The sequence below is a fragment of the Juglans microcarpa x Juglans regia genome, chromosome 3D, assembly GCF_004785595.1.
Source record: "Juglans microcarpa x Juglans regia isolate MS1-56 chromosome 3D, Jm3101_v1.0, whole genome shotgun sequence".
Classification (NCBI taxonomy): domain Eukaryota; kingdom Viridiplantae; phylum Streptophyta; class Magnoliopsida; order Fagales; family Juglandaceae; genus Juglans; species Juglans microcarpa x Juglans regia.
In genome coordinates this window covers 21,118,595-21,190,537 of record NC_054598.1, presented here as the reverse complement: position 1 = coordinate 21,190,537, position 71,943 = coordinate 21,118,595, and the positions used below count along the sequence as shown (strand labels likewise).

At 35.9% G+C, this 71,943-nt stretch overlaps 4 protein-coding genes across 6 annotated transcripts; 2 read left to right on the top strand and 2 right to left on the bottom strand.

Annotated features, from left to right (window-relative positions):
- Positions 1-729: 729 nt before the first annotated feature.
- On the bottom strand, positions 730-5,739 carry LOC121256456 (chaperone protein dnaJ C76, chloroplastic). The gene is made up of 4 exons (XM_041157262.1): positions 5,293-5,739; positions 3,708-3,964; positions 1,732-1,915; positions 730-1,433 (listed from the first exon to the last, which is right to left on the bottom strand). The coding sequence occupies exons 1-4, from the start codon at positions 5,644-5,646 to the stop codon at positions 804-806; spliced, it is 1,425 nt and encodes a 474-aa protein (XP_041013196.1). The 5' UTR covers positions 5,647-5,739; the 3' UTR covers positions 730-803.
- Positions 5,740-32,397: 26,658 nt separating this feature from the next.
- On the top strand, positions 32,398-33,882 carry LOC121256153 (ATP-dependent Clp protease proteolytic subunit 2, mitochondrial). The gene is made up of 2 exons (XM_041156818.1): positions 32,398-32,864; positions 33,339-33,882. The coding sequence occupies exons 1-2, from the start codon at positions 32,552-32,554 to the stop codon at positions 33,761-33,763; spliced, it is 738 nt and encodes a 245-aa protein (XP_041012752.1). The 5' UTR covers positions 32,398-32,551; the 3' UTR covers positions 33,764-33,882.
- An 8,691-nt stretch (positions 33,883-42,573) lies between these two features.
- Positions 42,574-53,186, top strand: LOC121256577 (ENHANCER OF AG-4 protein 2-like). Its single transcript, XM_041157424.1, has 12 exons — positions 42,574-43,044; positions 43,560-43,636; positions 44,127-46,214; positions 46,302-46,821; positions 48,571-48,679; positions 48,794-48,906; positions 48,973-49,160; positions 50,248-50,935; positions 51,020-51,506; positions 51,743-51,823; positions 52,613-52,704; positions 53,099-53,186. The coding sequence occupies exons 1-11, from the start codon at positions 42,931-42,933 to the stop codon at positions 52,681-52,683; spliced, it is 4,536 nt and encodes a 1,511-aa protein (XP_041013358.1). The 5' UTR covers positions 42,574-42,930; the 3' UTR covers positions 52,684-52,704; positions 53,099-53,186.
- Positions 53,187-63,102: 9,916 nt separating this feature from the next.
- On the bottom strand, positions 63,103-70,288 carry LOC121255673. 3 transcript variants are annotated; one of them, XM_041156125.1, is made up of 4 exons: positions 69,804-69,938; positions 69,281-69,572; positions 68,793-68,923; positions 63,103-64,311 (listed from the first exon to the last, which is right to left on the bottom strand). In XM_041156125.1, the coding sequence occupies exons 2-4, from the start codon at positions 69,350-69,352 to the stop codon at positions 63,516-63,518; spliced, it is 999 nt and encodes a 332-aa protein (XP_041012059.1). In that variant the 5' UTR covers positions 69,353-69,572; positions 69,804-69,938; the 3' UTR covers positions 63,103-63,515. The 3 variants fall into 3 exon arrangements, with proteins under 3 accessions (XP_041012059.1, XP_041012061.1, XP_041012058.1); XM_041156127.1 differs by having other exon boundaries at positions 69,398-69,572; XM_041156124.1 differs by lacking the exon at positions 69,281-69,572 and having other exon boundaries at positions 69,804-70,288.
- Between the last annotated feature and the right edge of the window lie 1,655 nt (positions 70,289-71,943).

The window sequence follows — 71,943 nt, the reverse complement described above, 5'->3', positions numbered from 1 at the left end:
TCAGTTACAATTTTTTAAGAAAAAAGCATACTTTTTTTTATATAAAAATCTATATTTTATTAAAGTTTTTTCAAGAAGTCATGTTGAAAACCATAATACTAATGCATTGAACATTGTCTATAATAATAAAAATATATTAAGATAAAAAAAAAAAAATTTATGTCAAATAAATAAAACTAGAAACAACTAATTGTCTTTTTACCTAAATGCATGTAAAAGAAATTTTTTTTTTTTTTTTTACTTAGGGTTGAAGATTTTTTTATATATATAAACCCGAAACATGGGTTTCATATCCGGCCTGAACCGGATAAGTCTGGATTTTGAAATGAGTTTCGGCCTGAATTTGACCCTGACCGAGTCGAGAAAAAATCCATTATGAATAAACAATCCTATTTAAAATGGACTGCATATACAAATTTTATGGCCTGGAGAAAGATAGACAAAAAAAAAAATTAATCTCATAATATTTATTAAGAATTTAATATTTTCCAGAAAATTGTCAAAAGAAGAAATATAGCAATTTCATTTGCTCTTTTTTGGCGCATGCATACATATGAAAAACTAAAAATTTGGCCTATTTACCCTGCAACATATGCATGTGAACAATTTTTACTTGCCTAGGCCAATTCGTTCCCATGAAAATTGAAAATGAAAAGGTTTCCATAGATTGAACAATAGGGGAGAACTTATTCCAAATCCTTTCTTTTTTTTGTCAGTTTTTTTTCAGATAATCATACATCAATTTCTTACTTGTATTATATTTGTCTTTCACATTTACCATATAACTGCTAAAGTTTCTTCCCCTATAGCCTTTGTCTACTTTGAATGGCTTCCACAAGTTCAAATATTGCCATCCCAATGCCATACCATGTAATCCCTGCTAAGATACCCGGCAACCAAGAGCTGTTAACAACGTCCAGTGCCAAAGAGCCGCCGATATGTTCCTTTAATCCACCACCAGCTACTTCTCCAATTTGTAGACGAACTATAACCGAAGCAACCACTGCTGCTACAACTGGAACTCTCCATATTATGGGCTTCTTTCCCTTGCTGTCATGTACTCTGTAGCCTCTATTCTCTGTGTGCATGTCTTTTGTAGGTGAAGTTGTTGAGTTAGCTGCAGAGTTAGAGTCTTCTTGGGTTGAGGCTGGAAGAGCATAGATTGAAGGAATCCAATACTCCTCGCTGTATATGTAGTTTGATGCGATTCGGCGTGTGGGTTCTGCCCTCTCTCTTGCCTGCTTTCTAGCAGCTGCAGCTTCTCTTAGCTTATTGATGTGTGACTCGGTAGGTTTACGTGAAACGTATGTCAGATAATTCTGGGACTCTGATGTGGATCCACCTGCAATAGGTGATTGCCAGTATAACCAATTTGAGATAGATCTGATTGTTTGAATTGCTGACATTCTTGCATCTCTTTGGAGGTCTGTTTCCTGAAACAAGTCTATTATGGTTAGTAGTTTTCAACTGTCAATGTGCATCCTGCATTCACCCAATTTGTAGTGTTTATGCTAGGAAATATTGCTTCCCTTGTGTAGCTCAACTTTCTGGACTAGGAAAGAGGAAAGCAAGAAATAAATAAGATATCAGAGGGGAAAATGCAACATAGATAAAATAAGAGAATTGTAAAGGCACTATTAACCTAGCAGACTAACCACTGCTAATTCTCTGTTTAATTGTACTAAAACTCCATGCATGTTAGATGGTAGCCAGCATTTTGTGGGAACCAACCTTGGGACGTTGTGTTGAATTCTTTTCCATTGCTTCCTGGAATCTGGTCTGGAATTTTTCGACATCTACAAAGATATTTGAGACACGTGCCCCAGCTGCATGACCCATGCCCACCCTTACATTCCCACGAGGCTGCTTGGACATTAAGAATTCTAGAGCTGCTAGGTTCGACCTCTTCACAATCCTGTAATTAACTTAGCCACTAAGAAAAGATACTAACTTAAACACGAAGAAGATGGACTACGTATATAAATGAAATAAATTCCCTTCTTTTCTGACTATATGTAATATTTATGAATAATATAAAATTATAACTATTACAACGTATCCTTCTTCATATTCATATTGTGTGTTTGATCATTGATGTCTACATTAAAGTTCTTGATTTTATCTACTTTTGAACCTTTTGTTAAATTCAGAATTAGATTACATGAGATGAGGAGATGGGATCATTATCTTTTGCCTATATTTATCAGCTGATGACACATTTTCTTTTGTTCTTCCTTGATGTATTTAGGCACACTGGAACATAACAACTTGGGATTATATCATGTTCATGTATCCTGAATTCCAGATGCTTAATTGTTGAAACTGTTGTTCGTACCTATTAATTTCCTGTCTTTGAAGAGCTAAAGCAGATAAAAATGAATCTGTATTTGTAACGCTCCAATGGAAGGCCCAAACCACATGGTCTATACTCCAAAAGGACTAGTCAATGATACAATTGGAGCCACATTAGAACCTTATAAAGAGCAAAAACTTCTCCTTCCCAAGCAATGTGAGATCTCATACACTACCTACCCTTATCCATATCATATGGGGTATCACAATCTATCCTCCTTAAATTCCCGACGTCCTCGTCGGGCCTGTCCATTGTAGGTGACACAGCTCAAATCCCACATTTCTGGTTGGGATAGGCTCTGATACCATTTGTAACGCCCCAATGGAAGGCCCAAACCACATGGCCTATACTCCAAAATGACTAGTCAATAATACAATTTGAGCCACATTAGAACCTTATAAAGAGCAAGAACTTCTCCTTCCCAAGTAATGTGAGATCTCATACACCACCTATCTTTATCCATATCATATGAGGTATCACAGTATTTCCTATGAATATTAGGATATTAGTTTGCTGATGAAATTATTTGAACTGTCCTAAATTATTATCCTATGCTTCCAAGGAATATGAACATTTTCATGCCTCACTCAATGATCCTGGACTGCAAGAGCTAACTGTGCTGTTAAAGGCTTGCTCCAAATACACCCTCAAGTTCAGTAAATATGAGAAATTCCAATTGAGTGAAAAGATCACAAATATCGGCTTACTTGGCACCGCTTCATTATCTGTTCGTACACAAGTTCAGCTAAAATTCATAGCATGGCTTGCTCTAGAATGCAACAACAGAGAGGTAAGACAAAGACAAGCTCTTCGGGTGGTGATCAAACATCTTAAATGGAAATTCCATGCTTTAGATTCCACTTAACTACTCCAAAAATAATGCTTACTGAAAATATGAAAAACTACAATTGGCAGTTTGCTCTTAAAGTTTATGCTAAAAATGAGCGGACAAATGGTTATGGTTGTTTATAAATCTAGCCCAGCTCCACCTCTCCTTCGGTAGAACCAAGCATATGACGTCAAGAAAATGAATTTAGGAGCTTGATTATTCCTCCATTTGAATTAATGAATAAGCTATATTTTGTTTCTTCATTACTCGCTTTCAAACTTAACCAACCCATTTCAATTCCTAGAACATGATCCATTACTAGTCATTAGTTCAACTGAAATTCCTGAAATAAGTTTGTGGAAATGTGGATCTCTAGAGCAGTAAATGAAGTGCCTTACACGTTATCCTAATTTGTTAACTGATGGCCATGGCTTCTTACATTACAACTGAATGAAAACTTCAAGTTTATGTGTCAAAACTGTATTAAAGAAGAGCTACTTAAGAAAATTGGCGAAAGATACTCACGAGATGCAATCAACTGGACATGTTTCCATGGCCTCTTGGATCTTGTGCTCAGAGTCAGCCCATTGTGCAATAACCCTTGCTCTTCCATAAACCGATTCAATTGCAAAAGTCTTTTCAGCAAACAAGGCGCATTTTAAGCAGCCAACACACTTTACTTCATCAACAAATACTGCTCTTTGTTCGGTTTCCGATCCAAACCATGCTGAATATATAGGTTTGCCTGTGTAACCCCTAAGTTCTGCGATTTTGGCTTGCTCCTGCACCATATATTTCAAGTTCAAAAGGATTCTCCAAGAATTCATAAAGAATTGCTCCAGTATTCATAAAATTGTAGATTATCATACAGGACGCTCTTAAGGGTTTACTAAGTTTAGAAATCTACAAGAAGTGAGAAATGTACACTGTTTATGCTTTATTGTTACATGCTTGTAATACCTCTTATACATACATCATACTTCAAAATTAAAACTCTTGGCACCTTGACTGAGTTTTCTGCATGAATATGAAAATGTCTAGGACTCTAGGCACCATGTTCTTCCAACCCAGTATTGAAGGTAGGTGGCATGGCTATTGAAGGAAGTCACGTAGGTGGCATGGCTACTGAAGGTATAGAGGAGCTTAGAAGACAAGAAGTGCTTGGAAATGGAAGAAAGTTGTACAAGAATAGCCAACCGGCCTAGAGTTCCCTCCACTATCACTCGAGTTTAGATCAAGCTAGATTTGCAATTCCAGTTCTTTAGACGAGCCGTAGACACCCTGGTTGAGTGAAACAGCCTGATGTCGCTTCTTTTGTTCAAAATGCCATGTTTGGGAGAGTTCTAATGCTGTTTGGTTTGTAATAATTATTTAAAACAATTGGGAATACTTTTAGCCGATGAATTGTAATTTTAAGTTGCTTTAAACTAAAGGTTTGTTCTTGAACCCCAATGGGTTGGCCCAAGTGGTGAACGCCTTTGTCTTGGAATATCACTACCTTCAAGGTCTAAAATTCAACATCTTATGGGTGCAAACAATCCTTTGGGGCCACACTCCCGGTATTTACTCTGCAATGGTGGGTCCAAAGGACCCTGCCTTAGAGAGGTCCCGACATTTGAAAAAACAAAAAATTGCTCTTGAGTCAACCCAAGGTCCCTGAAATCAGACTGATCACTTTTTGCCAAAAGCTAATTCTTCAAATATTTTCAAGCAATGACGGATTATGAGCCTTTACCAACCAAAACTTGGGTCAAAAGTATAACCATTTCAATAACTCCAAATTGATATATATGTCTTACTAAAATAATGATAAATTACCGTGATCAAAAGAGGGTTTCTGTTTTGCTAGAAGTCCTATATTCTAACGATGCTAAGTTATTGCTAACTTTTTTTTTTTTTTTTTTTTTTGTACAACGGAGAAAACTACTGATTCTCAATTAGGTAGAGATAAAAAGAGATCGACCTATGCATGATGATAACAAATCACAAGTTCCGCATAAAATATCAACATCACCATTGTTGTTGTTGTTAATTAATTATTTCTTCTTGTTATTTTGGATAAAATGGAAAGAAAACAATAGGGTAAGCTAATTTCATTCACCACATGAACCTTATCGTAAGCCGAACGTGAATTTGGATCGGAGAGGACAGAGTAAGCTTCATTGAGTATGATAGCCATGTCGTGGCCTGCCGGACCGGCGATGTCTGGGTGGCACCGCTTCTGCAGCAAACGATAGGCCGTTTTGATGTGGGAGTGAGGTGAAGAGCTATCGATGCCTAGCAGATCGTAGAGATCGAAGTCCGTGATCGAAGAGGAAGCTCTGCACGTCATAGAAACACCGTACGGCCTTCTAGCAGTACTTATAGTAGTGTTGAAAGGACTGAAAGTTTTTGGGCTTAAATTCTTTGGTATGATTGAAGCAGTGGGAGTGGTGTATAGAGGAAGCCATGCAGCAGTCGCCATTTTCTTTCTTCTGGGTTGTTGGATGGGAGACCTTAGAAATTTGGAGACAGATTTTTATCTGAGTTTATAGCAGTTTGAGAGAAAGATATTTTGTTCCGATCCTATAAGATATTTGTGTTTCCGTCGAAAAGATCAGTACACGGGAACCTCCCTTTCTTTTCTTGGTAGTTTTTTTTTTTTTTTCTTTCTTTCTTTCTTTTTAATATATATTTTCAGTTACTTTTTGGTGCAACTGATTGCATTTACGTCTAAAAATAGAAGTTTCCTTTTCGCTTTTTTTTTTTTTTTTTTTATTCACTTTTTGTTTCACTATTCTTAAGGATTTTTTTTTTTTTCGCGGGAATTCAAACGGACTAGTACAGTTATTTTTTTTAAATGCAGTTTAGAAAGTAAATTAAGATGAGATAAATTGAAATGAAAGTTAAAAATTAAATAAAATATTATTAAATATTATTTTTTTAAAGAATTTAAATTATTTATTATATTTTGTATAAAAATTTAAAAAAATTATAATGATGAGATGAAATAAAATGAAGAACTTCTTATATCCAAACGAAGCCTTAGAAAATTCTCGAATGGATTATCTATTTGTTATCTAAACTAATTAATTAAAACATACTTTAGTATGTGTTTTTTCTCTCTTTTTATATTACACTCACTATTTATATGTGTCGTGTTAGAGTTTTAGAATGTGACCCATTTAAATGGGTCATGTTTGAATTGACACATATAATCTAATACTTATTATTTGACATGACATGAAGACAACCTGCAAGCACAAATTGTCACCCCAGCAATACTATATATTAGCTTATTTGTCATTTTTCTATACTATTTAAATATTATTTTCTTTTTTCTTTATTCATTTTAAATATTTTCTCAAACTATCTCTAAATTTTTAATGTTATCAAATCTTTCAATATTTCTTGTGTATTAATGTAATTGCAATATAGATCTCTATATTTCTCGTGTACTTTTTAACTTATTTGAAATTAAAAAATATTTTAATATGTAACATCCAAACAATCTAATTTTTCCATTAAAGAGCTTTTAAGTGTATTTAAGTAATTTTCAAGACTTCTAATGCAACTCCCAACAGACTCATATTCTAATGGAAACCTTAGGCCTGGTTTGAATAACAAAATACTCTCATATTATCTCATCTAATCTCAATATTCAAACATCACAAATACAAACACCTTTTAATTTTAAATTTTCAGTCATTTTATCTAATCATTCTAACTTTTTCAAACTATTCAAACAAAATACAAAAAATAATTCAACTTTTTCAAATCTAAAAAAATATTAAAAAATATTTTAACTTTATAATATTTTTATTCAACTTTTTCTCTCTACTTTCTCAAAACCCCATAAATATTTTAACTCAAATCATTTCACTGTTATTTACAAATTATTTTACTACTATTCACATATCATTTCATTTCATCTTATCTCAATATCCAAACGAGACCAATTTAACATATTTTTAGTCATTTGACAAAAAGAACAAAAAAATTAGATAAGTCATTTTAAGTGCTCTTAGCTTTTGAATGGATAATTGAATAATGGATGTTTTTAAGAGATTTGCTATTCATCATCCTTACACATCACACACCACACATTACACTTCTTTTTTATTTTTTATTTTTTTTCTTAAACTTATTGAATTATTCTACTCATCCTCCATATACTAATAAGATAAAAAATAAAAATAAAATAAAGTGTGGCATGTGGTGTGTAGAGAAACGCATAATGAAAACTTTGATGTCGTTTTCATCCATCTCTCATAAAAAAGATTTAGGCCTGGTTTGGATAGTAAAAATCTCTAATTTCATATCATCTTATCGTATCTTATCTCAATATCCAAATACCATAAATACAAACACTTTTTAGTTTCAAATTTTCAATCTTTTCATCTACTCATTACCTAATCATTGCAACTTTCTTAAACTTTCAAATAAAACACAAAAAATAATTCAACATTTTCAAGTTATAACTTTATAATATTTTTATTCAACTTTTTATCTCTCATTTTTTAAAATCCCATAAAATATCTCTACTCAAATAATTTCACTACTATTCATAAACTATTTTACTGTTATTCACAAATCATCTCATCTTATCTTACTATTCAAACTAAACTTTAAAGACTCACTCGTATAAATGCAACTCTTTTAAAAAAAAATGGAATAAAAAAACAAAAGATAAAGAAATAACTCTTGGTTTCGATCGATTAAAGCAACAAAAAATCTATACAACCTCTTACTATTCACACAACCTCTACACACCATATTTTTTTTAATTTTTATTATTTTTTTCTCTTATCAAATATTTAATATATAAATAATGAATGGAATAATTGAATTAGTTTAAAAAGAATAAACTCAAAAAAAAAATTAAAACAAATATTAAAAAATTTAAAATTTAAAAAAAAAAATATAGCGTGTGGAGGTTTAGAAAGTTGTATAGCATTACTCAAAATAGTCATTCCAAATAATAACACAATCTAGGAAAGTAAAGTCCAAACTCCCCATCTTAATAAATAGAAAAGTCCAAACTTCTTATCTTTGAGATGTTGAGATCAGTGCCATTTTCCAAAATCAAAATCTAAAATATCGAGACTCTAAAATGTCACATAACCTTCGTCACAATGTTCTGTCATCGACCATCACGAGAGGATACTCAAAGTTCACTGTAATGAAAATCACCTGCATTAATAATCTTAGGAGTTGAAATAAGCATCCTTTACCTTAAATAGTACTTAAAATATGTATTATCCTACTAAACCTAAAAGTAACTCGTGACGTCGAAGTCATCCGAACATCAACCCAACCTCGTTTATTTGTACAATACATCTTATTTTATTTTATCTAATTATCACAATTTTTTTAAATTTCTATACAAAATAAAATAAACAATTCAAATTTTTTTAATTTAAAAACAATAATTATATTAAAAAAATATTTTATTCAATTTTCAATTTTTATCTACATGTAAAACCCGTATCTTCATAGTCTACATACACAACATAAGCTCTTGGTACTATATACCCACACAACAAACACACCATATGATAGCATCCAAAACACACACATTGCTCTCTCTCACCCAACTCTATCCTCGCTCTGCTCTTTTCACGAACACAAATCTCGGTTCGATACCTGTGTAACTCCACTCCTACACACAACACTTGCAGTGTCTTTCTCTTCTTCACTTCTCTCTCTCAAGCTCCTAACCAAGGTCTTAAAGTTTGCCTAAGGGTCAATACGTAGCTGGAAAGGAATAACATGAATATGAGAGGATGGGTGAAAACTTACTGCTGGTGCATGGTGCGTGCGGACGTTGGAATGAAAGTATGTCGGTCTTTATTCCTTTGTTCCTTCTTGTTTTAGTGATTGAGCGATGGTCGGTGACACCTAGGGGTGAAAAAAAAAACTGATAAACCTTGAATGCCTCAATGGAAAGTCCAAATCACATGACCTATACTCTAAAATGACTAGTCAATTATACAATTGGAACTCGATTGGAACATTATAAATAACAGGAAATTTTCCTTCTCAAATAATATGAGATCTCATATATCACCTACTCTTATCTTTATCATATGAGGTATCACAAAACAAGACTGATGGATTGGTCTGGTACCGGTTCCATTTTTCTCAAAATGGATCTAGTTCCGATTTTCCTTTAACTAGCACTGAACCGAACTTGACTGAACCAGTTCATATATATATATATATTAATTTTTATATTATATATAATATTTTTTATTTATATATATAATATATGATATTTAATTATATATAAAATATTTTTATGTTATAAGCTAAATTGCTAATTAATATAACATTAAATTTTAAAATCCTATTGTTAATGTATAATAATAATCTAATAACATAAAATTAATATGACATAAAATTAATCTTATAAATCTTAATATAACATTTGATATAACATTATCATTACAAAATTTAATTTTATAACATAAAATATTAATCTTAAAGATGAACATTTGATCATATGTTATTAATATAAACTATATATATATATATTAAGGATAAATACATTTTATAGCATAATAAACTATAATATATATTCTTTTTGATAAATACATTTCTATACACTTGATCATATACACTCATATAAAAAGTATATATAACCATCATATTATCACTAACATATATAATCAAATATATAAATAAGTTAGCCGCTAACATATTATAACTAGCATATTATCACTAACATAAATAATCAAATACTATATCACTATATGATATTATTATTATTATTATTATTATTATTATTATTATTATTATTCTTATTATATATACTAATACTAATGTTATTAGTTATTATACTATATTATCACTAACATATAGGCTCATTTGGATTCAGAGATAAGATGAGTTAAGATGATTTATGAATAGTAATGAGATTGTTGAGTTGAGAAGATATGAGATGGTTTTTGAAAATTTTGTGTGTTTGCACAGTGGAATCAAAAGTGCACGTAACACTGAGAGCTCGTTGACTGTCTGTGCCTTCTGCTGCAGCGGGAATGGTAACTGACCCACGAAGGTCGTGCTCGTCCTGGCCCCGAGCCACAGTGGCCATGAACATAGAGTGCATTCGTGAGGGGAAGGGCGGGCAACGGGTGCACATTTTCGTGCACCCAAATAGGCCCTCCCCTTGGCATCCGTGGACGGGCAAGGCCACCACTGGCCAACACCTGGATGACCGGCGTTTTCTGTCATCGGCGAGGTGTCCATCGATCGCCCAGGCTTTGCAGTCATCGCCAACTTTCCCACCGGTCGTTTTCTGTTGAGGCTGCTAGTGGCTACAACTGGACATGCCGGCATTTTCTATTGCCGACATGATGGTCCCCGGCAACAGAAAGTGTCGGTGGGACCTTCCCCACCGATCACATAGCAGCGAAATCCGGATCTCGCCACGAGCTTTTCACCCAAGGATGGAGGATCTTGCCACCCTCCCTTGGCCATGAGCTTTTCCCCCACGAAGTGGCCGAGGCGCTCATCAGCCATGGAAGGCCCTTGCCACACCATCTCGCCACCCTCCCTCATTCATAACATGCTTACTTGGCACCACGACCATTTTCTCACCTCACCACAGTTGGCAAGCTTCTTGCTCAGTGGACTCCATCATTGCGAGAACTTCACTTTGTTGTTAGTGAAGTGAGATGATTTTCAATCTGTTGAAGTAAAACAAAGTGTTTGGATTGGAGAGTATCTCTACGTACAAAGTGAGATCATATCTAAATCCAAACCAGGGCAGAGTATTAGTAGATCACTATATACATATTATTATATCATTATAACACTATATAGTGTATATATATATATATATATATAGTATTAGTATAGTATACTAATACTATATATAATGGGCCATAATGGGCATGGATTACTAATAGTATACTTAGTATTAAACAGTATATAATAATGGAATATTGATAGATTATCTGAACAAGAGATCCACAATACTATGAATAAAATGTCTATAGTTGCAAATGCTTATATTAACAACAATCTCAGGCAACTTGAGATTATCACTATTTTAACTACCGATTTTTTTGGAATGCTTCGACACTAGTGGAATAAACATCTCACAGCAGAAGCAAGGGAAACCATTCAAAATGCTATTAAACAAGATGATGAAGGGTTGCCCATTTTTTATGAAACCATAGGAATAGAAATTCTTGATGGTGTTAATACTTTGATCTATACTATTGTTAAACATTTTGTTGGAACTTCCTCTAACATTACTAACCATATTAGTGATTATTTGAATAATTTGAGATGTTGTCAAATGTCTGATTATAAATGGTATCAAGATATTTTCATGTTCAGAGTAAAACTTAGAGACTATAGTCATAAACCTTACTGGAAAAAAAAATTTATTAATGAATTGCCTCATTTATTTGCTCACAAAGTTAAGGATGAACTTACTGATATTTCGGGACTCCTTAATTATGACTATTACACCTATGGTGATATGTTCAGCACAATTAAGAAGCTTGGTATTATTATGTATAATGATCAAAGAATGTTTCGTCAACATATGAAGAATAATAAGAAAGCCAAATATGAAATAAAGAATTTCTGTGAACAATTTGACCTTCCTCATATTGCTTCATCTAGGCAAAAATAAAAATATTCTAGTAAATTTACCAAACCTCATGATGAGAAAATAAGATGGAACCATGATGATTTTTACAAAAATTTTTTTAATAAAAAACATTTTAGTAAGAAAAAGAGATTTCAAACCCCTTCAAAAGAAAGATATTTTAATTGTGGCAAATTTAGACATTTTGCTAATAAATGTCCTAAGAAACCCAAAAAATAAAAAAACAAGCTTAATAGTTGAATATTAATGCCAATGATCAAGAAGATATGTTTGGTCTCCTAGAAACAAGATCTTCCTCATCATCTGACATTAATGAATTCAGTTCTAGTGAGTCTGAGTATCACTCGGAAACTGGATCATCTAATTCTCCCAATATTAAACTTGGTTATAATGATTCTTGTTGCAAATCTGTGGATAAAATAATCAATGTTTTAACCAAGGCAGAAGAATAGGAAAATCTTCAATGTTTCAACCCAGGCAGAAGAACAGGAAAATCTTTTATTAACCTTGATTTCCTAAATTACTAATCTTGTGCTTAAAAAAAATATCTTCAGAAACTCAAGAAGATGATGGTTCGTCAAGAACCTAAGACTTCTAAACAAAAAATTAATTTTCAAGAAATTTTGGGAAGATTTGAAAAGAAAAAACCAAAAGATAATTCTACAACTGATTTGCAATGTGAAGTTGGTTTTATTAAAAAAGAAATTATTGAACTCAAACCTAAATTCAATAATCTCAAATCTGAAAATGATTATTTTAAACAAGAATTATTGTGTTGAAAAATTGATAAACAATTTGATCAAAAAATCATTTCTGATAATGAGCAAACAAATGATTCTGATTCCATTCAAAAAGAAGAGAAATTTTTTGAAAATCGAATTTGTTTAATTCATCATAGTATTTCTCCTAAATGGTTTTCTAGAGTTTCTATTATTGTCTGCCATGAATTTCAATTTTCCGTGGTTGCTATGATTGACCCCGGATAGGATATGAATTATATCCAGGAAGGAATAATTCCAAGTAAATATTATGAGAAATCTACTAAGAGATTATTCTTGGCAAATGGATCTTAGATAAAGATCAATTATGAGCTTAATACTGTTCATGTTTGCTAGGATAATGTTTGTTTTAAAATTCCTTCTGTGCTTTTTAAAAATATGACTGATAAAGTCATATTAGGAATTCATTTTATTTTTTCTTTGTATCCATTTCTTTCTAAAAATGATGGTATTACTACTAATCCTTTTGGACAAAAAGTTAAGTTTAAATTTACTTTAAAATTTGAAATTGATACGGACAAAAGTTTGAAATCTTTGTTTTCTGTAAAAACAAAGCATTTAAATTTCCTACAACATGAAATCAAATTCAAAAAGATTTCAAAACAACTCTCTAATACTTTGCTTTAGTAAAAAATCTATGATTTTCATAAAAAACTGGTTGATAATATTTATTTTGATCTTCTAAATGCCTTTTGGTACAGGAAGAAACATGTTAGTTCTTTACCTTATATTAAAGATTTTTGTGAGAAAAACATTACAACTAAAATTTGACATATTCAAATGAATAGGGAGACTTTGGAATATTACAAAAATGAAATCAATGATTTGCTTGCTAAACAAATTATTAGGCCGAGTAAGTCTCCCTGGTCTTGTGCTACTTTCTATATCCAAAAAAATGCAGAAATTGAGAGAGGGACATCCCGCATAGTTATTAACTACAAACCTTTGAACAAAGTCTTAGAGTGGATAAGATATCTTATCCCCAACAAGAATAACTTAATTTATAGGTTATGTAACACAGTTGTCTTCTCCAAATTTGACCTAAAGTCAGGATTTTGGCAAATCCAGATTACTGACTCAGATATGTATAAGACTGCTTTTACTACCCCATTTGGATACTACGAGTGGAATGTGATGTCTTTTAGTCTTAAAAATGTCCCTAGTGAATTCTAAAATATTATGAATGACATATTCACCTCATTCATCCATTTCACCATTGTTTACATTGATGATGTTCTCATATTTTTCAAGTCTATTGATAAATATTGAAAACATTTGCAATCATTTCTGGATATCATTAGACTAAATAGTCTTGTTGTTTCAGCTAAAAATATTAAATTGTTTCAAACCAAGATCAGATTCCTTAGTTATGATATTTCTGAAAGCAAAATTCGACCCATCAACAGGGCTATCGAATTTGCTGAAAAATCTCCTGATGTTATTCTTGATAAAACCCAGTTATAGAGATTCTTTAGTTCTCTCAACTATGTTGCCAAATTCTACCAAAATATGAGGAAACAATGTCGCTCAATATTTGAAAGGCTACACAACAATCCTCCTTCTTGGTCCAAAATTCATACTGCTCTTGTTAAACAAATCAAGGCACATGTCAAGACTTTTCCGTGTCTTGGTATTACTACTTCTGATTCTTTCAAAATCGTTGAAATCGATGCCTCTAATATTGGTTATGGTGACATTCTGAAACAAATAGTTTCACCAGACTCATTTGGACAAATTGTTTGATTCCATTCCGAAGTCTGGAATAGTGCACAACTTAATTATGGTACTATTAAGAAAGAAATATTATCTATAGTACTATGCATTTCAAAATTTCAAAGTGATTTGTTAAACAAAAAATTCTTACTACGCATTGATTGCAAAAGTGTTAAATATGTTTTAGAAAAAAAATGTTGAAAACATTGTATCAAAACATATTTTTACCCAATGACAAGTTATATTGAGTGTTTTTTACTATTCTTCAGTGGTTTCAACAATAACAACTTCTCTGTCATTACTATTTAAAGCACTGGTAAAGGGTTGTTCTTTCTTAATATCAACAAGCATTTGATTAATTTTATCAAGTGTATTGGCCTGTTTTTTGAAAGCAAGTTTTGGCCTATCTTTTGGTAAAATAATCAAAGGTTTTCAACAGTTTTTAATTTTTTTTCGAATGAGTAAAAACAGGTTTTTCTACCTTTTATTCAATATGATCTAACTGTTGTCCTATAACATGGAGAGTTTGGTTAACAAAATTGTTTTGTTCAATAATCTATTTTGTCTCCATTATAATAGTAGCATTTGGATCAATATTGGGTATCTTAAGCGGAGTTTAACAATATTTAAATTATGTTTAGGAACATAATGATTTTCAAGAAAATCAAAGAAAAGTATATGCTTTTGAAAAGCATACATTTTTTCTTTCCATTTTCTTTTAACACATAATTTTTCAGAATAAAAAAAATTAGCATGATAAATTTTTCTCTTATCACAGTTTTCAATAGAACTGTATTCTTTAAACAAAGAAATTAAATCAATTTCCAAAACTCTATTTATCACAGTAAGCTAGTTGTGATGAATAGGCGCAACGAGATCTGAAGTTATAGGAGATAGAGATGAAGCATCTTCTTCTTCTTCTTTATCCGCTTCTTCCTTTACGGCTTCACATTTGGATGTTTCGACATCCTTGGTAGTATAATAAGCAGAAGTAACTTGAGAGGCAGTAGAAACTCCTTTAAGTTTTAAATCAGGATTAATAGGATGAGCTGTTTTTACATAATCTACTAGAAATTTTTTGAAATTTTGGTCTCTTCTTTCTAGACTTTCTGAAACAAAACCAAGAAAAGACGAGCTAGTTCTAGTGAAAGAATTTCTTCTTTCATTGTTTACTAGAGGTTGGTCAAAACTAATTTTAATAGTGCCATTCGAATATTGCTGAATATAATTAAGATTGAGTTCTTCAGTAGGAACTCTAATAGGAAAAACTTCATTTTCTAAAGTCTATTCATTGGGAAAAGAAATATCTTTTCAATAAATCATTTTTGGAACTTGAATAGTAGCATTAGGAGTAGAACTTTGGATTAACAAAGTTTTATTCATTGACTATCTAGTTATCTGGTCCTATTTCTATATTTGTGCATTCATTTTGCACCCTTCCATTGGTATCAGAGCCAAGTGGCTACTGATAGATTGATTATTTCTCTTCGTTCTGTTTATTATGTTATCAATCAAAGTTCTGCTTCGTGCTTGCTTATTCCTTCTTAATTCTTGATTCTGTTGGCGCCACTCCATTTGTAATTGACTACCTCGGACCGTGTCTGTAAGGCCCGTTTTGTCGTGAGAGCGCGTAGGGCAGGATAGGGTACAAGGTTGGACTAAAGGTATGTGTTACGAAATGCAACAGACCTATGAGTGAGAATAGGTTTAGTTTGTGTTGAGTTTTGTTTTGATTGATTTCATTATGAATAGAATGTTTAGATCTAATTCGTCTATTAGTTCCAAGTCTAGTATACCACCTGATAAAAATTTGAAACGCTTCGGTAATTCTTTGTTTACGTGATGCTAGATTCAAGAAATTTGAAACTAGTATCCTTGGCATGATTCAATCTTCTCTGTTCAGTGGTTCTGTCTACTTTAATTGCTTTCCTGATTTAACTCTTGTTTTGGATGATCCTAATATTTTGAAAGCTTTAGCTTTAAATATTTTAACCTCTGGTTATGAAATGGAAGAAGGTGGTAAACCTCTTACCATTGTTTACCAAATTTATTATAGGATTTTGAAGACTAATTTGAATCCTAAAACTATTTTAAAAACTTCAAGAAATAAATACTATTTAATACTAAGTATATTATTAGTAATTCACTATATATAAATAATTATATATTATCACTATAGTCTATAGTATTAATAGCTATACTAATATTATATCACTATATATAGTATGTTATATATATTATATATATTATATATAGGGATGCAACCGGACTGAAATCGGTAAAACTGAAAGTACCGGTTTAGGAGTGTAACCGGTACAATATCGGTTCTTCAAATATCAAAACCGGTATATACCGTTTTGGTTCTAAAATATGTCCAAAATGGAACCGAACTAGACCGGTTAGACCCTTAGTGATACCTAATTGCATGGTTACGAGGCGGCTTAGTACAGTAGGAGTGCGTTACATTAGGCTTGGTCTTTCTCTATTTTCGGTTAACAAAAACAATGCCTATATCTGATGTAAGGAAAATGACTCACAGTGGTTTTTGGGAAAACCCTAAAAAGCACGACGAGATCCGTGTGTGTTACATATGTGTAATGTGTAGTACCTCGCTACGAGGAGCTTACCAATTGTTCTTAGGCGACGCACGGATGAGATCTAGCAATGCTTGAAAACAGTGCGTCTTGGAGTGAAAGAATACCCGGTTAATAGCAAGTGGTTGTTTGGCTATTAAAATTTTTTATTTAAAAATTATTTTTTAATTATAAAAATAAATCTATTATTTTTTAAAAAATAAATTAACACGTGATCTTTTATAAGAGGTCCTTTTACGTCCATACACAATAATTATATCAAATTCTGAACAAGTATACTCGACATTTCCAAACACTTTATGAACTTCCGAGCCTGAGCTTCCAACATGACACTGACAAATAACAGTATCATGTTAACGTATAACTCGTTTTTATAGAAAATTTGTGTAAACATAGCATTTTTCTTTAATTAATTAGTCACTGTAACGTTTATTAACGATAATATTATGAAATAGACATAGTGCACATTTGGGATTACGGTGGAAAATATACCTTATAGTTTTAGGACTTATAACTTAAGTAATAAGTTCTACAATCAAAAAGTTATTTACTATTTGATAACCATATGTTAGAACACTTTCAAACATGTTACATTTGTTTGGAAGCAAATTTAAAAAGTGATTTCTGAGTTAGAAAAGACAATTATTTGAATTTTTTAAAGATTATTACAATATCTTTAAAAATTTGAAAGTTGTAATTATCTGAAAGTTGTATAGATATTTTCGTCGATTGGCAATTTTTTTTAGAATTCAAATTACATTCCGCATTATCCTGAAAAACGCGTTTTAGAAAAAATATCCAAATATTTTTTCAAAAGTAGTTTTTAGCTTATTTGTGATTAAAAAGTACTTTCATATGTAACATGATCCAAATAATCTAGTGAATGTTTGGATTACAGTGAGAAATATAGCTTATACATTTAGGGCTTATAGATTATAACTTAAGTAATAAGTTATACTATTAAAAAGTTATTTACTGTTTGACAACCATATGTTTAAAACACTTTCAAGCACATTACATTTGTTTGGAAACAAATTAAAAAAGTATTTTCTGAGGTAGAAATGACGATTATTTTAAATTTTAAAGATTATAATCATATTTTTTAAAATTTGAAAGTTATAATTATCTAAAAATTGTATAAGTATTTTCGTCCATTGATACTTTTTTTAAAATTCGAGTTACATTCCACATTATCCATACTTTTTAGCTTATTTGATATTAAAAGTGTTTTAATATGTAATTCTCAATTTTTTATTAAAGAATTGGTAAAGCTATTTAAGCACTTTTTACTCATACCGCAAACCCGAATAGATCTCAAATTTTTTTTTATTAAAAAAATTTTAAACTATTTAAACAATTTTTAAAATTTCTAACACAACATCCCCCGTAATATCCTATTTCTAACAAACGCGTTACATACGCATTAGTGCTAAAAAAATTTGTAATGGGTGTTAAATCTCTCAAAGAAGAGAAATTCTATTTATCATCTCCTATACCAAATACTAATATGTGATTTATGATTTATTTATATATTTATACAAATATATGTATTTAAATAAAATGATAAAAATCATAAATTACATGTCGGTGGCATGGTGTTAGGCGTAGAGATGATAAGTACAAAGGGCTTGTTTGGATAGAGAAATGACTTCATCTCATCATTATAATTTTTTAAAATTTTCACACAAAATATAATAAACAATTCAACTTTTTCAAATCCCAAAATAATAATAATATGAAAAAATAATATTCTAACAATACTTTATTTAACTTATCTAAAATCATCTCATCTTAATATCCAAACAAACCTGGTTAGTTTGGGGAGTAAGATAAGATGAAAATTTTGTGAATAGTAGTAAGATAGTTTGTGAATAGTAGTATATAGTTTGAGTTGAATATTTTTTGAGTTTTGAGAAATGAGAGAGAAAATTTTGAATAAAAAATATTATAAAGTTAAAATATTGTAAGAATATAGTTTTATAATATTATTTTTGTTTGGAGATTTGAAAAAAGTTTGTGTTAACATTGTGTTTCGCACACCTTTAGGCTAGGATCCGACAACGTAGGTCTTTTGAAATGGGCCTGCAAAAGATAGGAGATAATGTAACTAGGAGAGGACGGCCTTAGGGCTGGGGAGTCTCCGATGCCAAAGTTAGTAAGTATTCTTAAAAGTTTGTAAATAAGTAGAAGAGTTTAGGGATCAGAGAGCTTATTCTCATACCTAAGAGCTGCTATTTGTACTATAATCTTGGGGGACAAATTGTGTCTGCCCCCATGGAGTTCACATCTTTCGTATTGTTCCCTATGTTAGAGTCATTTAATGCGGCATGGCTCTAATCCCACTTCTCGTTGTGGCGGAGGACGGGGTAATTCATTCAGGAAGCCGTGAGGCTGATCTTGCTCTCCGTTGCGGGAGGGACAAGGTAACCTTTTGGCCTACCTTTCCCTATAGTATCTCGCAGGGAGGTATGTTGTTCGAACATTTGTGACTGGACTCGCACCAGCCTGTTGACGCTCGCAAGGAAGGTAAGCTTTTGTCTTCGGGCCGCACTCCACCACGGGAGGGATAAGGCAACTCTTTGGCTTACCATTCCCATTGGTATCCCGCTGGGGAGGTAAGTTATTCAGACAGCATTGTGGTTGGTCTGCTTTTCGCTACGATGGGGGTTGGGATAAGCTATTCCAGCTGCCGGGCTATAAATCTCACTCTCCACCGCAGGAGGGTTAGGGCGGCCTTCAGCGTAGCCCTTCCCTTTGACCCCGCATGAGGTATGTTATTCGGGTAGTTTATTACTGGACCCGCTTCTGCCAGTTGACATCACAAGGAAGCTAAACATTAATCTATTGATGGCTTTGTCGTTGCAGATTTTGTTAGTCTCAAAGTTTGAAGTAGACGTTTTGCACTGTTCTGAAAAATCACGTTTTTCATTAAATACAAGAAAATACTTTTGAGAAAAAGATATTACAAGATAAAGGGAAACAAATTTTTCGGCCTAGGAGGTTGTCGTTCGTTCTTGCTTCTGGGGCCATGCACCCCTACTCCCCTTAAGCCCGGTAGGGCGAGTCGTAGACAAAAGCCTGTCAAGACTCCTCCAATTGTGCTTGGCCTATACTTTCCCGACAGTGCCGTCCTAGGTAAGCCCACCATCCTTCTGCTTCAGCTATTAGATGTAGCATTCTCTTGCCAAGACCTGTTCGCCTCAGACGTCTCCCACTCTTTAGGGAGTTGTGAACTTCATCTTGATGTGATAGGTCGACGTGACGGCCCACAAGCTATTGAGGGTGGGCCTTTCAATAATGGTGTTGTATGATGACAGAGTCCTTACTACCAGGAAGTCGACCATGATGGGGGCTGTGCAGGGGCCGCTGCCAACTAGGACCGACAGAGTGATGGTTCCCACAGGCTGAATCATACTTCTGGTAGGGGTGCTATCTGCCCCCAACGGGGCGGGACCACCCCTTTGTCGCCCCCCGTCCATGCAGGGCCATGGTACCCCGTCCGATGCCCAGGGTACGGGGTGGACCTCCATCCATTCACCCTTCCCTCTATCGGGCCTTAAGCCCAGTTCAGTTATATAGGCCCAAAATATGTTTTTTGGCCACTTTGGGCCCAGAATTTAACTAAAATAAATAAATACATTTAAAAAATAAAAACAAAAAAAATACTAGAAAATATATTTAAAAATATATTTATTTTTAATATATTTAAAATAAATAATATATTTAAAAAAGAAAATATATAGATAGAACTATTAACTACATACTGGTTTCAAAAATACTATTAAATATTAACTAATTAAATAATAATCATCACTAAGGTACTATGCTATTATAATTTACAATTATACAAATTAAGAGAACTAATAAACTATTACAATATTACAATATTATAAACTCATCTAAAAATAGTAATATTACAAATTATACTATTAACTGTTGTAACAACATTACAATTAATTGTAAATTGACAAAATCATAACATTTCAATTTGATCAATTTTGGGTGGTACCGTGGTGGTGAGTTCACTGAGTGCCTAAGTGGTGAGTTGTGTTAACTGTTGCGAGACTAAAAATCAAGATCATAAAAGTTAATAAGTTATAAAACATGAAATATTAATAAGTTAAAAATAAAACAAATTAGCATTATAAAGTTATAAAAATGAAACAAAAATTTAAAATACAAAATATTAAAAGTACTAACCAAATGAGATTGAGCCATTGGAATTTGGGATGAAGATGAGACAGATGAGTATAAATCGGTCATTAGGATTTGACATATGTATATTGAGAATATAAAAGCTAAAAAACATACAAGCAAAATAATTAGATACTAAAATATTATATAAAATTATAAATGTAAAAAACAATTAAGGGACAAATTGTGCAAACCATGGCAATGGTGGGTCGAATACACACAAAGTCATACTGCATCAGAGGTAGCCGTAGATGTCGTCTCATGTATCATAATCGCTATAATAATTAAATTTGAAGTGAATACTGATTAAATGAAAATAAATAAATTAAAATAAGAAATTAAAAATGAAATTCAAGTCTCACGATTACCAGATCCAGGCGGATCACCACCCTCCTCCTCGACGTCGGCCTCCTCATACTTAAGAACACCCAGAACATGAATTGAAGTTCCCTTGACCCAATTCTGCGTACAAATCAAAGCCTCCACAGTGGTAGGATCTAATGAACTCTGAAATAAATCCAATACATGCCCTCCGGTGCTAAAGGCCGACTCTGAGGTTATGGTACTAATAAGGATGACCAAAATAGTATGGGCTATCTCTCCAAAGACGGGATACTTCACGGCATTCAACTTCCATCAACTTAATATATCAAAGTCTCGTAAAAATAGTAGAAACTCTACTGCTAAGTGTCTGTTTATCTCTGACTAAGCCTCTACAGAACTCTGGATGAAGGGAGTCTGCTTCAACCTCTCACCCCAGTCCAATCTACGTCTTTTCCCAACCTTGGCTTCTAGAACTTGTGGGGGCTAGGTGTAGATGTAGGTGTCGCAATATTACCACCCCGCAGGACGGTAAACTCATCAAATAATCTACTAAGTGTTTCCCGAACCCTTGCTGCAATAAGCTCCGTCCATGCTTGCTCGTACACAAAACCCAATCCAAATATCATTCCATTCATCTTAAATTGAGAGTCAAATATGATAGTTACATATAACAAAATATTATCCCTACTAAAATCTCCTCAATACGTGTCGTACTTTATCCTCATAATCAATGTCATCTCCCGCAGCCTAATGTGACCACCCGCAACCATGTCATCTAATTCTTTTTTTTTACCTTACATATTTGCCTACAGAATTGATGGGATGTAGAGTATAAAGTTCCAGATAGCATCGTGGTGAACTCTTAAAAAAGCCTAAAAAAATCTATTAAAATAGATACAATTTTCCAATCATCATCTACGGGTTTTTAAAATTCCCTGTGATCATCAAAATATTTAACATATTGGATTTCTTCGTCGTCCAATAATGCAAATGGCAGCTTATATTCTTGGGCCACCTCCAACATAAAAAATCTTGAGTTCCATCATGTAAGCATATCAGTACAAAAATCCTTCTTAGATGTTAGGCCCGTGGACCTTGCAGTAACCTTGAATTTCTCCAACCTCGAAGGAGAAGATCTCACCTATCTCGCAGCAATCCTAACTCGAGCAATCACGTCATGAAGATCCGAAAAAACCATCAGTGACAATAAGATTCAGAATATGTGCCGCACATGTCACATGCGGACACTCACCACTCATGATTTTCTTATTTGCCTTTTTAAGATAGGTTTTCAGATGTCTCAATGTGACATTATTAGAAGAGACATTATCAATTGTGACTGTAACAACTCGGGTCAACCCTCACTCTTTTATTGCGGCCTCCAAGGCCTTCCCAATTGTCTCGCCCACGTGATCAGTGATTTGACAAAATTTTATAATTTTATTACGCAATGTCTAATCACAATCAACAAAGTGTACAGTCAAAAACATATAATTAAGATTTTGGACTGATGTCCAAGTATCAGTAGTAAGGCAAACAAATTGACCCATCAATTGACCTATCAACTTCTCTTTTTCAGACCAAAAATATTATTTTACAACCTTTGCCACCGTGTAGCGAGAATGAATATTAAACCTTGGTTTCAAGTAGCAAGAATACGCTTGGAACCCTTTTCCCATCAACAACTTGAAAATGTAGCTCGTCCATGATGACCATACGAGCTAGGTGTCTTCTACACTCATCGGGATCATACTTAGTATACCCCCTCAAAGTTGCACCCTTACTACTCTCATCCGTCATTTTTTTAAGTTCAATTTCTAGTCTAAATTGGCTCTTCTCTTGTAATGATCTTAATATTAGATTTTTTTTGCATTGCTCTTCTAAGTTCACCTTTAATTGTGAGATGCCATGTTTTCTATAGTGACATCCATAAATTTTCTCATAGTGGTTACACTTGGCTTGGAGGTTATTGAAGTCACCACCCTCTAGTTTGGTGAAATGAGCCCAAACTATGAAATTAGGTTTTTTGCTGGGTTTGGGGGCAGGGCAAGGTGCTGTAGGGGTAGGTGTTGGGCCAGGAGTAGGAGTAGCAGTACCAGTAGCAGTAGAAGTAGGGCTAGGGGTAAGGGTACCCTGGACCTAGAAATGAGAGTTCGCACTAGAATCTGTCGGCATATCCATATACTCAAGCAAATAAGAAATCTGAAATTTTAGCAAGCATAACAACATGCCAAACAATTAACATCCAAACATTAATTATGAAAATAATTAACATCTAAACAATTAACATCCGAGCATTAACTTATCTATGGAAGTTGGAAGATTGAGAAAATGATTATGAAAATTAAGGAAATGGTATTGGGAATTTGTCCTAAACCAAAAAGTCACTTATTTCATGATATTGATCCTCTGATCTGAATTGAAATTTTGAGCCATATATATATAAGAGCCAGCTTGTATGGTTAATCTTTTTTTCTTTTTAAGCAAAGTTTTTAAACCTAATCCAAATTAAATTTAGGGGTTTCAATCTCTACATTAATTTAGGGTATTTCGAAACCCTAAATTAATTTAGAGATTTCAATCTCAAAATTAATTTAGGATTCCAATCTGAATTAATTAGCCACAAAGTTACTATCAATGATTCACTATCATTATTCAATCATCAAAATTCAAAACACATTATATAATACAAACCCAAAAAAAAAAAAAACATACGGACAGATTCACACACAGTCACACATCGTTCATCAATCATCAATGATTCAAACCACACGCACAATCAAGTCTTCACAGCACACAATTCACAAAATCTCATTCTCCACCTCCGATTAAACTCTATCATTCTTCCAATCTCCATTCCATAAATTACAAAAAATAAAACTTTAACATCGTTTCTTACCTTGGGCGACGGAGATGAAGACGGAAGGCTACGGCGACAGCGTAATGCTCACGACGGCAACAATGTAGTTTGCTTGTTCTTCGACGGCGATGGAGATTCAAAAATCGAAGATGTAGAGATATATATATATATATATATATATATATATATTTGTGAGAGAAATGAGAGGAAAATGGCTCGCGCCGGTGGGGGTGGATCTTAACAAATAACGAAACGACGTCATTTTATATATGGCAAAACAACGTTTTGTCATTCATTATTAAGTAAAAAACCCCAAGCATGAAACGATGTCATTTCATGTCTAGATTTATATATATATATATACATAAATACTTATATAGTTATATATATATAATTATATATATATTATATAGGGCGGGGTGGGGCGGGGGTAGCCCCTATCTTGCCTCAACCTTGGGTGCCAGATGCAGGTGGGGCCACCCGCCCCCAGCATTTGGCAAACGGGGTAATCCGCCCCGCCATAAGGAGGTGGGGCGGGGCAGCGGAGGTGGGCCCCTAACTTTTAGAGAAGCCTTTCAATGGCATGAGGGCTGGTTGCAGCCGAGCAACATCTATTCGCATTCTAGTGAAGGCCGCCCAAAACAGGATGTCTACATAACTCCCATTGTCAAGATTCTGCGAGCATAGTGACCACCAATGCGTCATCACAGAGGTACAGGACCCCCCACCTCTTTAGCCTTCGTGAAGGAAATGATAGGGGTAGGGTCACCCCTTCGATGCTTGGCAGGATAATACTCAGCCAAGTACACATCGTGGTACCATCCCCACCTGGCATGTGCTTTTCTGCTCGAGGAGGAAACACCCCCCACCCGCAAATCCTCTTGCTATGGTTCGAATTTTCCCATGTGGAGACCCCTCCTGTGGTGGAGAAAGAGGACGAAATTTTTGTGGTTCCCATGCTAGTGGTCACCGCCAGGGGTTATCTTCCCTCCTGTGCTGGTTGCCTCGGTCCCTACTCCTTTCTCTCGACTTTTCCCTTCTTTCTTGCTCCAATCTCTAGGCCGGGGGATGGCGTTATCTTTCCTGCTTCGCATATTCCTTTCTCCCTTGCAGGGAGAAACAATCCTCGATATTATGTGAGGTAGACCTGTGGTATGTGCAGTAGCGGCGCGTTATACCCCGATCATCCTCTCTTCAGGCAACAGAGGTGTCAGCCTCATGGATAGTGAATGTGGGCCGGTCGAGCCAAGGTCCCGGTCCCTTTGTCGGGACTTCCTCCCACCTCTTATCTTGGGAGCTCTTCTCTGGCTTCTCATAGGGTTTGGCTTTAGCCAAGGCTTTTGCCCTCTTTTCTACTCGTTCTAACTCCTTCCTTGTTAGCTCCTTCAACTTCGGAAGAGTGTCTTCCACGTTGATGAAGTTGTCGACCTGGTCCATGAACTCTCGCAACGTCATGGGAGTCCTCATTGCCAACTCAACCATAAGTTGGGATCACGACCAAACTCCTCCCAGAAGCGCCGCCAAAGTTATCTTCTCTCATCTTGATCGTCAGTGGTCATGCACTCCTTGCTGAATCAGGCTAGGTAGGACTTTAGGCTTTTGTCCTCTACTTTTTTGGTGGTGAGCTGGTATGCCGCCGAACGCCGCTGTAACATGAATTGAGTTAGAAACAATTTGCCAGCTCACCAAAGTTGTCCACTAATCTAGGTACTAGAGAGCCAAACTATACGCGAGCCGGCCCTTTCAGGGTCAGTGGAAATGCTCTGCACGCTACTTCACCTGGGAAGCCATGCAGCGTCATGTGAGCCCTGCAAGTTTCCAGATACTCAAGAGGGTCCCTTCCTCCATCATATATTTCCATAGCTGGAACCATAAACTTTGGTGGTAAGGGCACCGCCATCACCTCCTCTGTGTAGGGTAGGCTAGTGCTTGTAAGCAATTGGTCCACCGTTGAGGATGTACCCACCTTCCTTACTATCTCCTCATACTTTCCTTTAAGACCACGGTGCTCATCTGCATGTCCTTCTGCTCTTCCTCCTTATTCAGTCTAGCCTGTGTGTTCCAGGACCCCGCATGTTCACTATCATTGGATTCTACTCCGTCGTCCCGTTCCTGCTGAGGCTTTCTGAGTTCCTTGTTTTCCTTACAAAGTGTTTGTAGTTTTAGTTAACTTCATCACCCATTCCTCCATGTTTTTCAATCTTACTTCCATGGCATCTCTCATGTCTCTCCTGAGTTGTCTGGAACGGGTTGCTGTAGACATGAGAATGACACGTAAGATTTACAAGAATCCCACAGACAGTACTACTGTTAATGTCGTGTTTCACACACCTTTGAGCCAGGCTCCAACGATTCAGGTCTTTCGAAATGGGACTGCAAAAGATAGGAGAGAATGTAACTAGGAGATGGCGACCTTGGGGCCGGGGAGTCTCCGATGCCCAAGTTAGTAAGCATTTTTAGAAGTTTGTAAATAAGTGAAAGAGTCTAGGGATCAGAGAGTGATGGGCACCAAGATGGACCTAGTCTTAAAGATCCTTTGCAAGTTTCAGATGGACCAATTAGAAGGTCAAGAGTCAAGAAGATCAATGAGACAATGCAAAGATTGGTGCAATCAACTTGGGACGAGTATAGCAAGAGCTCAACATTCAAGATGGGCTTAAAGGATGAAGATCCAGTTCTAATTCATTTGATACAAGCTATGGAAGAGAGCAACAATATGGTTTAAAAGCTTTGAGCACTTGAAAGCTTTCAACTTGTTCAATTCATTTAAATGACTTATTTTATTAATTCAAAATAATTGGGTTTATTATGAGAACTTAAATGGGGGCACCTATCTAAGGGCATGTTGGGAAAGTTATTATTTTGTTGAACTAGGATTTCAAGAAGTTACTGTAGTAGAGTCATTGTAGCTGCGACATTATTCACTCAGGGGCATTTTTGGAAGATGAGGATTTATTTTGGTTAGGGTTTTAATTAGATTTTCGTTTAAATGCTCTTTGTAGCCTCATTATAAGAAATTCTATGAAATTTGATGAATTTATTCATTGTAAGTTGAGTTTATTTCCTTTTGTTTTTTATTAAACTTTTGAACTTATCAAAGGTAAATCACAACTTTTGTGGCGTTCCTCCTTGTAATATGGGTTCTTGAGACAGGTTTTTCAACGGGTCTAGATTTTAATATAATCTAGGTTCTTGAAACGAGTTCTCAATGGGTCTAGGTTCTCCCCATCCATTGACTTGATTTTGGTTTTTTTGGGTGAGTTTTCAAATTGATTGTGGGTTTAATGGATTCCATTCCAACGAGTTCATATCATTTGGTATCAGAGCAAGGTTTCCAATCAGGTCTGATACTATTTTTTAATTATTGCATCTTTAATTTAATTCTAGGGTTTCATTATTCTAGGGTTGAAAAATAAAACAAAAAGTAGGCTGCTGAAATTCTTAGGATATTTGGTTTGGCTGAAATTTGCATCACCTAGGGTTTCAAAATTCTAGAGTTTCTTGCTTCTCTAAGTTTGTCAATTGCTTGGAGTGTCGTTTCATTATTTCTCTTCTACTTCATTGTCAATTCTTGTGTGCCTAAATTCAATTGCTTGATTTTCACAATTGAATATTGATGTTTATGATTGAATTAGAGAAAAGAAAAGAAAAAAAATTTTGAAAAAAAAAAGAAGAAGAAAAAGAAAAGATAGCATATTCAAATGTTGCTACATAGTTACAACAAAGAGAAAGAAAGACATTTGATGATTGAGTTTTATCATCAAAGAGGTTGAATACATTTTTCTAGTTGATATCTTGTTTTATAATTACTCTTTCTTTTGTATAAATTCCTCGAGTCTCGTGTCATTTTATTCATTCCTTGTTTCTTGTTCTTATTTCTTGGATCTATATTACTGGTTGGAATAATACAAGGTTATATTGTCTTAATTTAGTTCAACTAGTTCTTAAAAAACTTGAGCAGAAAAACTATTGAGGTAAAATGCAAGAGAGTATGAGACTATTATGAAGAAAAAGCCAATTAAGAGTGAAATGCGAGTGAAATGTCATTATTAGAGTGTAAACACGTAAGGGAGTGTGTGGGGTTTTTCACTAACATTCTTTTAATGCAGCACACTACGATGTCTCATAGGAATGACTCATCACCAAAGGGTATGGTAGATAACTCATACTTTATTTTGCAAGCCATGCAACAACAGTTTGAGCGGTTGAATTTTGTGTTGGGTGAAGTGAGAGATAGGATGGATCATCAAGAAGCGGTAATTAAAAATTTACAGGGCATGAGAGATAGGAGACGATGTGAGTTTAGTGTTGAAAATGGATATGAGAATGAAGAGTATGGTGATTCTCTTGTTGCCAAGCGTGTACTAAATATATAAATTAAGATGGATAATACAGAGCAGCAGAGCGAGAACATTTTTTATACTAGATGCCACATCAACAACAAGGTATGTAGAATGATTATTGATGGAAGGAGTTGTATTAATTTTGCTAGAACTACTTTAGTTGAGAAATTGAATCTACAAACCTTGAAACAGCCTAGACCATGCAAGTTGCAGTGGTTGAGTGATTGTGAGGAGGTTGAGATAAATAAGCAAGTGCTAGCTTCTTTTTCAATTGGGAAATACCATGATGTAGTGCTTTGTGATGTAGTGCCTATGCATGCTTGCCATATTTTGTTGGAGAAGTCGTGGCAGTATGATAAGAAGGTGATCTATGATTGATTAAGGAACATGTACAGTTTTGAAAATGATGAAAAATAATCAAACTTACTTCTTTAACTCCAACACATGTCCATGAGGACCAACTTAAACTGAAATGTGAGGTTGCTCAAAAAGGAAAGAGTGAAAATGAGAGTGATCAAAAAAGAAAAAGTGAAAGTGAGAGTGATCAGAAAAGAAAAAATTAAAAAGAGATTGAGTTAAAAACAAGAGTGAAAGTGAGATTGACCTAAAAAATAAGAGTGAATGTGAGATTGAGAAAAAAAGAAATAGTAAGAACAAAAGGGAAAGAGAGAGAGAGAGAGAGAGAGATGAGAGAGAAAAAAGATAAGGGTGAGGCTGAAATCTCAAGAAAAACAGAGAATGAGTTGAAAAACAATTGTGAGGTTTAGAGTTCAAAAAATGAGAAGAGTTAAAGAAAAAAAGAGAGTGAAAATGAATAGAGAATGAGGCCAAAACATCAAGAGAAAGATAGAGTGAAAAAGAAAATAGAGAGGTGACTAAGAGTCAAGAAAAAAAGTGGAGCCATGGGAAGAAAAAGAAAGAGAGATTGTAAAGAGAAACAAAATGACAAAAGTGAGTTTTTTTGCTAACGCAAGTTTTTATACTATCGAATTTAACGACTCTTTGCCTAGTGTTGTTATTTCTTTGTTGCATGGATATGAGATCATGATTCCTAGTTGTGTGTTTAGTGGATTATCACCTATTAGAGTGATAGAGCATTACATTGATTTTGTGCCAGGTGCGACAATCTCTACCCGACCTTTCTTTGAAGAACATGAGTCCTTGACGCACTCAAAGGGACAAGGTAAGTTGAATAGAATGCATGCCAAGTGGGTACAATTCATTGAGACCTTTCCTAATGTAATCAAGTACACACAAGGTAAGCAAAATTCTGTGGTTGATGCTTTAGTAAGAAGGTATGTCCTTGTCATCATTTTAGATGCAAAGTTATTGAGAATTGAATATGATAAGAAATTCTATGTTAATGATGATGGCTTGGCTAGTCTGTATGGAGTATGTGAGAAAGCATCGTTTAGTAAGTTCTATAAACTAGATTGGTACTTATCTAGAGAGAATAGACTTTGTGTACCCACTAGTTTTACGCGTAAGTTGCTTATGTGTGATAGACATGGTGGCTTGTTGGGTAACTTTGGTGTAAGGAAGACTTTAGACGTGTTACATAAACGTTTGTAAGAGTATCATTTGTCATTTATTAACGTGTTGCATGAACGTTTGTGGGAGTATCATGTGCTATTCATTAACGTGTTGCATGAACGTTTGTGGGAGTGTTGCGTGCCATTCATTGAGTATGCATATAATTGGAGTGGTCATTTTGGTGTAAGGAAAGTTTTAGATGTGTTTTATGAACGTTTGTGGGAGTATTATTTGTCATTCATTGCATTGTTACATGGACGTTTGCGGGAGTATTATTTGGCCTTATTAGAGTGTGCATATAATAAAATCTTGCATACTACTATTTCTTATTCTCTTTTTGAAATTGTTTATAATTTTAATCTACTTACTCATTTAGCTTTGATGTTTTTGCTTGTTGATGACAGGAGTAGTTTGGATGGACTTTTCCAAATTCTTAAACAAATTAATAATAATGCATATCAAGTGGATCTTCTAGGTAAATATCATGTTTATGTTATTTTCAATGTTACTAACAATTTCTCCTTTGATGCAGGTGAAGATTCGAGGTTGAATCCTTTTCAGAAGATGGGGAATGATAGACACCAAGATAGACCTAGTCTTAAAGATCCTTTACAAGTTCCAAATGGGTCAATTAGAAGGTCAAGAGTAAAGAAGATCAATGAGGCAATGTAAGGATTCGTGCAATCCACTTGGGGTGAGTCTAGCAAGAGCTCAATATTCAAGATGGGCTTGAAGGATGAAGATCCAGTTCTGATTCATTTGATACAAGCTATGGAAGAGGGCAATAATATGACTTAAAAACTTTGGGCACTTAAAGGCTTTCAAATTGTTTAATTAATTTAAAAGTCTTATTTTATTAGTTCAAAATAATTGGGTTTATTATGAGAATGACTTAAGTGAGGGCACATATTCAAGGGCATATTGGAAAAGTTATTATTTTGTTGAATTAGGGCTTCAAGAAGTTACTGTAGCAGCGTCACTATAAATGCGTTACTGTTGCCGTGATACTATTCACTCAGGGGCATTTTTGGAAGATGGAGATTTATTTTGGCTAGGGTTTTAATTATGTTTTAGTTTACATATTCTTTGTAGTCTCATTTTAAGAAGTTTTATGAAATTTGATGAATTTATTCATTGTAAGTTGAGTTTATCTCTTCTTATTCTTGATTGAACTTTTGAACTTATCAAAGGTAAATCACAACCTTTGTGGCATTCCACCTTGTAATTTGGGTTCTTGAAACAGGTTTTTCAACGGGTCTAGATTTTAATATAATTTAGGTTCTTGAAACGAGTTCTCAACGAGTCTAGGTTCTCCATCCATTGACTTGATTTTAGTTTTCTTGGGTGAGTTTTCAAATTGATTATGGGTTCAAGGGATTTCATTCTAACGGGTTCATATCAGAGAGCCTATTCTCGTGCATGGGAGTTGCTATTTATACTATAAGCCTGGGGGGACAGATCGTGTCTGCCCCCATAGAGTCCACGTCCGTCGTACTGTTCCCTATGTCAGAGTTCTTTAATGCGGCGTGGCTCTGCGAATGTGTCATTAACTTGGCGTGTAGCTTAGATAATGGTACCATTAATGCGTCGTGGTTTTCTAATTTCCTTTTCCCAGAAAATATCCTTGGTGGTCAGTTGATGTCTTTTCTGTCAGGAGATCAAGGGTTTTCCACACATTATGCCTTCTATGCAGACGACACTTGAGAGCTAGACACTACTCGATTAGCCTTTAGATCAATGAGTCTCATCCCCTACAACACCCTCCCTTTTGCAGGTTGCATCCAGAGGACCCTACACATGGGCCGGGTTGGAAACTTTGTTTGTTCTAAGTTGAGTTTTTTGTTTTAATTCCCTTAACTTTCATTCATAGACCCGTTGGTCTTAGAAGGGGGAAATCCTCTTATAATTGGAATTGTTTTTTATTTTTTATTTGAAAGTTTGAAAAAGTTGTACGGCTTCGTTTGGAAGTCAAATTCATTTCAACTCATCTCAATTCATTATTACAACTTTTTTAAATTTCAACACAAAATATAATAAACAATTTAACTTTTTTAAATCTCAAAATAATAATAATATTAAAAAATAATATTCTAATAATATTTTATCATCTCAACTCAACTCAACTCAGTTCAACATCCAAACACAGCCGTAATGATTAGTTTGAAAAAAATTATAATGATTAGTTTAAAAATTTTATATTTAAATTATATTTAAAAATATGATAAGATACATCAAATGAAAATTTTGTCTCTTCTAATGCCCAACAAGCCCTAAGTTACATTTCCATCGGCCAAAACATACAAGCGTTTCTCGTCTGTCGAAGGTACTCATCGGTAATCAAACAAACAGACCTACTCCTTCTCCCTTCTTTGAGTTTCTTTGAAAGTCGAAGATCTATTCCCCTTCTCTTAACTTACAACCACGATGAGGAGCCTAATTTCAAGAGCTAGACTCCTCGCCGCCACCTTATCGGCCGGGGGATCAGCATCGACGTGGGCTCACCAGCCGGTGCGCAGGTACAGCCTTATCCCTATGGTGATAGAGCACTCGTCGCGAGGCGAGCGCGCCTACGATATCTTCTCCCGCCTCCTCAAGGAGCGAATCGTGTGCATCAATGGCCCCATCTCCGACGACACCTCCCACGTCGTCGTCGCCCAGCTCCTCTTCCTCGAGTCCGAGAACCCCTCCAAACCTATCCACATGTACCTCAACTCCCCCGGCGGCGCCGTCACCGCAGGTCACTCATTTCTCTATTTCCACTCTCTTCTATTTCGTACTTGATGAAAAATCCCACTCTATTATTTAAATGAGTAGCCTTGTTCAAGAGCTTAAATTCGCAGACGTTCAATTACCGATGATCGTGCTAATGCGCAATTTACCTGATTTCGGTTACATTTGATAATTCAGAAAATTGGTCGTATTGTACAATGAAATGAGAGTTTGTTTGAAATGTTAAACTTTAACAATGTGAGCTGTTTCAATGGGTCGCTTGTTGTTTTGGGAACTAATGGCATCTCCTTCTGATGAACAAGTGGTCGTAGAAAGTGAGGTGTTTGAGTTGTATTTACCGACAAAGATGACGGGGCTTAATTTCCAAATGTATCAGTTTTATAGTGATTTTTTTTGGTTTAGTAGATCCTAATGAACTGGATTTAAGAGATCCAAGCTAAGTTTTCTAGGTCTCATTTTTTTCTTCGATTGAATTATACAGGTCTTGCCATTTATGATACTATGCAGTACATCCGGTCTCCAATCAATACAATTTGTTTGGGCCAAGCTGCATCGATGGCATCTCTTCTTTTATCAGCAGGGACCAAGGGTGAAAGAAGATCTCTCCCGAATGCAACAGTTATGATTCATCAGCCTTCGGGAGGATACAGTGGGCAGGCGAAGGATATGACAATTCACACAAAGCAGATTGTTCGGGTTTGGGATTCGCTAAATGCACTGTATTCAAAGCACACGGGGCAGTCGATAGAGATAATTCAGAAGAATATGGATAGAGATTACTTTATGACACCAGATGAGGCCAAGGAGTTTGGGATTATTGATGAGGTTATTGATGAAAGACCAGTGGCTTTGGTGACTGATGCTGTTGGAAATGAAGGAAAGGACAAAGGTTCAAGTAAGGATTAGAGAGTAACAAGAAATATGTTGTTTTGAGATTTCTTGTTAACCTTCATTATAATAACGTGGTAGTTCTCGACTTGATTTTTTGTCTTGTTTATGAAGATTGTTAGGTTTGACAGTGCAAAGTATGACTGCCATTTGCTTGGTTTCAGTTTAAAGAAATCGCGCCTTTGTTATTAAACTTCACTCACGATTGGTGGAGTTTGCTCTTTTTATTGGAAAAAAAAAAAAAACCTGACGTATATATCAAAATTGTTATGACTTGTGAAATATATGTGTGTACCAATTGAAAGTTTAAAAGGAAACATTAATCTGAACTAGATAGTCTCTGCAATTTATTTGACACAATTGGTTTCCTCAGAAATTTTTAGTTTCTGAGCCTAAAGGGTGAGTTTTTGGTAAATGGTTTTGCAATGAAAATAGCGGCAGCTTCTTCAATTTAGTTTTTAGTTATTTTTTTAACGTTATTGTGATTCCGACAACGTGGTTAATGTTCTTTTCCTGCTTGAGTATGTTTGTGACCACAGGGCACATAATGCCTTTTGATTTCCTCTTCCCCTCTCCTTCTCCCCCCCTCTCATATTTTACTTTAACTTTGATTTGAGATTTTTTGGCTGTGTTTTCCTTATTAAGATGAAAGCTCATCCCCCCAACCTCGGTCCCCTGGAGAAAGCATCAAGCAAATGGATTACCGAAGATAATTTGGTTAGGCAAGGATCCTTCTTGAGCTTGAATATTGGCCTCCATGCATATCTCAGGGGTTTGATGTGTGATTCCATTGCGAGGAAAAAGCTGGGAGGGGGGGGCATTTTTCTTTTGAGTGGAAGGGATTCATTCTGATGTCCACCACTGGTAGCTGGCACTTGCTGCCCATCATTTCATGTTCGTACATAATGGGTGTATGTGATTAGTTTCACAACTGTATGGACTGATTTGTTTCAACTTGTGAATATTCATTAAGCTTTGATTTTCATAAGCGGCATTTTAATAAATGTAACCGTAAGCCAGTTTCTGTCTTGGTATTTTAGGTTTGGGAACTTGTAGATAGGAAGTTGTTGGAAATGTTTCATGATCCTAGGGCAAAAGTGTTGGCTGTTTGAGTCAACTTGTTGGCACTTATATTGGAGCCTTTACAATCCACCATAATTATCAAGTGCATTATAGAAGCTCTCATTTAATGGAGAAATGTTGAAGGAAAGTACCGTATCCAACCTCTCCCACAACCCCATTTGGATGGAATCATTACTGGGTAAAGGACCTTTTATTTTGAGATGGTCGATACTTCATATTGATATTGGATGGATTTTGGTTTGGAGTTCTAGTTAACAAATTGAGTAGCAGAGAAAAGGGAGATTTAGAATACGCGATTCTCCACAAATTTCTCCATGATCTTTTTTTTTTTTTTCTTTATTCAAAAGGAAGGTGCATGTTGTGAATGGATTGATTATGGTGCTAGAACATCCATCTGATCATTAAGGCTGTCATTATGGAATAGTCTCTTTTTTTCTATGGAGTGAGAGGGGGTGGGTTTTTGTTATGATCCCACATCTACTAAGTATGTGATTGGTTGATGGTTTATAAGTCCCTAGGCACCCTTTCCTTGTAAGTCTGTTTTCAAGGGTGGGTTCTACATAGTGAGTTCACAATAAATGGTATCAGAGCCATTTGTTACGGTCCCGTGTGAGTGCCGGGACTGTCGGGACTGCCGTGGACATTGGCTGCAGAGCGTGGTAGTTGTTAGGATCCCACATCGACTAAGTATGGAATTTGTTGGTGGTTTATAAGCCCTTGGGTACCCTTCCCTTGTAAGTCAGTTTTCAAATGTGAGTTTTATCTAGTGGGTTCATAACAGTTTTAGAGAGAAAGAGAGAGTGGAGAATTCTTTTAGTCGGCATGTTTACTTTTTTTTTTCACCTATAAAAGTATCCCGTCACTTATTCTTGTTTATGTTTCATCGCCGTAATTGTTGCTTGCCATGGAGAAATTTTAACCACTTTAGAGAACGACATTGGAGGAGGAATTGCTTGACTGCTTTGATGTAGTTGTCAATATTAGAGTTGTATTTCTTCTATTCCCGAGTTTTTGTTGCAATAATTAGAGCCTACTGAGAAATTGTTGCTTTAGAGACAGTTATATAGAAATCATGTTGCTAATGAGTTTCACTGTTGTTACTTGTTTTCACTATATTTCTCATAGAGAAACTTGCTGTTTTATAAGGTTCTGTTTAAATTCCTGTACTCCCGTTATCTTGTAAGTTAAATCATTCTAAACACATAGTTTAATGGTCAATACACTACACTCACTGCTTTAGATTGACTTGTCTCAGAATTATTAAGGAAACTGGAGATCTGAAAAAACAAACCTGAGTTTAATGTTCAACACTCATATAGTTTCCCCATTTTTTCAGAACTTTCCAAAGCAAAAAAATAAAATAAAAAATGGAAACGTCTTTTAAACACCAAAAGGTTTTTCTATTTATTTATTTTTTTTAAAAAAAAAAATCATCTAGTCATTTGTCTATGCTATAAAGGGAAAAAAAAAAAAAACACCTCATAATAAATGCTTTTCCGTTAACATTTAAAATGAATGAATGAATGTCGTAATGGTAAGGATTGAACTGAATTGTGAATAAAATAATTGGGATATTTTCCCTCACCTATTTTTTAAGTGATTTCATTTTGTACCTACCATCTGTCCTAAATTCTTAAAAAAAATTAAAAATTGCAATTTTGTAAGATCATGCTCATTCATGACCTGTTTTTGCTCGTCTTAAAGCTTTAGGTCTTAATCAAATTTAGGCATACAACTTTTTTATAATCTCGGTTGAATATTACAAAATTAGTGATAGTTTAGAATTATAATTCCTACTTATTCTTTAAAATAAAATAATGCGATAAATTACAAAAACCCTCAAACCCCACCCCCCCCCCCCAAAAAAAAAGAAAAAAAACAAAACAATCCATGTTGATTTCCCTAATTATGAAAAAACTAACATAATTGGCTTCGGCTTAAAAGAAAAGAACAAAATCGTTAGTAACTTCATTGTTTTAATTGAAGTTTTTTTTAAGAGTAATGTTACATACAGTCGTACAGTCGTAGAATGTGCAAACGTCACATAATCGTTTTTTAAAAAAATAAGATTTATTATCAAAAAATTAATTTTTTTCACGTGGGTGATGTATTTACTTACTTTTTTTAAAAAAATTGTGCGGCACTTATGCAGTCAACGATTGCAAATATCATTACTCTTTTTTTTAATGTAATAATTGGCTATTGGTCTTGATATATATTGTTAATTACAATATGTTAAATTATTAGTAGCATTGTGCAGGTGAATTGTTTCAATTTAATGCCTTAATCTGGCTTAAGAAGTAACTTGAAACTTACAGTCAGTTTTAAGGCGAATTTTTATTGGAAAATAGTTTGAAAAAACTAATAATTAGCCTCAAATATTAAAGAGTATTGTTATTGGACTATCTAAAACTTACCGCTCACTAGGTGTGGCACCACCATGTAATGCCACATAGTTTATAAAAAAAAGAAGTTATATGCATCTAAAAGTACAAAAAAAAAAGATCCAAACTCTAGATTTTTTATACTCCTATTATGTTTGTATTTTTAATTTTTTAATAAATCACTATTTCAAGAAGGTCGTCTGATAAGTAAGTTTTAGATGATCAAATAGCATTATTTAATATTAAAATAATCAATATAATTTGCCTTTTAAATAGATTGGTTGTTATATTCTTTCTAATTTGGAGGTTTTTAGTATTTGTGACACATCACTTATTTCGTTGACCTTTGTTACCAAGTTGAATTGTCGATACCAGCCATGCGGCATTGCGGGGTTAAAAAAGTTTTTAAAGATAATTATAGATAGTATAAAAATAAAATAATCTAAAATTTGAGAAAATAAATACAAAAATATAACCTCCAGACACACACACATATATTAGAAATATGAAAATTAAAAATAATATATAAATAGTTAAGAAATGTAAAGGGGTAATGCCGGCCGAAGAAAAATAATAATTATATGGAACATCGCTCCCTGAAGAAGGTGGAGATTTTCAGGTAGGGATGTAAAAAAAAAAAAAATTGAAAAACCATTTGAATTGGTTGAATCGAACCATTGGAATTGAACCGGTATATAATGATATATTTGTCATTAGTCTAATAGACCAGTATCATTATATACCTGTCTCACCAAGGGTCAAATGGCCAAATCTTAGTCGTGGGTCATAGAAATCCATGGTCATGGCTTGGTCGTGGGTCTCTATATAGACCCACAACCAAGCCATGGTCATGGATTTTTGCTAGGCAGTAGGCACGGTCACGACTCTGAAGAGTGAAGATCCATAACGCTACCTACAACCAAACCGTGGCCATAAGTTATTATATTCTGAAGGAGATCCATAACGCTACCCACAACCAAACTGTGGCCATGAGTTATTATAATCTGAAGGGACCGATGCTCATGACCATGGATCTCTCGGCCACAACTAATTTGAGTTACCTACAACCATGTAAAAAGGTGAAAAAAAAATTGGAAGAATGTGGGGAGGTGGAGGAGGAGAACAAGAGAATGAGATGAAGAAGACAAAAAGACGAAGAGAAAGATCTAAAGTAAATGGCGACTACTGGAAGAGATGAAAGAAAAATATGATAATTGATTGATGTTTCCCCATTATCTCAATTCCCTTGAAAGAAAAATAATGTACCTAATAATGAACATATGGCTTAAAAAATTATAGAATAAAACATAAATAGACTATAACACATATGATATAAGTGTATTAAGGTACAAACAATTAGGTTATTACTAGATAAATTATTTATGTAAAGCAAATAGCGCAGTCAGATGCTTTGATGATGATGACATGGGCAATTATAAGCAACACGATTTATGCTTTTAAACATTGTAGCTATTGGATCAGTGTCTTTAAATTCTAAGATCTAAAATGAAAAAAAGATAAATGTATGGAGTGAGTTTATTATTTATTTATGTCGAATATAGAATTTTTTGACATCATTAAATAGGACTGACTAACAACCACTAAAACATAATTGTCTTGCCTTAGGATGAGATGGTCTAAACCTCTTTATGTAGGATATTAAATACTTTGTCAAATTGCTTCAATTAAATATATTGTCTTACCACCTAGATGAGCACCATTGAAAGCAAAACTGCTCCCCACCTAGGTGAGCACTACAGAAACTAAAGTGTTTGCCGTCTTACTAAGCATCAGAGGAAGCAAAGTGCTCGCACCCTAAGCGAGCATCGTGAATGAGTATGAAACTTGCCACCTTGGCAAGTATCATGGAAAGGGAAGATGCTCGCCCTTGGGAGAGCAGAAGTGTTCAGCTCTCAGGTGAACACCATGAAAAGTAAAAGTGCTTACCACCCAGGCGAGTACCACGAGAGACAAAGTATTCACACCCTATGCTCACACCACAAGAATAAAAGTGCTCGCCACCTAGGTGAGAACTGTGATGGAGCATAAAGCTTGCAACCTCGGCGAGTATCGTGAAAAGGAAAAGTGCTTGCCTGAGGAGCAAAAGTGCTCGCTGCCAGGTGAGCACCATGGGAGGTAAAATGGAAGCAAAGAGTGAGCACCCATGGTGAGCACCGTGAAGGAGCATGAAACACACCACCTTGATTAGTATCATGAAAAGGAAAAGTGCTCACCACATAGACAAGCACCACAAGGGGTAAAATGCTAACATCCTAGGCTCACACTGCAAGAACAAAAGTGTTAACAACCTCAGCGAGCACAATGAGAGACAAAGTGCTCGCACCTTAGGTGAACCGTGATGGAACATTTAGTTGGCCACCTCAAAGAGAATCGTAAGGGAAAGTACCCGCCTGAGGAGTAAAAGTGCTTGCCACCCAGGTGAGCATCATAAAGAGCAAAAGTGCTTGCCCTTAGGCTAATATACTATAAGGGCAAAATTGCCTTCCACCTAGATGAGTACTGGGAGAGCAAAAGTGCTAGCATTAGAAGAGCATTATGGCACAAAAGTGCTTACCACCTTTGTGAGCACCATGGGAGGTAAAGTGCTTCTCATATAAGCAAAAGGGTCCATCCCTTGGTTGATCTGGATGCATGATGATGTTGTAGTCCATTCCTTAGTCGACGTATACCCACTGTGGTACTGCGGTCCATTTTTGAGAAAAGCTTAGACCCATGATGTTGTTGTGGGCCGATACCAACATACAGTGCAATCGTTGTCGTGGGTCTTCGCACCAGAGACCCATGATGTTGTCGTTGGTCCAGTATTTCATAAACTTTGTGTAATTCAAATTAAATAAATTCAGAATAATCTAAAGTTGAGAATTTTAATATCACTTTTTCTTATTGATATTTTATATTACCATTGAGATTTCCGAATTAAATAATTAAGGAAAAAATGTTTATATTTTTTCAACTTATAACTAAGAATTATAATTGTGTATTCTATATTGATAATTGATAAAAAATTTTGAATTACAACAAATGACATAAAAAAATATCTTATAACTTTTCGTCATTGTAATTGAAAGTTACAATTAGATAGGAGTGTAAATTGGTCCAGTGTGGGGGGAGGTTGAATCGAGAATTTTGGTCCATCATTTTCCCAAATTGGACCAGACCGATCACCCCTAGTGCACCAGACCAAACTGTTAGCTATCGGTCCAAGCTACTTTCAAATGAAGGTCCAATCATACAAAAAAGTACTTCATTCTTGAAGTATAACAAAAAAAAAGCCGCATTATGTATTTTCGGCCCATTAGTATAAAAAAAAACCCATACTGTTTATAATTTTGAATAATACAACTATTTAACTTTATTTGCACATTTTTTACTTAAAAATAGCCTAAAAATAAAGTTGTTCAAATTATCGAAATTGATAATTATACATTAGTTAATTGATATTAGTTAATTAATGATTATATATTTAACATTTTATTTTGTCAATAGTCATAGGTTAGATGAAAATGACATAATTCACTTATATAACTACTATATAAAATAATATATGTAATTTATAAAAAAATATTTAAAAAGATATATTTGTAATTCAGTCAGTCCGGTTTGGTTCGGGGTGAGAAAAACCCACCTCGGGACTAGACTGAAACCCATTTGGTCCTACAAATGGAGGACTGAAACCGACCAAACAAGTTTTTGATCAGGTCCGGTCCGGATCAAATGGTTCGGTCTGATCGGTATTTTTGGTTTGGACTGAAATTTTACATCCCTACAATTACCTAATAAATAATATGCTAGTATGCCCTCATTTTGCACTCTTATTTTGATCACTTATATATTTAATTTTTTTTTTAAAATTTGTTTTTGCTTATTGATTAAGGAAGTGATTATTAATGTATTAATATTTTTATTTTTATTTTTTAAAAATGTTTAAACATGTTTAGAAAATATTTGAAATAAAAAACAAAAAAAGTAAAGTGCAATTTGCACTAGAGGTACACCAAGCAATGTTTTGAATACCGTACCGGATAGCGTACCGGTCAAGGCACTGGAACGAAATATTTCGGTACCGGTACCGTTTCGGGATAGCGTTTCGGGATAACGTTTCGGGATAGTCGATCTATAAATAAATTATATATATAAAAATTATATTCTAAAATAATAGTCTATATATAAATAAATTATATACAAATACATATATATATAAATTATAAATAGTATAGTCTGAATTGAGGGTTAAAAAATAAGTTTGTAGTTTGAAAAAACGAAAAAAACGAAAAAAAAAAAAAAAAAAAAACACACAGGCCGAAATATCGGCCGGTACCGGCCGAAATATAGGCCGGTACAGGCCGAAATTGAGGCCGGTATGACCGGTACCGGCCGGTACGGCCGGTATTTTGGCCGGTACGGAACAGATATAGTACCTGTACCGGCCGGACGGCCGAAACGAAAAATTTCGGCCGTACCGGCCGGTACGGTACGAAATTTAAAACTTTGACACCAAGTGGATAAATTGAGAGGGCATAGTAGTACTACCCTTAACTAAGTTTTGGTGGGACCACTCATAATTCAGAATTTTTGAACCAAATAAATTTAGATAAAAATAGCGTAGGTAATTTTCTAATCTATACTTGATAATTAGAATGATATATTTTATAAAAAAACTGATATTTTTGAAAATTACTGAATTATATAAACTTCGAAAAAATAGAAAGTTTAATTTTGCGATTTAAATATATTTATTGATATTTGTTAAAGGAAAATATATTAATAACTATTACTTAATCATTGCAAACACTTTCTAACAATTAGTGAAACCTACCGCTTTATCAAATCTCCATCAAAACTTAAAATCCTTCGTCTCACTTCTACGTTCAAATACATATATTTTTATAAATTAATTCATCTCATTTTAACTCAAACTATTTTACTATTATTTACAGTAATAATAATAGTAATACTATATACAATCATATATTATTACTATTATGGACTTCTTAAAAATAAGTAATACTACATACAATCGTAGAGTACGCAAGTATCGTACAATAGTTTGGAAAAAAATTAGATTCACTATTAAAAAATTAATTTTTTTTATACAGATCTTGCATTTACTTATTTTTTTTTTAAAAATAATTAAGCTATACATCAGTCGTACTCTTCACACACCTTATATGATATTTTTTTATATTTAATATATTAAATGTGCTGCAGCTACAGCCAACAATAGAATTATGTAAATAATTTTTCTTTCAACAAATGGGCTAGAAGGTCCAAAGCATCCGAACGCAGAGAAAGCCCTCAAATACTGAACATACCTAAATACCTCAAGGAAATCTCAAAAATTACCACTGCGTCCCCAACCCCAACCTCAAGCCACCCCCCTCTCCCACAAAAATCAATACTCTCTCTCTCTCCAACCGCCACAACCCCTCTCTCTCCCTCTCTCTACGATTCCACAGACTCCGTCTCCTTCTTTGTTTCTTTGATTCAATAATTAAACAGTCTACGATTCTTCCGATGCCCTAGCATCTCCAGGGCCGGTGCCACTCACCTCCGGCGGCACCTCGGGTTGGGACGACTATAGGTCTTCTGGTTAAGGATTTCTCTAGATTTTCTTCGTGGGGTAAATCTCACAAATTCGATTCGATCGTGAGGGGGCACACTCTTAAATTTAGGGTTTTTGCGGCTCCGGCGAGCGCCATGGCTCCGGCGCGTAGACGCGGAGCGAACAACAAAGGCAAGGACAAGAGCCAGTTGAGTCTGGGTGATCTTGTCCTCGCAAAGGTCAAGGGCTTCCCTGCTTGGCCCGCCAAGGTCTTCATTTTTCTTCTTCCACGCTTTCTATATATCCGAATCCTGATTTTTTTCTTAATACTAGCTCTTTGAAAGTCTGGGTTTTTTTGGCTCTTGATTTTTACCTTACTAGATTTTTCATTACTATGATCTTCACCATATGCCCTAATCTTTTTATATCATATTCGTTTGTGTCATGCGTTTGACTATAGCCAGTTTGTGTGAAATAGGGTTCTGTGTCCTTGGTAATGGTGCTTTTCTCTTTACGAAAAGAAGAAACCCAGTTGTTTGCCTCTTATTTATAGTTGATAAATTGATGCAAGCTTGGCTTTAGAGGGTGTTTTATATATATATATATGTATGTATTGACTTATTTGTGTATGTATGCATTTATATATATATATATGTTTATGTACAAGTATGTTTGATATATGTAAGCTCATATTTATTTGATGGATTTATAGATGCCATACATTGTTTGGTTATTTAGTGGTTTGGTCGGTATTTGAGGTAGATTTTATTGATTGTGTTCACAGATTAGCAGACCTGAAGACTGGAAGCTGTCACCTGACCCCAAGAAATACTTTGTCGAATTCTTTGGAACACGAGAAATGTAAGTATGCTAAAGATTTATGAATGTCCTGAATGGTGCCCGACGTATGCAAGCTTTTAAAGCCACTAGTATACTGAAAGTCAACTCTACAATTTTTCATGGAAACTCTTTCAAGGCATTGGCTTAACCCTGATGGTGGTTGGCACATTAACCCTGATATATTATTGTTTGTAAACTGAACATAACCTACAAACTCATTTAGAACAAACATCACTTTTCTTTATGAGTAAGAAAATTTTATTAGTTGTCAATAAGAAAATCTTAATACACAGTGTATACGATAGATGTACCTGGTTAGCAAGAGCAAAAAGATTCAAAAAGAAATCTATGTTTGTTCTAGATGAACTTGTAAGTTATCTATCGTATTGTGGGATGGTTATCCCATCCATTTCTCTTTGCATGCACGTTCCTTATTTGTCTTGTTGGTTAAGTTGACTACTGGCACTATAACTTCTTTCTTTGCCCTTTGGCTATTTTTTTTCATTCGCAGAGGTTTTGTTGCCCCTCTGGATATTCAGACCTTCACTAATGAGGTTAAGAGTAAATTATTAGCCCGGTGCCAGGGTAAAACAGTTAAGTGCTTTGCTCAAGCTGTGAAGGAAATCTGTGTGGCATTTGATGAGTTGCAAAAAAAGAAATCAAGTGGTTTGGGAGATCATACTGATGGATCAGATGTTGGGCCTGAGGCTCCTTCTGCTAATGGGGTAGAGGATGATGGGGGTGAGGTCGACTTAAAGGTTGAGACTGGTAAGATGACATACAAAGGAGAAACACTGAATGAGGCTGTAAGTGATTCTGGCTTGAAGTTGGACCACTGCTCACAGAGACAAGGTGGAGCTGAAAGTCAAGAAGTAACGCCATCTGTCTCCTGTCGAGCAAATGATCATTTGTCTCTGATTATGTCTCCTCAGAAAAATAATAGAATATCTGATGGTGCAAAACCAAAGGAAGTGGTATCACCGACGGCCAGTCCAGATAATTCTTTATTTCTAAAGAAAGAAGTGACTTTTGGTAAAAATGTTGAAGATGATACCTTTTGCACCAAGCAACGTGGTGAGGCACAGAAGGTATTAACAAATGGTCACAAGTCGAAGAAGATTGGTGCTTCAAAGAAGAGATGTGGGAGTGCAGTTGGACTAAACAAAACTAGCACGTCTGCTTTAACATCATTAAAGGCTGACAGTGATGGTCATTCTGTTGATTCCTCTGAATCACTTGAGCGATCAAAAGATGAAGTTAAGGTAAAAAATGACTCTGGTAGAAGCATGCGGGAGTTTTCTTCAAGCCCTCTCAAAGCAGATTCTGGTATCAATGCAGGAAAAAATTCGAAAGATCTGCTAAAAGCAAAAAAGCATTTCAAGGTTGCTGATAAAATGCCGGACTCTGGTGTTGATCCAGATGAGCAGGCCAAGGAAAAACCTTCTGGCAAGGAAAAGAGGGCCCAGCATGGACTTGGAAAGCCTAACCGTGGAGCAAATGATGTTTTACATCCTGCCAAAAAGTCTAAGTGCGAAGATATGGGTGATGTTGCCACCCATGGAGCACATGCTAGAAGAATTAAGAGTGACTCTCCTAGGCCAAATGCTATTGACAAGAAGGCATTGAAGACGCCAGAATTCAAAGGCTCAATATCATGTGTCAAACCAGAAACTAATCTGGCTTCCAGAGGCCAAAGTTGTAATTTTGGATCCAATGCTTCTGGTGATGAGGCTGCACTACCTGTAACAAAGCGTCGACGCCGAGCAATGGAGGCTATGTCCGACTCTGAGACTCTTCCTGCTGATGATAAAACAGAGAGAAAATCTGTGTCAGTAAAGAATGATGTATCATGTTCTAGTAGCATTAAGGTTACAGGAATTCAACAGCACAAAAAACGGAGAGCTGTTTGCCTTTTTGATGACGATGACGATAATGAGCGCAAAACTCCAGTTCATGGTGGATCTGCTAGAAACATTAGAGCATCTTTGTATGTTTCAGATGCTACCAGGAGCAGTGAAGCACAGAATGATTGTTCTAAAGATGCTCTGCATGTCGGAGTTTCTACTGGACTTGAGGATGGCCATTCAAAAGAGTTTTCCTCTGAAGTGCAAAATGAGTCTCTGTCACCAGGTGAACGTCAAACTGATGAGAAGATGCCTGAAAAGGAAATTGCTACCCATATTTCGTGTAGTCCGAGGAAATTATACTCTGAGCAGTTGTCATCCAAGGAATCGAAGGAACAATCGTCATTGAAGGAGGCAAAATCAATGTTGATTTCCCCTAGAAAGTCTCCCCATTTAGGTCCTGTGACCAGACCAGTGGCTGAACAGCATAAAGTGGCTGAACAGCATAAAGTGGCCAAGGCTTTGATTAAAGTTTCTGCTACTGTTACTCAGAAGAAGGTTCATGCTGGGTCTGCTAAGGGTTTGGGTGTTGTTTCTAATGGCATGAATTCTTCTCAGAATCAAGAAACAACTCAAAGAAACAGACCTTCTTCAGGAGAAAGATCTAAAGCCCCTCCTAAATCAATCTCAAGGATCGGTGAATCTACTGTTTTGATTGATAATTCAGTAGAGTATAATTCTTTGCCCAGTGAAAGGTATGTTCACTTTTATCATGTTTTTTTTTTTTTTTTTTCATCTTCCTGATTTACCTGCTTATTGCTTTTTTTTTCCCCTTATTTCAGAATGGAAGCTGGTAGGGAAGATAAAAGTAGTTCTTTGGCTGATTCTAAGACTCCAGAATCTGTTATGTCCATGAAGCATCTTATTGCTGCAGCACAGGCAAAAAGGAGACAAGCTCACTCTCAGAACTTCTCTCTTGGAATTTTCAGTTCTTTTGTATCTGCACCTGATGTCCCGGGAAGGAGCCCCAGTCCACCCACAGTGCAGTATCTTTTGACTGGTACTAGCAATGTGCTGCAGGCAGATTTGCAAGGATTACATTATCCCACAAATTTGGCTTCTCCATTAAATCATGGTCACCAATCTCCATCGCAAAATCAACTTGACGTTGAAGAAATTGAGGAAAGAAGAGTTAGTTCAGGGCACAGGACTGACGGAGGCTCTCTGAGTGGTGGTACTGAAGCAGCTGTGGCTCGTGATGCCTTTGAAGGGATGATAGAGACTTTGTCCAGGACTAAGGAAAGTATTGGACGTGCTACTCGTCTTGCTATTGACTGTGCAAAGTATGGAATTGCTAACGAGGTAGGTTATATAGTATGCTTATTTTTTTTTAATCTTTTTTTAATTGGATCATGCTAAAAGGTGTTTATTGATCTGGATTGTATATTAAGTAAAAAATTTCTTAAACTTGCGCATTCATTGCACTTTTTTAGTCAATGTCACCATTTTCACAATTCTTCTTGAGGAGATGTAGGTCCAAGCAGCTAGAGTCGATATGTTTTATTAGTAACGTGACTTTTTTATAATGCGGGCAAAGTTTTATTTGAATTTGAAGGTGCCATTTCTGAATTCAAGTTCTCTTATGGGTCACTTGTTAAACTTGTACTCCATGGTTGTTATTGCTTGGATGTGGCTCAACTAATATGAAATTAAAAAACCCGACTTCCTTAGTTCAAACAAGTCACTGTATTATGCTCCTTAACTGTAGTTTCTATCTTCTATCTATGTTTTTTTTCTGACTTATAATGCATATATGGGGAATCTTTAGTTGTGGTTTTGCCTGGCACTGCTTATTTTGGTAATTTTAATTGTGTTCAGTTGTTTTTTTTGGGGCAACTGCTTACGGACTCTAATATGCTTCTTTAGCTGGGTGATGCACCTGTCTCTTCCAAGTCTTTTGACATTTGGGCTTCGGCTCAAGCAGCAATTATATGGGATTGGTAGAGGTCTTACTTTTCAATATCGTAATGCAAATGGACAAAACAAGGGAGAAAAAAATAAAAAAGCTCACTCTTTCGGTTTTTGCAACCTTTACTATTAAGATATGTAGGCTATGCTGCTTGCTCTCCTTGTTCATTTTAATGTTCTACAGTTTATGGATGAGTTTTAATTTTGATGATATAAGGAGCAAGTAGTGGCCCTGTTTAACCCCTAAGGGTTGGCTCAAGTGGTAAAGGTCTTGGGCTTGGGGGTATGCTCCCCCCAGGTCCAAGGTTCAAATCCCTTGGGTGCAAACAATCTCTAGGGGCCACACTCCCTGGTGAAAAGCCAGCGATTTAACCAGTTTAGTGTAGGGAAACTTCCGAGGGTGCGGTGCACGGGACTGGGGTTTACTCTGCAGGGGTGGGTCCGAAGGGCCCTGCCTTGGAGAGGTTCCCCGACATTAAAAAAAAAAAAAAAAAAAGTAGTGGCCCTGTTTTTATGCACAAACCTTGTAAAATATGATAGGCAAATGTTCTGGAGATTATTCAGAGTTAAGGTGCCATCTAGGCGAAGTTGTAGCCTATTAATTGCTTAGGGTTACTTTCAAGTGAGATGTTTTGTTATTTTTCTTTATTTGTTTTGTCTGAGCTTTTTTCTTGACCATGATGCTACCTGTGGAGAATATATTCTTTTTTACCAATATTATTTAGAAATAAATTATTTAGAAAAACAATTATTTTTTAACATAATATAATTAGGTATCAATATAACAACATTAGGGATGATACCAATAAATAAAAAAATAACAGCACTAGGGATGATGTTATTGGATCTTATAGTGCATGGTTGTTTTTCGGGAGTTTTTGCCACCATATTTGATATGTAATTATCTTTTTCTTTTTAATCAATGAATGGTATGCTGGAGCGACAGAAAATAAGAACCCATTTATGTTAAGAATGTGTTGGTCTTAATGACAGGATTTTGTGAGTCCCCACATAAGGCCTTTTTATTGGTTCTATGTAGGACGCTAGGTTAATTATCCACGAGAATGATAGGTGATAATTGACTGGAAGAGGTGCTATGCCTTTAGGCAAGACTTGAAAGTTTGAATTTAACATTATTTGCAGGTAGTGGAACTTCTCATACGGAAGCTGGAAACTGAGGCCAGTTTTCATCGTAAAGTCGACTTGTTCTTTCTTGTAGATTCCATTACGCAATGTTCGCATAGTCAGAAAGGTACTTTTTCTTTAGAAAGGTCCTCTTTTCCATGGTTAGTCTCTCTCAATTGTTAACGAGTGAATCATTGTTTCAGAACAAGATTGTTTAGCTAGGATTGTAAATAATGTGCAGGCATTGCTGGTGCTTCATACATTCCTGCAGTTCAAGCAGCATTGCCACGTCTTCTTGGTTCTGCTGCTCCACCTGGAGTTGTTGCCCGTGAAAATCGTCGTCAGTGTCTCAAGGTAAATTTACATTGATCTGAACCCTCATGTCGCTTTCAAGTTTAATGAAGCTATATTCTTTATTAGGTTTTGCGGTTGTGGCTCGAGAGGAAGATCTTACCTGAATCTATTCTTCGGCCTTACATGGATGACATTGGGGTTTCAAACGATGATACGTCCGCCGGTCTTTCGCTGAGACGTCCATCACGAGCAGAGCGAGCTGTAGATGATCCATTAAGAGAAATGGAAGGCATGCTGGTTGATGAATATGGCAGGTCTGTAATATATTTGTTTTTCAGCATTTTATGAACTCTCACTCTCCTACTCATTTCTTGTCGATTGTACGATTATTAGCCGTTGAATAATGATTTCACATTGTTCGACAAGATTTGTCAGTTATTGCTGCAAGACTATGTCATATACCATGGACATGGAGAACAGTTCTGATACTATATTACCTTCCAATCGAATGAAGAAAAATAACAATTTAGATATATCGTCTCTGAACTTATAAAAAAAAAAGATATATCGTCTCTGAAATAATTAGTAGTTCTATATATAATGAAACAAATAGTTTTGTCGATAAAAAAAAATTATAACTATTTGTATAAACATACTGGTACCGATTGCCAAATTTAATTCCCTGGAATCTGTCTTTCATCCCCTCCCAAAACAAGTAAGTAATAAGATGCTAAGTAATAGATAAATATGACCTGTCTTCTGTTCCGCATCTTGCTTTATTATTTTGACTTATAGAGTGCTGTGAAGTTCGTTTAGATAAATAACATTCTGCACTTAGTTTGATAAATAACATTCTGTGGCATTGTTGACATGCTTATCTAGTTGTGAAACTGATAGATCTAAATGTGAGCCTACAATAGCATTGAAGATTTATTGAATTTCATTGTTTTTGATAAGTAACAGAACTTCATTAAAAAATGCAAAACACACATCCCAGTAGACAATGTGTATACAAGAGAGTCACCTATCTAGATATTTATTGAATTTCATGATAATTGACTTTTATGATGGTATCATTATATTACTTATCAAAATGATGGTGTCATTAATCACTTATCAAAGTGATGGTGTCGTTAATAATTTTCTGTAGAAATTGAATTTGGTTACATGTGAATCAGCACTTGGTTATTCATAAAAAAAGATTCTATTGTAATTTGTTGTTAATTGTATTTCCTATTCACATACTCTTGCTATCTTGAATCTTTTATCATTTTTAACCATATCCAAACTAAACTTGTTATAATCGTACATAGAGCGGTTTAGGAAACCTACCCGCATGTGCTTATGTGTTGGCGTTGGACTTCCTAATAACATTTTGTTTTCTCTTGGTGGTTGTATCAGTAATGCTACATTTCAGCTGCCTGGTCTATTATCTTCCCATGTATTTGAAGATGAGGAAGACGATTTTCCAAGCACTTCAGTCAAGGAAGCTGGTGATGCACTAGTAGTGGATGCCGATGCCGCAAATGCATTGGAAGATTCAGAAACACATACAATTCCTCCAAATGACAGGCGCCATTGCATCTTGGAGGACGTGGATGGTGAGCTCGAAATGGAAGATGTTTCAGGACACCTGAAGGACGAAAGGCCCTCATTCATAAATGGTTCTCTTAAAATGGATTCACAACTACAGAGCTCGAATGGGACTTTGGAATTTGCTTGTAGTAATTCCACCGAGTTGCCCCCACTACCGGAGGGCTCTCCACCATTGCCTCTTGATTCTCCTCCTCCACCACCACCTTTGCCTCCTTCACCACCACCACCACCCCCCCCATTGTCTCCATCACCCCCACCTCCACCGCCTCCCCCATCACAGCCAGCACCTCTTCAGTCACAGTTACCTCCTCCTCCCCCTCCTCCTCCACTATCACACTCTGGTGCTCCACCATTGTTGGTTGCTCAATCTCCTTTACCAGCCCAGTCTTCATTACTCTCCCAACCCTTTTTACCACCCCAATCATCAATACAGTCTTCCCCACAGTTGGCATATCAACCACCTGTACCTCACGAATACTGCAGCACATCTAGTGTAAGACTTTTGCTCGTCATTTTCTTCCATTCTCTTGGTTATATTTGTTTATATATCGTATCAAATTCTTTTTACTGTATACAGGGCAGCCAACTTGTTCAAATGGCTGGTCATGGGGGTCATATTGATAATACACAGAGAAGTGAAATGTTTCCACAGCAGTCATCGTGTTTTTCTTCAACAGGAGTCTCCAATTCTCGCGAACCATCTGGATTTAATTCTTCAAGGCAATTAGAATATGGACACAATGATATGTATTTAAATCCACAAATTTCTCAAACCAACCAACAATTTCAACAAGGTGATACCTCTTTTACACAAAGACCCATACACCCTGCCCCGCCTCACAACCAGCCCAGTCATTTTTCTTATACAAAACCGACGATTCAGCAACATGCTCAGCATTCATATCACCATCCGTATTCCTTGCCCTCCCTTCCGGATGGCCAGAGGCGATTTGTTGCTGATGAACAATGGAGGATGCCCTCAGGGGATTTCAAAACTGAACATCAGCATGGTGGGTGGATGAATGGAGAGAGAGCTCATTTGGGACCTACCTTTGGCCAGGAAGGTACTAATGCTTATTTTCTTCTTAAGTTTGTGTTTTTAGTCTTATCATATGCTAACTCCACATTTCCAATTGAGAAGAGACTTTCTCTAAACCTTGAAAACAAACTAGTAAATTTATACCTATTTCACACGTTCTTGTTCTGTGTGCTATTTGAGTATGTACATGCTTTATTTCTGATGTGAGATAAAAATATTTACTGAATTTTATAATGGTTTTAAAGCACATTCCCATGGCAGGTTATTTTCGGCCACAGGCAAATAATATTGGTTTTCAGCGTTCAGCCCCTAATAATCTACCAGCTGGGGCTCCAATATCAGGTGACCTTCTATTTCTATAAAAACGCTGCCCATATGTTTTTTTGGAAGCAACCTTGTGTACCATAAAAAAATGCATGGGCATGGCTTGATTTTGGGTTATACTGTGTCCTATGGACAGGCACAGGAGATTTATTACTATGCCGTAAATGCATGTTGCATTTATATTTTATGTGTCAACCATTTGAAATCATCCGTTATAGGTTTGGATTCTGGTCCAAACATGTTGATCTTCTTGTAATATTTATTAAGGATAAAGTTAAAAACTATTTATTAAGAATCTTGTAACAGTAAGAAGATTGTGCTGCCTCCCACCTCCCAAACAAAAAATAAAAGGAAATAATGAACAAAAAAGGAACTTAATTCACTTCTGTCATGGTAAGAATATTATTAGTCTCAAAATAATATTCGATGAGAGAGAGGAAGATAAAGAGAGGAAAGCTGTAAAGTTTGACTTTCAATTTCTGCCTTCATTCTTTGTGTTCCCTTTTTTTTTTTGAATTAGGAAAGATTTTGCACGGTCATAGTGTTTTTGTATTGTTGAATAAATCAAGAGTCATGCACTTCGTTGCTTGACTTGCATACCACATAGGGATGACTTCCTATATCCTGTCTCGGTATCCCTGCTAGCTTGCTAATAAAAATTAGTTTCTATCGCAGACAAAATTGTTCCTAACTAGGTGTAATCACATGTATACTTCCTGTGTACTTGGACTATGACTATTTCTATATCAATAAAATATCTTCTTTCTTACCAAAAAAAAAAATTATTTTGGTCTTCATTTTCACCAGGTCCTGGCGTTTCCCAGATGTTTCCATGTAGACCAGACATTTCTGCTATTAATTGCTGGAGGCCAGCTTGATAGCCTCAAGTGAGAACAGCAGTAAGTTCTTGGTTCTTTGCAGCTGTTTTAATTAAGCCAAAATGGTTTATTGCTCTCTAAATAAAGTGGAAGGTCACCCCATATGCAGTGTGACGTGACAAATCTCTCTTTATATTAATTTTTTTTTCTCTTATAAAATTACATTAGTGGGAAATCCTTATCATATTTTAAATAAACATAGACGACCTTAGTCAGTTATTCTCATAATTTTCTGTTTTAACAATTAACCAAAAACATTTAGGACTGATCACTTTGTAAATTCCTATACTCGATTCCAGTCCAGTGAATTCAACATGGCTTATAGAAACCTTCTTTTATTTTTATTTTTATTTTGTCTTAAGGGGTGCCCTTCATTGAGCTAATTTAACTGGGATTCTCTCTCTTCCTCTCTCAGGTGATCAATATGTCTTCTCTTCTTTGGGTGGCACACAAGTTCCAATGGTCAATTACATAGTTCCTCAGAGTAAGATTCAGTCTCAGGACAAAATCCATCTACCACTTGATGGCAGTGTTTAGAACTAGTGGAGGCTCTTGGCAGGACTCTGTATATTGTAATTTTTCCTGACAAATGTATCCCGAGAACATTTGCTTCCAAGTGTAGGCCCATGTTTCTGACTTGGTTAGTGCATCTGTTTCTAACTCCTGTAATTATTTGAGTATCATGTACATAACAATCAATTTCTACACCAAATTTGAGATTTGGTGAATTTATATTATTTTTCATTTTCGGCATTACTCTCTGATCTGTTCCTCCATTACATACTTATGTGACATGCTTCTCTATTATTGAACACTATCTCAGCAGTAAATGTTCAAATCTTTGTCTCATGTTTTTTAAATAAAGGATTGATTTAAATAACATCTAAAGCTAAGCTTCATATGGATATGAAGTTAAGCTCCAAAAGTTTTTGTGGTGTAACGTTAGCAAAAAGCTACACTTGGCAAAAAAATTAGCAAAATGTTTTTTTGATTCATAACATCAGCAAAAAGTTAAACAAACTATAAGTTGAACATGACTGTTATACAGACACACGCATATACATTTGTGGGTTGCATTTTCTAACTGGTGATGGTGGGTTGCATGAGAGCTGTAACCCTATAGAATTCCAAAATTCTTCCCTCCCATTAAATTGTGGACTCCTTTTCTCCCTCTCTTTTAAAGTGGGGTGGGCATTTATTGGCTACAAAGGCTAGCAGCAGGTTTTCCCTGGCTATAGTTTGTGATATCCCATATGATAAGGATAAGGGTAGGTGGTGTATGAGATCTCACGTTACTTGGGAATGAGAAGTTCTTGCTCTTTATAAGATTCCAATAGGGCTCCAATTGTATCATTGACTAGTCTTTTTAGAGTATAGGCCATGTGGTTTGAGCCTTCCATTGGGGCGTTACAAATGACATCAGAGCTTATCTCAACCAGAAATGTGGGACTTGAGCCTTGCCACCTACAACGGACAGGCCCAACGAGGACGTCGGGAATTTAAGGGGGGGAGATTGTGATACCCCATATGATAAGGATAATGGTAGGTGGTGTATGAGATCCTACATTGCTGGGGAAGGAGAAGTTCTTGCTTTTTGTAATGTTCCAATTGTTCCAATGAGGCTTCAATTGTATCATTGACTAGCCTTTTGGAGTATAGGCCATGTGGTTTGAGCCTTTCATTGAGGCGTTACATAGTTGCTCTACAAGCAATCAATTGCTGAATTTCTATTGTATAACTTCTGATCTTTTATGCTTAGAAGGTGTGGTATTGCTTATTTATATTTGAAATTCTTGTCCCCATTTTGCACCAGCAGGTTATTTAGCAGGATTATGCTTGTTCTGCCTTACCTGGCCTGCTTAACTTCTTGTCTTCTTTCATGTTTAAAGTTGTGGTGAGGCCGCTGTTAGTTCAAGAAGTTAAGCAAGACTTTTTGGTGGGGCCTCTGTCATGAATGTTGTTGTGAGAGGATTGTGGTATCATTCGAACCTTCACAGATAGAAATGTGTTACATGAGTGGGGGTTATGGTCTTTCCTCAAGTGTTATTCGAGTCTTGTTTAGTTCATGGGTTTTTATGTGGGGCGTTTCACTTAGTCTAGTCATAAAATAGGAAGTTAATCCAATTGGGACAAGGTTAAGTTAAATTGTGTGCATACATATCATAGTAAACTGAGGAAATTAGAGTTGACTAATTGGTATTGAGTAATTTGGTTGTTGGAGGTATGCATGCCCTTGGTTGATTTTCTGTGTCTTTATTCTCTTTTCCCCTGTTACTGTTTAATTGACTGTGCACTGCATTGTCATAGCTTGCCGATTCATCTTTCTTGCAATCCTATGATCCTTGTTTTTTCATTAGACTTTTGAAAAATCTATAAACTGTGTTTCTTTCTCTTTTTCCCGTCACTGTTTAATTGACTGTGCAGTGTGCACTGCATTGTCATAGTTTGCCGATTCATCTTTCTTGCAATGCTTTGATCCTTGTTTGTTCATTATACTTTTGACACATCTATAAATATTTTCCTTAGATTTTGGATAAAATTATAATTGTTTTTCCTCCTTTTAACATTTTAGCTGGGAAATAACTCATCAGTACAACCTGCTTCTTTGTTTTTGATAGGTAGCACAAAACCTGTTCCTTTAAGAGACCATTCCTCTTGCTTTTGCTTCCCACCCTTTCGTAATCGTAGTGAATAGACAGTTATGAAAAAGTGGAGTTTTGAAAACTTTGCTTATAAGTGAAATGGAGACGGTTAGGGCATGCTTGGGAAATGAGATGGGATGAGAATTCTGTGAATAATAGTGAAATGGTTTGAGTTAAGATGTTTTATTGGGTTTTGGAAAAGGAGAGAGAAAAAGTTGAATAAAAATATTATAAAGTTAAAAAATTGTTTGAATACAATTTTTTAATATTATTTTTGTTTTGAAATTTGAAAAAGTTGTATTTGTTTTATTGTGTTTTGTTCGGAAGTTTAGAAAAGTTGTAATGATTAGGTAATGATTAGATGAAAAAGTTGAAGATTTGAAATTAAAAAGTGTTTTGTGTGTGAGTGATGTTTGGGAAGGAAATTATGGAAAGTTTTGAGATGAGATGAGATAGTCTCCACCTTTATTCCAAGCAATTCAGTTGGCAGCTCAAGTTGAATGGATGGAACAATGTTGTTAAAAGTGCGCTTAAGCACAAAGCACCAAGGGTTAAGCACCTCACTTAATAAAAGTGAAGTGCATTTTGAACATCGCAATTTAAGCGTGCTTTTTGCGCTTTTAGTGGTGAGCTTTAAGCAAAAAAATCACACTTCGTTACATTTTAATGAAGAAAGAATTTCTTTCAGTTCAGCACGTGATTCTATAGTGAGGCACCAAAAGTAATAAACATATACAGATGGTTTAATAAAATAAACCGGATGATTATACACTCTAGGATTGCATTGTATTGAGTATTTTAGAGTATACTCCAACATTTTTTTGTGTTCTTTTGGGCATTGGCTTTTGGATGTATTTTGATTTTTTTTCCAACTATATACTTATATTTTGATTATGGCTATCAAATATCATGGTTGTGTATATTTTTTATGCCACAATTGAACTATATATATATATATTTATAAGAAAATAAAATTTTATTGAAACTAGTAAACAAGCATTGTCCAAGTACACAAGGAGCATACGTAAGAGTACACCTCTTACACGTTAGGAGCTAGAGAATGATACAAGAAAGTCATGAAGAGTATATAAATTTTTATGTTTGAATTTTATATAATTATGTGATCACTTAGTTGTATGTTGCATAATACTCTAGTATAGGAGTGAATATGGTAAATATATTATTATATTTCCTCTTTAAAACCTTTTTTTTTATCGTATTCTATCATTTAAAAAAATGTGCACTTTACTTCGCTTAGGTGTGCACTTTGGGCCTAGGCTCTAGGTGGTTTATGCGCTTAAGTGCACCTAATGCTTTTAACAACACTAGGATGGTATCACATTTTGATTCTATAGTTGTGGAGGAGGCCAAGTGGACGGAAAGGGAGTTCGAGGAGACCGAGTTCCTTGAGGTGTTATTATCTCAACAAGGCTCCAGGTCAAGATGGGTTCTCTTTAGCCCTTTTTCAGACCTGCTGGGAGGAAGTTGGCTTGATGAATGTCTTTGGGGAGATCTACAAGCAAGGGAAGTTTGAAAAAAATCCTCAATGCCGCCTTCACAACCCTCATCTCGAAGGAAGTTGGGCTGTGAAAAATGAAAATCAAGGATTTTCGGCCTATTAGTCTTGTTAGAGTTGTTTACAAGCTTATCTCCAAAGTTCTAGTTGATAAAATAAATATAGTGCTGGGAAATGTTATATTTCATACAAAATTTGCCTTTATTAGGGAGAGACAGATCCTTGACCCAGTCATTGCTAGTGAGTGCCTCAACAGTAGACTTCCATCTTGGGTATCGGGAGTGCTTCATAAGGTGGACTCAGAAAAGGCATTCGATCACGTCAATTGGGACTTTTTGTTATTCCTGTTATGGAGATGTGGTTTTGGAGAACAATGGGTTGGACGGATAGTGCATTGCATCTCTCCATTGCGTTTCTTTTTTGTGCTTGTGAATGGCTCACCCTTTCAGTTTTTTTAGTAGCCCGTGGCTTTGAGGCAGAGGGACCCTTTATCTCTGCTATCGTTTATAGTTATCATGGAGTCCCTGAGCAGAATATTGGCAGCTGCTGTGGATTGTGGTTTGCTGTCAAGTTTCTTGATGCTATAGGAGCCCCAATAGGTGTAAGTTTCGCACCTCTTTGATGTGGATGATAATTTGATTTTCTGTGAGGCGAACCTAGGATATTTTTGCCGCTTACAATGGATTTTCCTTTATTTTGAAGTTGTTTCAATTTTGAAGATTAATCTAGCCAAATGTATATTGATTCCTATAGGACATTGCAAATATAGGCAGTTTGGCCAACATTCTTTGGTGTAGAGTGGCAGCCTTACCTATGAAATACTTGGGACCAACTTTGGGGCACCATATAAAGCCAGAAAAATGAAGATGACATGCTGTTGAAGATGAAGCATAGATTGGATAAATGGATGGAAGTGCTCTTACCTGTTGAAAGATGGCCTGCTCACCTTGATCAAAAGGACTGTATCCAGTCTATCCAGTTGTTATTTGTCATTGTTCCCTATCCCACTGAGCTTGGAAAATCATGTAGAGAAGCTTTGGAGGGATTTCTTGTGGCGTGGTAATGGGAAAGTAGCCAAGTTTCATCTTTTCGGTTGGATTAAGATTCACACCGGTTCCCACAGGAGGGTTGGGAGTTGGAGTCGTTTTGGTGTTTAATTGCACCCTACCAGGAAAATGGCTAAGACACTTTGCTGTGGAAAGGAAGGCATTATAGTGTTCAATGGTGGAAGTTATTGTATGGTTTGTATGGTAGTGTGTGGGGTGGATGCTCTCTCATGAAGATGGAGGGTCTTGAGATCTTGGGGCATGGAAATTCATAAGGAAGGGGTGGAGGGAAGTTCTCGTCACACTAGATTTGTGGTGGGAGATGGTGCCAAGATTAAATTTTGGTATGATTTGTGGTGATGAAATAGGGCTCGCAAGGAAACTTTGTGATGTGTACACCATTGCACGCTCTAGGGATGCTTCTGTGGACCAGATGGAGATATCTAGTACTTTTGCTCAATGGAATATTAGCTTTATCAGAGTGGCCTGTGATTGGGAGATGGATACCTTAATCGCATTCTTTAATCTGCTATATTCCTCTAGCTTGAGAGAGGAGTCGACAAGCTTCACTGGGCCCTGCCAAGAGAGGGATGCTTAATGCCTGGTCTTTTCTATAATGCATTATCATGAAAACAATCGCTTTCCTCTGGACTAAGGTTCCCACAAGGGTTGCCTTTTTTGCTTGGACAGCCTCTCTAGGCAAGATTCTTTCCTTTGGACAAAAGGACACATTGTAGCAATTGATTTGTGCTACATATATAAGCGGAGTGGGGAGTCCATGGATCATCATTTCCATCGTGAGATTGCTAGTGCTCTGTGGAGCTTAGATCATGCCTAGAAGAATATGGATCTTTGGTATTCTTGGAGAGGGTTAGGTGGCATCCCATAAATCGCAGCAGTGTCGAAAATGGTTCCTACTTGTCTCCTATGGTGTATTTAGAGGGAAAGGAACAATAGAAGTTTGAGGATCATGAATGGACTTTGGAAAAGCTTAAAACTTTCTTCTTCAACATTCTCTTCTTTTGGACAGCTTACGTAGACTTTAACGGCCTTATTTTTTCTTATTTTCTTGTATCTGTTTAGGTGAATTTCTTGTCCTCATTCTGTGTACTTGGTTGCACCTTTTGACCCTTTCGATGAAGTCTTGATACTTCTCAAAAAATAAATAAGCCTACAAAATATGAACATATTATCCTAAATCTCTGGCCTTCGAGCCGCAAAGTTTTTATAACATAGCAAGCATTCAAGCATTCATAGACAGGTTATCAGATCCATCCTAAGCAAATTTATTGGGAAGTTTATGTCTAGGGTAGCACCTAGGAGATTAGAAGCAAGCAAAAGGATTTCCATAAATTCTGAAGGATGGTTTAGAACATTTTAAATGGGCTTAAGTAGTGTAGAAAATCCCAAATTCCTCTGTTTTGGGCTACATATATGAAATGCAAGGTATTTTGCAAATTTAACCCTATCAAGCGTTGTTAGAAACAGACCTTGGCACTCTTGGAGCACAAAGTGCCAAGAAAAAGTGCTATCTCAACGGCACAGTTAAACTGCAGTAAAATCACATGCCTTCTGGTGAAGTGCCCTGCCCCAAAATGTGCTTTTTCTTATTTTCCACAATAGGGGTGATGATAGTATCCTTGGGATTGTTTTACTTTTTTGCTGCTTTTGATATTTTATTTTCAGGTATACGTTGTAACAAGATGTGTTTAATTTTGATATTGCTTTCTTAGTTGGTTTTTATCTTGTATTGCATGCAAAAATATATTTTTTAAGCAGAAGACGATGGTTGATATTGTTATATTTAAATGCCATATAAATAGATGATTGCCTTCCATTTGATGGTGATTATAATTAGGGAAATAACCCCTAGGGGTTGGCTCAAGTTATAAGGGCCTTGATCTTGGGGTTTTTGTCCCCCATGTCTAAGGTCCAAACCCTTGGGTGCAAACAATTTCTAGGGGTCACACCCAGTCAGCAAATAGCCGGTGTGATCCGTGTGGTGTGCATGCGTTATACACATCCAGGGTTTCGTTGGTTTAAAACCTTGTTGCATTTGCAGTTTCTGGGATTTTCGACATTAAAAAGAAAATTATTATGTAGAAATATTGTAAATTTAATTAGGATATGGACCCACCATCTTGTGCAATGGTGAAGCCTTCTAACCACTTGAGCATCAGGCAAAATTTTTGTTGGAGATCAGCCACTCCCTTCAACTTCAGTTACCTGTGTTGACCATTTCAATTGTTTTTTTTCTCTTTTGTTACCATATATAATGAATTTTTCTTCTGGAAATGTTGATACCTGTTATTTGAGAAAAGTGAACATCAGGTAGACATTTGTGCTTTGCACCCTGGACTTCATGATGCCTTTGCACTTGGGCGCACCTTGAGCAACAATTTTTTTTTTTTTTTGGTGGCTAATAAAGGGTGGTGACATTAAAAAGAATTTAAACCCAGAAGCTACAGGATTGCATCTACTGGTATGATTATCATCTGGAGCAAGATCTTGAAATGGATTGAAATTGTGGTTCTAGATTTAAATAGAAGTTTTAAAGCTGTTCCTTGTGTTATGATTGCTTTTTTTTTTTTTTTTTTTTTCAAATTTTTGCGTGGTTAGTTAATCTGTATGGGGATTTTTAAAGGAGTTGGAATGTTTTAATTGTAACAGTTGAATAGAAGCTTAGAACTGTGTCTTCGGCTGTATTTACCACATTTTTGGTCTGGCATTTCATGGCCACAGTTATAATTTGGATGAGGATCTTGAGGGGATTAAAATCATCAGTAATTCTTAGAGTTTAATGGAAGGATAGAGTCGTCGTTGCTTTTCTTCAATTTAGTAGCATTCTAATTTGTTGATTGGAGAGTTTTCTTGTAGGTCTCTTTTTTCTTTGTTGGTGTAGCTGTGCTCCCTTCTCTCCCCCTATCTTCTTTTCTTCTCTTCTTGTAGCGTAATGTCTTGAAGCTATTTTGATACAATGTTGCCATTTGGTTAATCCATGTTTCATATCTGTCTTTCACATCTAACTTTGCTTCAATATGAATTGGATACAGACATCCTTATTCCCTTAAATTTGCCAATTGCAAACTCTATTTTTGTATCTGATTTAACATAAAGATGTGTGGCACAGTTGTGGAAGTTAGATGTTGTGAAAGATCCTCTCTTTTGGATGAATTGGTTCCTTTTAACCGTTTGTCCGTGAGAGTTTAGCAGGAGATTGTTGTCTATATGACCGACAGACTGTAATTTTCATACATCTATGATATATGCTTGAAATATGGCCCACTTGGAGTCTATGATAATGATTGTGTTATATGCTTTGTCTTTTGTCTTTCGCTGAAGTGCATAGTTGAGTTCTGAATACATGGTAACGATACATCATATTGTTACAGGTTATGCCCACCAGTTTTTGGGGTTTTTCGGTCTGATCACCCTTCAACTAATTAAAGTTTCATACATCATGGCAGGTGTAACTACTGCAAAATTGAGGTAAATATTTGATGTAGATTTTGGACAGGACAATTCTAATAATTATCTGCTATATGAGTACACTTCTTTTGCCAAGACTTCTTCTACCAGTGTACAGATAGATAGTTCTCTTACATGCTCATCGTAGTTGGTGCCTTTGTTTGCCATGCCTTTTGATTTTGTGGTTTATATGTGATTTGTTTCGTTCTGTCACACTCAGCTGAGTATATTTTCTGACAATGAGTTCGATAAATGCCTGCTCTATATTATACTTGGAACGTTACACAAAAATTGGTTGTTGATTACTGGGCCATTCACTTCTTTTTATGTTGTCGTCTTTCACAAAAATATTCTTTACTGGGCCATTCACTTCTGGTGTTTCCTCTTTAAGAAATTTTCTTTACCATGCCTCAAGTCTCGTACAAATAAATCTTTCACGGACTGATTTTTTTTTTGTTTTTTGTTTTCTATAATCGGTGAAACACTTTACATTAAATGAATTTAGTTCATTTTGCAAGACCAACCTTGGGGTTCAATGTTGAAAATTTTGGTCAATAACTCTGTTCTGGGCTAGGTTGAGATTGGCCCTTTGGTGGTTTTTTTTTTGTTTTTTGGGTCCAATGGGGTGGCAAAAAATGTATTATATTTTTTAGAATTTTAATTTCATTATTTGAAATAAGAAAAAATAGTTTTGCATGTGGCAAATCCCGGTGTCCCACGTGTTTTTTTGTTAATTAGGACCGACAAATCCAAAATTTGTCATAGCACAATGATGCGTTATCCATTAAAAAAAATAAAAAAAGTATAGGGCGGGGGTAATGGATCAAATTTTCTTCAAATGTTCTCATGCATTTGGAATTTCCTTTGTTAAACTGACTGACGTTTCTCTTGGATGGCCTTTTTCATTCGAGGACTGCAATAGCCACAAAGAGATTACACAAAAACAATCACACAAACTGACGTGGTTTCACGTGATCCGTTAGATTTACTTTACAATAAAAATAATTTTACAATCTGACGAACCACATGAAGCCACATCAGTTTGTGTGATTACTTTTGTGTAATTCATTTGTGGCTAAAGTATTTCTCTTTTCATTTATAATAAAAGCTTCGTAAGCCTGTGCTTCTACCACAGATTGTGGGAGGTGTTGGGTGTTCTCTGAATCTCTAATGCCTCTGTGAGTGAGATAGCTGGCCTTGGATGCTGGCCCCGGTCCTTAGACAATGAGGTATTTGTACGCTTTTACTGCCCACTTGGTAACTTGTACAATCTCTTAGCAAAGAGAGTTCTGTTACTCCTAAGATATCATGTAAATATACTGTTTATTATGAGATCAAAATGTAGTGATAAAAATACTGAACATTTTTTAATACTAACTGATGCGGCAAAGCTTTTAGATCATCATGTGTTTAACGCGTCAGTAAGCTGGCTTGTATATATTTTGCAAGATGATATTGAGGATACCTTCTCCTTGTGGCTAAAATGGTTGGATTTGATTTGTAAAGAGAGAATTTAATTTTAAACCTGTTTTGATTGGTTGTCTCTATTATGTTCTCAATTGAGGATTGACAACTGGGTTCTTCGGTCTCCTTTTTTTTTTTTTTTTTGAAATATAACCGCAGTGTGTTTATGAACAGAGTTTGTGTATGCCTGTGTGCCTCCTATCTTGCAATTTGCAAGCCTATTGAAGAAGAGTCTGGTTTACAAAGGAAATAATATGAAATGCAAACAAGCACCAGACATTGGTAACAGATGTAGCAGCAATACATTAAATGATAATTGAGCCCAATCTCCAAGTTCTGATCTGAATATACAAAAGATCAAGACATAAATAATATTATGAACAATTTTTCTTAACAGTCGGAGGAGACCAAAAATATCTAATATACATTCTCTAAAAGGTACCGTAAAAAAATGCATACAATTCTCTCATTACAAAAAATTTTAATACATAAACGATGTGGCAGGAACGCATCTGAACCATACACACACATTAGCTGTTTCTTTGATCCTCCATTCTTTGCTGTTCATGTCAGTTTCCTTTAATTACCACGTAAAATCTCCCCGGGAGACGACCGATAAAACATTTGACTAAAGAACTCTCACATATTACGCGTTGGCAACGAATGGCCCTGAAAAAAATTTATATCAACGTGAACTTAGTCAAGTGCGGCTTTGTTTCTACGCCCCGACGTAGGCTTTGGCAAGCCATCAAAAATTGGTCTTGCAATGGCTGCAGTTGAAAGAGCCTGCAAATCTGGTTTCAAACTCCACCTTGCAGTAGTCCAAATGGATGAAGAACTACTGCTGCTGTCCTGATCCTGCAAACTTGATGTGCTCGATGACTTCCTCACCCCAGAAGAGCCATCAGCAACAACAGCATCTCCCAAACCAATTGGTATGGGGTTCAACCCGCCCATTTCAGCATCACTTGTTGAGGTAGTTCGGCTTGCTGCTTTGGGTCTCAAGGCTAAGCCCCCCTTTGCCGTTATTGCCAAAAACCCACCATTGTTGCTGTTATTCTCCATCAACATTTCTGGCGTGTGAGAAGTAAAGTCAGTTTCAGACTTCTGACGCCTTCTGAGAACTTTCTCACTCCATTTGTCAGAATCATCGTCCCAAGCTTCTGTGGCAGGCAGGGTGTGTGCTAGTTCACCATTCCCATCCAACAAGCTTTTAGATTTTCTGTGATGGCTCAAAGGAGGGTTGGAAAGTGGTGAAACGCTGGGAAAGGGCCCATCTTCTAAATAATGAGAAGTGGCTCTTTTGTAGACTGCCATTTCAAAGCCTTCAGGTGTAGTCTTCTGATCTCTTGGTTTGAGTCCATAGTAACCTTGTAAAGAGTTCATGGCTGGAGAGACCTTCCTCTTGGGGGACTCAACTCTCAGGGACTGAAATGATTCAAAAAATTCATGGTGCCTCCGCCGGGGTGGGGTGTGTTCACAACTGCTCTGTCTGCATGAGTGTCAGCATGGTCAGCTACCAAAGGGTTCACATGTTAAAAATACTTGCTATTTCTTATTCAGAAATATGTAAATGTGTAATTGATTATAAAATCTAAAGAAATATTGAAGAGAAAGTAAAGAGTTTCAAGGAAATGAACCTTATAACTAGTACGTATAGCAGATCATACAAGACATGAGTATCATGAGTATTCTTTATTACAAATACCAAATGTCACAGAACATACTACTCAAAGGATTCTTATTGAGGCACATTCATCCAGAGATTTTAAGTGCCAGGCTGTTGCCCTAAAAACAGCTGTGGTATATGGAATTGAAGCAGAATAGACTCTGGAGTAGGCTGTGTTGCCAAATCGGATGAGGATATTTAGAAATCTAACGCTATATTAGTTTCTTTACCCCTTAGAAGATTTAGTAGATGGTGTTTGATGTCTAAGGAATTTGAGGCGCTGTCTGGTATTAAAACAGTGTCTAGGCAAGCAAACCTAGGATTCCAAAGTAATCACACGTTTGAAGGAGAAGGTGATCACACCCTCATATTCAAGAAAAAGGTGATCACACTTTTTATAGACTATTCCCAATCCTTCTCATGAGACTCCCAAGTAAAAACTGAAAAAAAATTTAAAATCTCAAGAAATTACCAGATTACCCAAAATTAACTAAAACATAAGATTTCATAGGATTCCATGAATATCAAGATGCCTAATACCCCGGTCCCACAATTGAAACATGAATAACCTACAGAGTAGTAGGTTATAAAGGTTTCATGGGCTACAAGTCCCACATTGGTTACTTACTAGGTGAAACTGGTCTTTATAAGTGATTCCATGGAAGTTTCAAATTAAATAGTCTTTTAAGGGTTATAGTGTAGATGTGTGGCTAGTTAGTGTTTTCCATTGATGGTTACACATGATATCTGAGCCACCTAGTAAGGTTAGTGCATGACATGGCCTTGATGAGGGTTTAAGAATTTTAGGATGAAGAGTTTGTAACATCCTGTTCCCACATTCGAAATAAGGATAACCTACCTAGAGTAGGTAAGTATAAAGGTAGTCTTGGGTGCTAAGTCCCACATTGGCTACCTACTAGGTGAAACTAAGCTTAATGGTTCTGGCAAAACTTCAAATTGATTACTCTTTCTGATGTTAGGTACAGATGTGCTAGCGTTTTCCTAGATTCACTCATGACTTAGCACTCATGACTACTTTTATAACCTACCCACTCTACGTGGGCCATTCATATTCCCAACGTGGGATTTGGTGTCACAAGATGATTATGAAAGATTTTTTCCTTTCAAGTTTGTTCTTCTGGGATCTTCTTGCTGGTTGAATCAGGAATGAGGGAGAATGAAAAATGAACTTGCCAAACAGCTGAAAAGTACGAGCAAAATGCTTTGAAGATGTACATTCTACTTACACTTAGAAAGAAAAAGCCTGCTAGCCCCATTCATACCAGTCAGGGCCCCTTGGCCTGTTCCTTTGTTAGTACACTTGTCATTTCAGCAATGAATTACAGAATAGCTATGTTGTAAACCTTCTATTAAACTTTGACCCAAGGGTTTTCTTCTGAAATGCAATTTTAAAGGCAAAAATATATGCCATATATGGGGCATGCCATCAAGGACACCAGCTTGTTTTAATGGGTATGCCCCTTGGCCTGTTCCTTTGCTTGTATATTTGTCATTTCAGCAACGAATTACAGAATAGCTATACTGTCAACCTTCTGCTAAAACTTTGACCCAATGGTTTTCTTCTGAAATGCAATTTTAAAAATATATGCCATCAAGAAGAACACCATCCTGTTTTAATGAGTGTGAAAACTGCATTCCCTACCCTCCCTCCCCCTCCTTGCCCCATCAGGTAAAACATCAATTAACCGATTAACAAGAAAAGAATAAAGGAGTGAAAACACAGGAGCATGTAGTGGGGAAAGGACTTTTTTATAAGTAGGAAAAGGGGACATTGTTAATAAACAATTCCGTCAAGTTACTTCTTCTGTTTTCTGATGACTTTCCCTTTTTCGTTTTCCTGGCATGGGCAGGAGATTATAACCAGCGTCCCTCTTATTTTTACCCATACTTCTGTCCATTTTCCAACGAATTTTATTTTCTTCCTAATCATACCCCACAAATTCTCTACTCCTAAACGAACAGTCATGGAGGTTGGTTTGCGGTTGTATTCAGTTGGTGTTTTGGGGGGGGGGGGGGGGGGGGAGTGGAGATGTAGAGACACAGATAGGAGAGACATGATTGGATAACATAATTGGAAGGAAAAAACTTCGTAGGAGAACTTGAACAAAATGCTATTAAGATCGTTGATTGAAAAGAAGCCAAAGAATGGGTCTTAGAGCCTGTTTGGCACAGGAGGAGGTTTTTAATTACAGTAGGGATGTTTTCACCATGTAGTTTAAGTTTTTTCAATTTCTTACCAAACATATAAAACTCTAAAAAACATCTCACTCAAAAACCTTTTCACTTCTTCAATTAAAATAACATTAAAATAATAAAATAGTATAAAAAATGAAAAAATTTCCAGGTCTGGCCACCACCCTGTTGTGGCTCAGGACCCAGGAGTGGCCAGTGGTGCCACCCTCAGCCACGCCGAATATGTTCTATTATTATTTTTTTTTGATAAGTAATAATCTTTATTGATGTGAATGAAATTAGGCAGTGCCCAAGTACACAGGAAATATACTAAGAGAGGCACCTAATTACATTCTAATAGACTAGAAAGAAGATAAGAACTCATGAACATTCCCTCCCCTCAATACAATAGCAGAAAACCACTGGAAAATAGAGAATACAAAAAAGTTCCAGATTTCCCCCATTGCACGCTCCTTGTTATTAAAACATCTGTCATTCCTTTCCAACCATAAACACCACATTAAGCACAAAGGAATCATCCGCCACACGGCTGCTAATTGGGCACTACTATGAGACCTATTCCAGCATGCTAATAGGTCCACCACACTCTTGGGCATAGCCCAACTTAGCCCAGCTCTACTAAGAATACCAGCCCAAAGCTCCCCAGCCACCTCACAATGTAAGAGCAAGTGATCTACCGATTCTCCACTTTTTTTACACATGTAGCACCACTCCATGATCACCATACCTCGTTTTCTTAAATTGTCAACCGTCAATATCTTCCCATGAGCAGCTGTCCAAGTGAAAAAAGCAACTTTAGAAGGCACTAACACCTTCCATATACTCTTCCATGGAAAGAAAGTGGGCTGTAGGACTGTCAAAGCCTTATAGTTACTTATATTCAGCAAAGCTAGGGGTCAATGGGGAAGACCGTATGTTGTTGTTATTATTATTATTATTATTATTTTTATAAGTATTATTATTATTATTATTATTATTATTTTAATTTAAATAATAATTTAAAAAAATCACAAATTCATTATTAGAACATATTTTTAAGGTGGGACCCACAACTTTCACAAAAATCTATAAAACTTTCATCTCAACTTCATTTCTTCACTATTCATAAAAAACTTCCCGACCTTTTACATCAAAACATCACTTGCCTCAATGCCAAAGCAAGAGGGGTATTGGCAATATAGATGATAAAGCCATGACAAAACAGACAAGTGATTGTGAGGCCGACTTCAGCCAAATCATGCTCCCCACGCATCACACCTCATGACATTGATGTGACCATCAAGAATGTGAACCATTGTGAACACCACCACGACGATAACTACTGCTACCATAGCATCATCATTGCTACCACTATGCTTACACCAGTTCACCTTCCAACATGCCCTCACTCCATCCCAAACCACAGCATCACAAACGCTACCAGGAACCTCCAAAGTCACAGGAAATACCCACAAGAAACCCTTACCCTACTACCACTGCTATCATCAAATCCATACCCTTCTGTGGTTTTACAAAATACCATCATCCTGATGCGATCTTTTCAATGTTGACCTTATTGCCACGGATTTCTTACCATCAAAATAGCACACACCCACTGTATCACCACCCAATGTCAACACTAGCTCAAGTCCAGATATGTTGAAATAAAGAATTATAATTAATGCAAATTAATAAAATTACGTTCCTAAATATTTCCTCTATTACATTGTCAATTGAGAGAGAGAGAGAGAGAGAGAGAGAGTTTATTTAGTGCCATATAACCAATATTTTTAGCAGAAGATATTTCACAAAGAGGCTGGCTGATGACTTTTTTATTTTTTATTTTTTTATTTTTATAGGTAAGAGGCTGATAAATTTTACCTTTACAAACTAAAGGAAACTAAAGCAAAGTGCAATTAAATGACACTAAAAGGAAAGAAGGAAAAAGAAAAATATGGGTGACCATTATGAGAGTAAAGTCATATAAATTAACAAAATGGTGCATACTTTCATAAAATATCATGGAAGAGAAGTTCGGATAAGGTTCTTGAGCAATCGCATGAGAACATTAATGAAAGTACTGAATGGAACAATGAGTGAAATGTAAATACCCGGGAGTGATGGAACCATTTGATAAACAAGGAGATGGAGGATGCCTTCCAGGCAGAGGAATCTGGAGATACTTGAGAGCAAACATTTGGAGATCTGTAACCAAGCCATTCATCTTTTTTATGTCGGCCACCTATAAGACCAAATAAACAAATATCAGCACCAAACTTAAGTAAGTTTTCTTTTTTCTTTTCCTAAAAAACAGAAAACATCATCAGTAAAAACTGGAAACAGGAGTAAACAGAAAATTCACGACATATTTTTTAAAAACTCCAAGGGCGCTACTGATAGACTTCTTTAGGCCGTGTAGTAAAAAATTCACAACATAATAAATCGCCAAAAGCTCTAACATCAATCCCCATGATTAAGGAAAAAAAAAAAGAACATTTGGAAGTTAAGTCGAAACCGGTGTACAGTTCAAAACTGCAATTGACTATCTTGGTGCTAGGTTTATGTTATTAAAATAATTGCGCTTGTCTCCAACGTTTACCCCATTTTCCAGCTCAGTCAACAGATGCGACTCGTAATCCGTGATGATAGAATGCTCAAGTCCTCCGTGCATAAGATATGTAGCTATACAAACATCTAAAGAAGAAAATTAGCTCACAGAAAAGAGGAAAGAGAACACAGCAGCCAGCCAGTCCTGGATTTGTTCTTTTTTTTCTCTCTTTGTTTTACCCTCGCTATATATTGCATTGACAGTTGTATAAGAAAATCAGTCAGATTTTTCTCAGCCTTGACTTTATTGGTCCGTGTTCCTTATAAAGGAATAAGTCAAAATTCTGACGATATCGTAGAAGGAAACGAAAAAAATCAGTTTGCATACCTCGACGCCGATGAACAATCATCAGTGTTATACAATGGATCATAAGGAATTGCACAAGTCAAAATCACAAGGAATTACTTAAGGCAAAATCAACGTTAGTCTACGAACAATTATCAGTGTTGATACAATTATTACATCCAATAACAATCAAACAGATAAATGTTAGTGTATAATGGAACAAGCATACCTCGACGCCGTACTTGATGGCGATGCCGGCGAGAGTATCCAGCTTGGAAACGGGGTGTTCAATGTAACCAACAGCAGCATCGGACTTGAGCACAGATGGAGGCGAAGAGATCGGCAGAGACTCTCCATCTGTATCTCTATTGCCTTGGTTATCATACACCGTATAATTGTGGTAATTACAATTGCCATTCCTATTTTCCATCCGTATCGAACTCAATGCCAGATCGATCTCGAAACCTCTACCCGATATCAATCATCGGAAAACATACAATAATCGAATCACGTAGGGGCTGATTGCGGAGTTGGATCCGAGAATTGGGAAAGGTTCGGTGCCAAAACAAAGATAAAAACCTCAGATCGGAGTATCTATTGTTCTGGATCGACGAAAAAGATACTTAACTTTTTCCCCCCAAGAGAAAAGAATGAATGGAAGGACGGAAACTGGGTGAGTGCCCTCTCTCTCTCTCTCTCTCTCTCTCTCTCTCATTCAATTAATGGTAAATCTAAAATATTCAGTATTTATAGCGTGATAAGTTCGGTTCGGTCAACTCAAAATATAATTCAAAAATATAATTAATACGTTGAAGATTAACGACATAGACACAACTCCATATTCTTGTACATTAAAAAAAAAAAAAAAAAAACTTCATATTCTTGTATGTAAACCTCAATAAATTTGTAAAACAATGATATTCCTTGTTCATACATTTTTTCTATGGGTTGGAGCCCATAAATATCGTTAAATGGCCCACGATGATAGTCTGGATGTTGATACAGTGCTCGAATGCTATCCGAGAAATAAGTAATAAATAAAGCATTAAATTGTAAATAAAGAGAGAGACACAGAGATTTACGTAATTCTGCATAAAAACCTACTTCAACGGGTCGTTAGGGGGTGAGATCCACTATATTAGGTGGTTTTACAATCTCTTATGATCTCTCATAACTCTTAATACAGTGAAGAGAATGGAGTTTCTAGAAGGTTGAAGATGTCTCCCTTTTAGAGAGAGAGTCCCCCCGAGATGGTAAAGAAGCATTTCCTTGTAGAGTTATCCGATCCCCTCATTCGTAGTGTTCACTTTTACAGATTTTTCCTTCCTTCTCTGGACTATTTGAGTCATACTTGCCTTATATCACTTTCATCCGTCAACTTTCCTTTTATCCTTGGTAATGGGCTTCCAATGGGTTGGATCTTAGTTCATTTCATAACCAATAGATGCCCATGATTATAGAGGTGACCTGCTGGCAGCGGTTATGGCGAAAGAGGAAGCCTTGATTGCATGCGCATGCCTTGAAAATTCTCACTGAGGTAACGGGAGGCTTGCTTGACCACACTATTGTGGTAGAGGTGTATATATGCCTTATTTTTTGGAGCTCAGCCTACATGCTGTGGCAAAGGCGTATGTGTGCCACATTTGCCATGGCGAAAGGCTTGCTCGACGTGCTATTGTGGCAAAGGCGTATGTGCCTTGTTTGCTAGAGTTCAGTTTGCATGCTGCTAGGTTTGGCTGTTGTGGCAAAGGCGTATGTGTGCCATGTTTAGTGTGGCGAGAGGTGTGCTCGATCGTGCTGCTGTGGCGAAATTGTATGTGTGTCACTTTTTTCGTGGTGAGAGACGTGCTTGACTGTGCTACTGTGGCGAAGTTTTATGTGGGCCTTGTTTGTCGAAACATGGTCGTTAAGGTTTGTGTTAGTCTTGATAGCTAAAACATGATTGCCAAGGTCAGTGTTAGCCTTAGTCGTGGAAACATGGTCATCTAGGTCTGTGTTACCCTTGGTCGTCGAAGCTCAGCCTGCATGCTGTTAGGCTTAGCTATCTAGGTGTGGGAGGCTTCCTCGATCGCTATCACAAAGAGAGGTCTGCTTGACTGCTATCGCAACGAGAGGTCTGCTTTCGTGGCGAAGACATATGTGTGCCTTGTTTGCCTATTTTGCAGAGGGCCCAAGTGCTTGACTTTAGGGAGGCCTGGCTATTTTGAGAGTTTTTCACTAAAAACGAAACTGGTTAGTGCAAATAAACTGATCTACAAGTTTGAGGCTTGCAAACTTGAGCCAAGTGGCTTGACGTTTGGTAAGAAATCGATTTCAATAGTGCTCAAGTAAAGCTCAACCCCATTGTTAGGATTTTTCCTCTCTTTCTT

What these genes read in the sequence shown, in the direction of transcription:
- LOC121256577 (XM_041157424.1), top strand. Translation starts at nt 42,931, where the DNA reads ATGGCTCCGGCGCGTAGACGCGGAGCGAACAACAAAGGCAAGGACAAG. An exon ending in CTGGTTGATGAATATGGCAG is followed by an intron (nt 49,161 to 50,247) that starts GTCTGTAATATA and finishes TGGTTGTATCAG; the next exon opens with TAATGCTACATTTCAGCTGC. An exon ending in AGCTGGGGCTCCAATATCAG is followed by an intron (nt 51,824 to 52,612) that starts GTGACCTTCTAT and finishes CATTTTCACCAG; the next exon opens with GTCCTGGCGTTTCCCAGATG.
- LOC121256153 (XM_041156818.1), top strand. Translation starts at nt 32,552, where the DNA reads ATGAGGAGCCTAATTTCAAGAGCTAGACTCCTCGCCGCCACCTTATCG. An exon ending in CGGCGGCGCCGTCACCGCAG is followed by an intron (nt 32,865 to 33,338) that starts GTCACTCATTTC and finishes TGAATTATACAG; the next exon opens with GTCTTGCCATTTATGATACT.
- LOC121256456 (XM_041157262.1), bottom strand. Translation starts at nt 5,646, where the DNA reads ATGGCGACTGCTGCATGGCTTCCTCTATACACCACTCCCACTGCTTCA. An exon ending in CACGTTCGGCTTACGATAAG is followed by an intron (nt 3,965 to 5,292) that starts GTTCATGTGGTG and finishes TATATGGTGCAG; the next exon opens with GAGCAAGCCAAAATCGCAGA. An exon ending in ATTCAACACAACGTCCCAAG is followed by an intron (nt 1,434 to 1,731) that starts GTTGGTTCCCAC and finishes GACTTGTTTCAG; the next exon opens with GAAACAGACCTCCAAAGAGA.
- LOC121255673 (XM_041156124.1), bottom strand. Translation starts at nt 70,004, where the DNA reads ATGGAAAATAGGAATGGCAATTGTAATTACCACAATTATACGGTGTAT. An exon ending in CCATCAAGTACGGCGTCGAG is followed by an intron (nt 68,924 to 69,803) that starts GTATGCTTGTTC and finishes TTGGTCTTATAG; the next exon opens with GTGGCCGACATAAAAAAGAT. An exon ending in AATGGTTCCATCACTCCCGG is followed by an intron (nt 64,312 to 68,792) that starts GTATTTACATTT and finishes ACACTCATGCAG; the next exon opens with ACAGAGCAGTTGTGAACACA.